We start from the raw sequence: 72089 nt of genomic DNA on the forward strand, positions 1-72089 counted from the left end.
CTATCTCTCTTTCTTTCTCTCTCGATCTCGCTCTTGCTATCTCTCTTTCTCTCTCTTTCTCTCTCTCTCTTTCACTCTCGCTATCTCTTTTTCTCTTTCTCTCTCACTCTCTCTCTATTTTCCTCTCTCTCTCTCTCTCTCTCTCTCTCTCTCTCTCTCTCTCTCTCTCTCCCTACATACCTTCCTCTCCCAACCACGATGTGGACTCTCTATTGCGACGCTCATTTCAGCCATTTTTGAGCATCGAGAGTCACTTATGAACTCCACTCACACCACGTGACATGTTCATTTGGTCCCATAGGTCATATTTGACCTCCCAGGACGATAATAGAACTATCTATCTATCTATCTCTCTCTCTCTCTCTCTCTCTCTCTCTCTCTCTCTCTCTCTCTCTCTCTCTCAGCCGTTTTTTGACCTAGTAGACAGCAGTTCACTCTTTTGACCATAACTTGCTCATCCGAACTCCGATTTAGGTGATCTATAGCCTCAATCGAAGAGCACGAAGCCCTCTACGCATTGATGTAAAGACATAATTTTTTGGTGTAATGGAAGGCTTTGCTGTAACAACATCTCAGAACTGAAAAAACTGTCAAAACTTTGCGTTTTTGTTGCCGACTTGAAGGCAATGTCAGACAAAACTCGCAAGGGTGGAAAAGCCACACTCGCCATGGAGAATGATGCAAAATCTCCAAAGAATTTGGATGCTAATCCAACCACATCGTCTACAACAACGGAAGCAATGATCATGGCTTACTTGATCTCGTTACAAGAAACCGTCAACAAGCAAGGTGAAGAGTTGCGCGCACTTGCAATGGAGAATGGTACTTTAAGAGTTCTCGTTGTGGAGAATGAGCACCTCAAGAAGGTTCTTGAAATGCAAACAACACGCTTGATGCATCTTGAGAATGAAGTTCAAGAATGTAAACGCTCTCTTGTTGACATGAATGTAGTGAAAGAGCGCTTGAGCAAAGTTGAGAGTGATCATGTATTGAAAGAAGAAACGATAGATACAATACGACATGATGTATGTGAGATGAGAAATGCATCCAAATCATGGGCTGATATATGTAAGGATAATGTGGTTTCTACATCTCCTATCACTCAAGCCGTTGTCCAAGCAAAGAATGTAGAGAATGTGGACACTCAAGAATTGCAAGAACGACAAAAACGCTCAAAGAACATCATTCGTGGAATCAAGGAGGAAAGCATGGAAACACCCCAATCTCTTGCGGTTGCTAATGAAGAGTTTTTTGCTACACACTTTGGCATATCAGGAATCATGGCTTATGGTGCACATCGAGTTGGAAAACAAGGATTCCCTCGCTCGGGAGAAAGACCTATTGTATGTACCATGGCTGATGAGGTAAAGAGAAAGATCATCCTTGACAATGGTTGGATCTAGCTCAAAGGAACGGGTTGTAATGTATATGAGGATCGCACTCTTATGCAACAAAATGTACGTCACAAAGCATACGAGGAAAGAAGCAAGAAGGTTAAGGTATCATCTCAAGAAGAAAAGGCACTTGAGGAGGATGCAAGTCCACCCAACAAATAGGGACACATGATCTATGAGACCAACTCACGCTTGCGAATAAGGTTTTGGAATTGTGCGGGAATTGGCATTGATGAGCTTACCAATGACTCCGATGTGATACTTCTTGTCGAAACATGCGAATAAGCTTTTGGAATTGTAACGGGTATCCATGGAATGCGGGAATTGGCATTGATGAGCTTACCAATGACTCCGATGTGATACTTCTTGTCGAAACATGGGAGCATGATGCGCAACGAATTCTTGGATTTGACAAATACGATGTGCATTCTTTGATGTGGGCCAAAAATGCAAAGCAACGAAGAGGCCAAGGAGGCGTAGCATGTATGACCAAAAAGGGTTTGAAAGATGTTTCCATTGTCAAAGAAGATAAGTATAAACGCTACTTATGGCTGAAAATCAGCCCACCAAATGGTCAAGTCATGTTTGTGACCGGCTGCTACATTCCTCACTATGACTCCAACTTTTATGCTCGCTTTAATATGGATAGAGATCAGCCCTTTGTTGAACTAGAGGAAGACATTGCTCATTACAAGGATCAAGGTGAAGTCATTGTTTTTGGAGACATGAATGCTCGCACAAATATGTTACAACAGGACACACAACAAGTCGACATGCCGCATGTCTCAAGAAGAGTGGATGACTCATACATGTATAATCGAAGTTCTAATGATGCAAAAGAAGTGGATCACTATGGAAAGTCACTTCTACATATGTGCAATAGTACCGGAATGCTCATTGCAAATGGTGTATCTCTATGGCAAGGCACCAATGACTTTACATGTAGAAAGCACAATGGTGCTAGCGTGATTGACTATGTGTTGTTCTCAGAAGCCACTCTAGAATGCATACAAAGCTTTACACTTGGTGAATGGAATCCGGAATCGGATCATAGGATGTTATGTATTGACCTCAAGTGTGGTAAACGGCCCGAGCATGTAGCCTCCAATCATGATGTGAATCATTTGTACCTACGTTTAGACTTCAAACGAGCACTTATATATGCTGATATGGTGGACCAAATGTTAAGCATGATAGAGCATCAAGGGAGCCCAACATTAGAATGCAAGTGGAAAGTTTTCAAAGAAGTAATTTTCTCTTGTGCGAAGGAATGCTTTTTGGCAAAACACATGTCTTGCAAAAGGTCTAAGAAGGGTAGCACCAAGAAGAAATGGTTTGACATGGAATGTAGTCAAGCCCGAAAACACTTGCTAAGATTGGATACAATCAAAGACAAGGAAGTTTACTTGGAATGTTCACACACATACAAAGCACTTGTTCAAAAGAAGAGGAGAAGGTGGGAAGTCGAAAAACAACTTCTTTTAGCACAAGAGAAAGCACATGCATGTGGCAAGTTTTGGCAAAATCTAAAAGGCAAGCGTGCTGAGAGCTTTGGTGACTTGACTCTTGAGGATATGTATATGCATTGTAAGAACCTCTATGAGAAACCCAATGTTGATAAGATGGAGGGTTGTAGCTCCCTTCCATTTATGTCTCCCTTCTTTACCATTGAAGATGTATGCCGCGCGCTTGAGAAACTTTCTACTCGCAAGGCAGGTGACCTTCAAGGTGTCAAGGCTGAAATGATTAAATGGACAAGCAAGAAAACACGATATTGGATATGCGATATGTTTAACCTTGCACTTCAGTATGGCATGCCTCATGATTGGAGTGCAAATTGGATCAAACCTTTGCACAAAGGAGGAGATGTAAACAATGTGAACAACTATCACACTATAATGGTTGGTTCTTTGATGGCAAAGTTATTTGGATGTATCATGGAGATGAAGATAAGTGAATGGGCTGAAAAGAATGGCAAACGTGCGCTTGGCCAAGCAGGTTTTCGAAAGCATCATAGCACTATTGATCACCTTGTCACTCTTCGAGTTCTTATGGAAGCGTCTCGATTGAAAGGAAAAAAGTTGTATTGTTGCTTTGTGGATTTCAAGAAAGCTTTTGACATGGTACCGCGAGGAAATCTTTGGAGACGTATGCAAGGCCTTCAGGTGCCGAGAGAATTTATGCATGCAGTCTTTCGCATCTACCAAAAAGTGATATGTCGATTACGTATGGGAGATGGAATTTCAGAATTTTTTGCAAGCACTATTGGTGTCAAACAAGGATGCCCACTTTCCCCAACCCTCTTTGGGCTACTCATTGATGAATTGGAATACATGGTTCTTGATTTTATGCAGCAAGAAGGCATAGAAGAGGTTAAGATTGGAAATGCGGTGATCATGCTTTTGCTTTATGCCGATGATGTAGTGCTCTTGGCACATACCTTAGAAGATGCACAAAAGCTTATGAGTGTCTTGGAACGCTTTTGCCTACATAGCGGGCTGATCGTGAATGGATCCAAAACCAAGGTTATGCTTGTAAAGACCCTCAATGACGAAAATCCATGCATTGTATACAACAATGAGAAACTTGAAGTGGTAGATCACTTCAAGTATCTTGGCCTTGAGGTTCCATCCAATCATAAATGGAAGAATTGTGCAATGCGTCGCTTGGAAGCCGGAAAGAGGGCTTATTATGCATTTGAAAATATGTGCAATGCAGGAGAGATCAAGTGTTGGGCTCTCAAAAAGTACCTCTTTGACACATTGGTGACACCGTTGCTTCTTTATGGAGTGGAGGTGTGCGGTGGAAGCATCGGGAAGTCTACTTGGAAAGAGTTTGAGAATGTCCAAAAGCGTTTTCTCACCAACTTTCTCCAAGTCAAGACACAAACACCCTACATGCTCTTACTTCTTGAGTCCGGATCGCTTCCCATTGAGGTCTTGGGCATGGAAAGGGTTGTGGAGTACATGCGTAAGACACAACGTAGCCCTTTGCATCGACTTCCTAGAATCGCATATGAAGCAAGTCAAAAGGTTCAAAAGACATGCAAGAGCAAAATACTAAGTTCGAGGTAGATGCTTGATATCAAGAAATGGTTTGGAAGATGGGATGCATGTCACTTGGTCAAGGATGCGTCGATCGACTCCCAAGTTAATGAGGCCTTCTTACAACGCCAATGTATCATGGCTTGGGAGAAATCCGGAGGTTCTCGCTTCAGCCATTACACCACACACGTTGCCCCAAACTACAAATCTCTCTTCTTCTCGGAACGAGGTAACCGAACCCATTCCTACATCCTTGAGCCCATCCCGTTGAGTGCGATCCGCACCATTGCCTCCATTCGTCTTAGCTCCCATTCTCTACGTTGCGAGACAGGACGTTGGGGCACTGGCGAGGAGTGTCATCGGCTTTGCACTTTATGTCCTCGTCAAGTGCGAGAGAGTGAGTACCACACACTACTTGAGTGCTCAGCTTTTGACCACATTAGGTCCTCTTTTCCCCATATATTCAGCCATGAGCTCTCCCTACATACCTTCCTCTCCCAACCACAATGTGGACTCTCTATTGCGACGCTCATTTCAGCCATTTTTGAGCATCGAGAGTCACTTATGAACTCCACTCACACCACGTGACATGTTCATTTGGTCCCATAGGTCATATTTGACCTCCCAGGACGATAATAGAACTATCTATCTATCTATCTATCTCTCTACGTACCCTATCTCTCTCTCTCTCTATCTCTCTTTCTCTTTCTCTCGCTCTTGCTATCTCTCTTTCTCTTTCTCTCTCTCCCTCTCTCTCGATCTCGCTCTCTATTTTCCTATCTCTCTCTCTCTCTCTCTCTCTCTCTCTCTCTCTCTCTCTCTCTATTTTCCTATCTCTCTCTCTCTCTCTCTCTCTCTCTCTCTCTCTCTCTCTCTCTCTCGCGATCTCGCTCTCGCTCTCTATTTTCCTATCTCTCTCTCTCTCTCTCTCTCTCTCTCTCTCTCTATTTTCCTCTCTCTCTCTCTCTCTCTCTCTCTCTCTCTCTCTCTCTCTATATATATATATATATATATATATATATATATATATATATATATATATATATAACACTCTTTATATCTCTCTCTCTCTCTCTCTTTAATATCTACGCACATCTCTCTCTCTCTCTCTCTCTCTCTCTCTCTCTCTTTAATTTCCTACACACACACACACTCACATCTTTCTCTCTCTCTCTCTCTCTCTCTCTCTCTTTAATTTCTTACACACACACACACACACACACACATTTCTCTCTCTCTCTCTCTCTCTCTCTCTCTCTCTTTCTCTCTCTCTCTCTCACACACACACACACACACACTTCTCTCTCTCTCTCTCTCTCTCTCTCTCTCTCTCTCTCTCACACACACACACACACACAGAGCCGTTTTTTGACCTAGTAGACAGCAGTTCACTCTTTTGACCATAACTTGCTCATCCAAACTCCGATTTAGGTGATCTATAGCCTCAATCGAAGAGCACGAAGCCCTCTACGTATTGATGTAAAGACAGAATTTTTCTGTGTAATGGAAGGCTTTGCTGTAACAGCATCTCAGAACTGAAAAAACTGTCAAAACTTTGCGTTTTTGTTGCCGACTTGAAGGCAATGTCAGACAAAACTCGCAAGGGTGGAAAAGCCACACTCGCCATGGAGAATGATGCAAAATCTCCAAGGAATTTGGATGCTAATCCAACCACATCGTCTACAACAACGGAAGCAATGATCATGGCTTACTTGATCTCGTTACAAGAAACCGTCAACAAGCAAGGTGAAGAGTTGCGCGCACTTGCAATGGAGAATGGTACTTTAAGAGTTCTCGTTGTGGAGAATGAGCACCTCAAGAAGGTTCTTGAAATGCAAACAACACGCTTGATGCATCTTGAGAATGAAGTTCAAGAATGTAAACGCTCTCTTGTTGACATGAATGTAGTGAAAGAGCGCTTGAGCAAAGTTGAGAGTGATCATGTATTGAAAGAGGAAACGATAGATACAATACGACATGATGTATGTGAGATGAGAAATGCATCCAAATCATGGGCTGATATATGTAAGGATAATGTGGTTTCTATATCTCCTATCACGCAAGCCGTTGTCCAAGCAAAGAATGTAGAGAATGTGGACACTCAAGAATTGCAAGAACGACAAAAACGCTCAAAGAACATCGTCATTCGTGGAATCAAGGAGGAAAGCAAGGAAAAACCCCAATCTCTTGCGGTTGCTATTGAAGAGTTTTTTGCTACACACTTTGGCATGTCAGGAATCATGGCTTATGGTGCACATCGAGTTGGAAAACAAGGAGTCCCTCGCTCGGGAGAAAGACCTATTGTATGTACCATGGCTGATGAGGTAAAGAGAAAGATCATCCTTGACAATGGTTGGATCTAGCTCAAAGGAACGGGTTGTAATGTATATGAGGATCGCACTCTTATGCAACAAAATGTACGTCGCAAAGCATACGAGGAAAGAAGCAAGAAGGTTAAGGTATCATCTCAAGAAGAAAAGGCACTTGAGGAGGATGCAAGTCCACCCAACAAATAGGGACACATGATCTATGAGACCAACTCACGCTTGCGAATAAGCTTTTGGAATTGTAACGGGTATCCATGGAATGCGGGAATTGGCATTGATGAGCTTACCAATGACTCCGATGTGATACTTCTTGTCGAAACATGGGAGCATGATGCGCAACGAATTCTTGGATTTGACAAATACGATGTGCATTCTTTGATGTGGGCCAAAAATGCAAAGCAACGAAGAGGCCAAGGAGGCGTAGCATGTATGACCAAAAAGGGTTTGAAAGATGTTTCCATTGTCAAAGAAGATAAGTATAAATGCTACTTATGGCTGAAAATCAGCCCACCAAATGGTCAAGTCATGTTTGTGGCCGGCTGCTACATTCCTGACTATGACTCCAACTTTTATGCTCGCTTGAATATGGATAGAGATCAGCCCTTTGTTGAACTAGAGGAAGACATTGCTCATTACAAGGATCAAGGTGAAGTCATTGTTTTTGGAGACATGAATGCTCGCACAAATATGTTACAACACGACACACAACAAGTCGACATGCCGCATGTATCAAGAAGAGTGGATGACTCATACATGTATAATCGAAGTTCTAATGATGCAAAAGAAGTGGATCACTATGGAAAGTCACTTCTACATATGTGCAATAGTATCGGAATGCTCATTGCAAATGGTGTATCTCTATGGCAAGGCACCAATGACTTTACATGTAGAAAGCACAATGGTGCTAGTGTGATTGACTATATGTTGTTCTCATAAGCCACTCTAGAATGCATACAAAGCTTTACACTTGGTGAATGGAATCCGGAATCGGATCATAGGATGTTATGTATTGACCTCAAGTGTGGTAAACGGCCCGAGCATGTAGCCTCCAATCATGATGTGAATCATTTGTACCTACGTCTAGACTTCAAACGAGCACTTATATATGCTGATATGGTGGACCAAATGTTAAGCATGATAGAGCATTAAGGGAGCCCAACATTAGAATGCAAGTGAAAAGTTTTCAAAGAAGTAATTTTCTCTTGTGCGAAGGAATGCTTTTCGGCGAAACACATGTCTTGCAAAAGGTCTAAGAAGGGTAGTACCAAGAAGAAATGGTTTGACATGGAATGTAGTCAAGCCCGAAAACACTTGCTAAGATTGGATGCAATCAAAGACAAGGAAGTTTACTTGGAATGTTCACACACATACAAAGCACTTGTTCAAAAGAGGAGGAGAAGGTGGGAAGTCGAAAAACAACTTCTTTTAGTACAAGAGAAAGCACATGCATGTGGCAAGTTTTGGCAAAATCTAAAAGGCAAGCGCGTTGAGAGCTTTGGTGACTTGACTCTTGAGGATATGTATATGCATTGTAAGAACCTCTATGAGCAACCCAATGTTGATAAGATGGAGGGTTGTAGCTCCCTTCCATTTATGTCTCCCTTCTTTACCATTGAAGATGTATGCCGCGCGCTTGAGAAACTTGCTACTCGCAAGGCAGGTGACCTTCAAGGTGTCAAGGCTGAAATGATTAAATGGACAAGCAAGAAAACACGATATTGGATATGCGATATGTTTAACCTTGCACTTCAGTATGGCATGCCTCATGATTGGAGTGCAAATTGGATCAAACCTTTGCACAAAGGAGGAGATGTAAACAATGTGAACAACTATCGCACTATAATGGTTGGTTCTTTGATGGCAAAGTTTTTGGATGTATCATGGAGATGAAGATAAGTGAATGGGCTGAAAAGAATGGCAAACGTGCGCTTGGCCAAGCAGGTTTTCGAAAGCATCATAGCACTATTGATCACCTTGTCACTCTTCGAGTTCTTATGGAAGCGTCTCGATTGAAAGGAAAAAAGTTGTATTGTTGCTTTGTGGATTTCAAGAAAGCTTTTGACATGGTACCGCGAGGAAATCTTTGGAGACGTATGCAAAGCCTTCAAGTGCCGAGAGAATTTATGCATGCAGTCTTTTGCATCTACCAAAAAGTGATATGTCGATTACGTATGGGAGATGGAATTTCAGAATTTTTTGCAAGCACTATTGGTGTCAAACAAGGATGCCCACTTTCCCCAACCCTCTTTGGGCTACTCATTGATGAATTGGAATACATGGTTCTTGATTTTATGCAGCAAGAAGGCATAGAAGAGGTTAAGATTGGAAATGCGGTGATCATGCTTTTGCTTTATGCCGATGATGTAGTGCTCTTGGCACATACCTTAGAAGATGCACAAAAGCTTATGAGTGTCTTGGAACGCTTTTGCCTACATAGCGGGCTGATCGTGAATGGATCCAAAACCAAGGTTATGCTTGTAAAGTCCCTTAATGACGAAAATCCATGCATTGTATACAACAATGAGAAACTTGAAGTGGTAGATCACTTCAAGTATCTTGGCCTTGAGGTTCCATCCAATCATAAATGGAAGGATTGTGCAATGCGTCGCTTGGAAGCCGGAAAGAGGGCTTATTATGCATTTGAGAACATGTGCAATGCAGGAGAGATCAAGTGTTGGGCTCTCAAAAAGTACCTCTTTGACACATTGGTGACACCGGTGCTTCTTTATGGAGTGGAGGTGTGGGGTGGAAGCATCGGGAAGTCTACTTGGAAAGAGTTTGAGAATGTCCAAAAGCGTTTTCTCACCAACTTTCTCCAAGTCAAGACACAAACACCCTACATGCTCTTACTTCTTGAGTCCGGATCGCTTCCCATTGAGGTCTTGGGCATGGAAAGGGTTGTGGAGTACATGCGTAAGACACAACGTAGCCCTTTCCATCGACTTCCTAGAATCGCATATGAAGCAAGTCAAAAGGTTCAAAAGACATGGAAGAGCAAAATACTAAGTTCGGGGTGGATGCTTGATATCAAGAAATGGTTTGGAAGATGGGATGCATGTCACTTGGTCAAGGATGCGTCGATCGACTCCCAAGTTAATGAGGCCTTCTTACAACGCCAATGTATCATGGCTTGGGAGAAATCCGGAGGTTCTCGCTTCAGCCATTACACCACACACGTTGCCCCAAACTACAAATCTTTCTTCTTCTCGGAACGAGGTAACCGAACCCATTCCTACATCCTTGAGCCCATCTCGTTGAGTGCGATCCGCACCATTGCCTCCATTCGTCTTAGCTCCCATTCTCTACGCTGCGAGACAGGACGTTGGGGCACTGGCGAGGAGTGTCATCGACTTTGCACCTTATGCCCTCGTCAAGTGCGAGAGAGTGAGTACCACACACTACTTGAGTGCTCAGCTTTTGACCACATTAGGTCCTCTTTTCCCCATATATTCAGCCATGAGCTCTCCCTACATACCTTCCTCTCCCAACCACGATGTGGACTCTCTATTGCGACGCTCATTTCAGCCATTTTTGAGCATCGAGAGTCACTTATGAACTCCACTCACACCACGTGACATGTTCATTTGGTCCCATAGGTCATATTTGACCTCCCAAGACAATAATAGAACTATCTATCTATCTATCTATCTCTTTCCTACACACACACACCGCTCTCTCTCTCTCTCTCTCTCTCTCTCTCTCTCTCTGTCTCCTACACACACACACACACACACACACACACACACACATACACACACACACACACATACACACACACACACACACACGATGTATCTTGTGCGTGTGTGTGTGTGTGTAGGAGAGAGAGAGAGATAGATAGATAGATAGATAGATTTTATTATCGTCCTCGGAGGTCAAATATGACCTATGGGACCAAAGTTACATGTGATGTAGTATGTGTATGGCTGATGAGTGACTCTCGATGCTCCAAAATTGTAGTGATGAGAGTCGCAATGGAGAGCCCACACTTTGGCTGGGAGAGGAAAGTGTGTAGGTTTAAGTTATGGCTGAAAATGTGAGAGAAGCAAGTTCGGATGTGATGAAAAGCTGAGCACTCTAGTAGTGTGTGGTACTCAGACTCTCGAACTTGCAGTGAGCATAATGTGCACAATCGATTTGACTCTTCTCCATTGCCCCAACGCCCTATCTCGCATCGAAGGAAATGGGAGCTAAGCCGAATTGCTGCGATAGTGCGTATCGCGGACAAGGGAATAGGCTCAAGCATGTAAGTGTGAGTACGGTTTCCTCTCTCAGCGAAGAACATGGTTTTGTAGTTGGGGGCAATATAGGTGGTGTAATGTATGAAGCGTGACCCACCGGATTTCTCCCAAGCCGTAATACATTGGCGTTGTAGAAAAGCTTCATTCACTTGAGAGTCAATTGAAGCATCATGTAGCAAGTGTAATGCATCCCATCTCCCAAACCACTTCTTTATGTCTTGCATCCATCCCGTGCTCAAGATCTTGCTTTTATGCGTCTTTTGAACTTTTTTGCTTGCTCCCATGCAATTGTAAGAAGTCGATGTGAGGGGTTTTGACGCATCTTTATCATGTACTCCACAACCCTTTCCATGCCCATAACCTCAATTGGAAGAGATCCCGACTCAAGAAGTAGGAGCATATATGGTGTTTGTGTCTTAACTTGGAGAAAGTTTGTAAGAAAACGCTTTTGGACATTCTCAAACTCTTTCCAAGTAGACTTTGAGATGCTCCCGCCCCACACTTCAACTCCATAAAGAAGAACCGGTGTCACCAATGCATCAAAAAGATACTTCTTGAGAACCCAACACTTGATGTTTCCCGCATTACACATGTTCTCAAATGCATAACATGCTCTCTTTCCCGCTTCCAAACGATGCATAGCACATTCATGCCACTTGTGATTGGATGGAACCTCAAGGCCAAGGTACTTAAAGCTCTCAACAACTTCAAGTGTCTCGTTGTTGTACACAATGCATGGCTTCTCCTTATGGTTGGTTTTCACAAGCATACCCTTTGTTTTGGATTCATTTACAATCAGCCCACTATACAAGCAAAAGTTCTCAAGGACAACCATAAGCTTTTGTGCATCTTCTAAAGTGTGTGCTAGAAGCACTACATCATCCGCATACAACAAAAGCATGATTACCGCATTGCAAATAGTGACCTCTTCAATGCCTTCTTCTTGCATAAAGTCAAGTACCATTTGTTCCAATTGATCGATGCATAGACCAAAGAGAGTTGGTGACAATGGACATCCTTGTTTAACCCCAATAGTGCTTACAAAAATTTCTGAAATTTCTCTTCCCATGCGCAATTGACAAATCACCTTCTCATAGATTCGAGAAACTGCAAGCATAAACTCACTTGGCACTTGGAGTTCTTCCATCCTTCTCCACAAATTGTTACGTGGAATCATATCAAAGGCTTTCTTAAAGTCCACAAAACAACAATACAATCGCTTGCCTTTCAACCGACTTTCCTCCATGAGAACACGAAGAGTGACAAGATGATCAATGGTGCTATGGCATCGACGAAAACCCGCTTGTCCCTTTGCACGCTTGTCATTCTCTTCAGCCCAATCACTCAATTTCATTTCCATTATGCACCCAAACAACTTTGCCATAAGAGACCCAATCATTATAGTCCGGTAGTTGCTTACATTCTTTACATCCCCTCCTTTATGCAAAGGCTTAACCCAATTAGTACTCCAATCATAAGGCATACCATGTTGAAGTGCAAGGTTGAACATATCACACATCAACTCATGGGTAAAATCTCCCGTCCATTTGATCATCTCCGGCTTGATACCTTGAAGATCTCCCGCTTTGCGAGTGGCCAACTTTTCAAGCCCACCGCATAGATCCTCAATAGTAAAAAAAGACGGCATACATGGGAGTGAACCATAAAATGGCATTTTTTCAGTATTTTCTTTCTCATATAATTGCCTACAATGTGTGTACATATCCACTAGACTCAAGTTACCAAAATTCTCAATCCGCTTGCCTCTCAAGTTTCTCCAAAATCTTCCACATGCATGTGCCTTTTCTTGGACTTGAAATTCTTGTTGCTTTACTTCCCATCTTCTTCTCTTCTTTTGAATCAATGCCTTGTATGTATGCAAATGACTTTGATAGTTGTCTTTGTCCATAGTTGCATCAAGCTTTATCAAGGACTTTCGAGCATCTTGACATTCTTTATCAAACCACCTTTTGCGTGATCTATCTTTGTTGATACCATGGAGATGCTTTATGGCAAAGCATTCTTCCGCACAAGAACAAATAGCTTTTTTGAAAGCTTCCCATTTAGTTTCCAATGGTGCATCACATTGAAGCTTTGTCATCCATAATTTTTGCTCAACCATTTCAATGTACATTGGTGCCCGTTTGAAATCCATACATAGTGATAACTTCTCTTTCCTTTGGCTGAGATTATCATGCTTAGTTGCTTCTCCATATGAAAGGTCAATACATAAGGTGCGATGGTCGGATTCCGGGGTCCATTGACCAAACATAAAACTCTTTATGCGATACATGATGGCTTCAGAGAGTAGCATATAGTCAATCACACTATCCCCATTATGTCTTCTACATGTAAATCCATTGGTTCCACTCCACAAAGATACACCATTGGCAATGAGCATACCCATGCTATTACACATGTGTAAAAGTAACTTTCCATAGTGATCCGGCTCTTTCTCATCCATTGAAGTACGATCATACAAGTGAACTTCCTCCAACTCCCTTGAAATGTATGGCATATCAAATTGTTGAGTATCATGTTGCAATGTTTTTGTGCGAGCATTCATATCCCCAAATACAATAACATCACCTTCACCTTTGAAATAAGCAATGTCCTCTTCCAAATCAGAAAATGGTTGATCTCTATCCATGCAAGCATAAAAGAGAGAGAGAGAGAGAGAGAGAGAGAGAGAGAGGATTGGGGGGGGGGGGGAGGAGAGAGCTCAATAATACTTGCGTTGCAGGTTTCGGCCAAGAGTAGATCTATGCGCACTCGCGCAGGCGAAAATGATCGTCTGCGCGAGGATTTTCTTTTTTTTCAATTTTTTTCATCGAAATACGCGTGAAAATATGTGTGGTAATATGTACCTTTCCACGCGTATTTCGACGCGCATTTCAACGTCCCTGTCGATGTGTATATCGACGAGCAACATGCCCGTCGAAAAACGCGTGAAAAAATACGGTGCGTCGAAATGTGATGCGTCAAAATCTGGGTGTTATGTTGTAGTGGAAGAGGAATTTTAAAGTAGTAGGGAGTAGGTTTGCCAAAGTGTCTCACTAAGGGGAATCGACAAAGATCCCTTGGCTTGGGTCAAAAGGAAAAGGGAAGGGCCAAAAAAAGAAAAAAAACTTCTTGCTTATTGAGAGATATATTTAAGGTATAGTGGGATAGTTTCCAGCGACGTTAAAACACTCTTCTTCTTCTTCTTGTATTCTCTTGGGATAATTACCAAAACATCTCTGTAATTTATGGAAATTCTAAAAATACTTTATGGATGGCTTCGTGTATTTTCTTGGGAAAATTAGCAAAATATCCCTCTAATTTGTGGAGGATGCCATGCGTCGGGATTCGAGAAAGTAGGTATAGCAAATGTTTGAGAAAAAGATGAAACGGGTCCAATTAGTTGGGTTAAAAGAAGATCACAAAGAAGATGAAAGGGGGTGCACGTGTTGAGAGCGCAGAGGGGATGATGGTGGGGGGTCTGATATGCAGCACAAGAGAGAGGGTATTGAGCCATGCATCAGGGCGAAGAGCACGACATGCCTTTTTCTATATTGCAGAGGTGGCTTAGGCCTCAGCGAAGCAATCGTGGAAGTATGGTGCAACAGAGACATAGACTTGTCTGCTATCGCATGAGCCCGCTTCAGGTAAAGGCACGGAGAAGGGAGGGTGTGGAGATGCAAGTGTGCAGAAAGGGTTGCACATGATAATATTTTCTGGAATCTATGCAGATGTCGTTTCTCCTTCCCCCTCCCCCCCGTCTCTCTCTCTCTCTCTCTCTCTCTCTCTCTCTCTCTCTAGATTCGTTAAAAGCTTCTCTTTCGCACTTTACATTGGTCATTCTCTTACTAGAATGGTGTTTATTTTAAGGGAAAATTACCAAAATAACCCTCTAATATGTGGAAATCCTCCCGTCAAATCCCCAATATTTTGTCATAAATTCCCAAAATACCCGAGGTCGTGAGATTAAAATTCGACAAATATTGTTTGTAGGTTTTCTGATTGTCTATCAATATAAGAAGCTAAAACTAGACTTTTTTTGCTAGGTGATTTGTGACGAATTACATGCTGAGCACTCAAAAATGGGTCCCTATTGTCAAAGAGGAATAAAGATAAGAAAACGTTAAATACAAGTCTCCCAAGTGGCGACAGGTGGCCGTTTTGTTTGGAGCCTGTTGAGTTTGTGTCGATGATCTGTGCGCTCGCGTGTGCTCAACGACGAGTCCTTCAATAAGGGGGAAGGGCTCGTGTGCAAGAGGATAGGAATGCGTTGCATCGAAGGGAAGCTGCGCAGGCAATAGCGATGGACAAACCCAGGGGCTAGAGGGTTCGGAGGAGCCTGCAGGGGCTCAAGGCTTGGAGTGCATCAACAAGGGCAAGCAGGTCTATCTGAGAGCTTAGCAACGGAGAGGCAAGCTTCGCAGGCTGCAGGGCACGGGGTCGCAGGGCCTGACAGAGCGAGAAGGGGCGGGCATCACCGCACAGAAGCGTACATCCCACGATGGGATGTCATGTCCTTTTGCCTTTGGGAAACTGTTCTCTTCAAAAAGTGAGGAAAGAATCTACGTAGATTCTACTGATTGAAAGCGCAGCGAGTAGGGAATAGTAGGTATAGAACCAATGCTAGAAAAACCCAAGGTCCAACTTGGTTGAAATCCTATAATCTAGGTTAGGTTTTGAGCTTGCCTTGAAGGAAACCGGGAGATTTTCACAAGTTTTAATGTAACTACCAGCAAAAGCTTCAAATTCTTATTTTTGACCTAAAAACTGAGAGAATTTGTTTTCACAAGTTTTAATGTAACTACCAGCAAAAGCTTCAAATTCTTATTTTTGACCTAAAAACTGAGAGAATTTCAAGTTTGCCCTTATTTTCGGCTTTCTTCATTAGGAAAAATGTTTTTTTCTTTACTTGGTGAGCCTAAGGTCCTCTTCTGGAACTTTGGGCGCACAGCTAGCCACTTGGCATGATAAAAGCCTTTGCCCAAGCGATCATATCGTATGGCCATGCGCTGCTGCAATAAAAAAAGCTTCAACTGAACAGCTAAGCAACTAATAAAGCCTCTGCACGTAAACAAATTCGAGCACTTCGCAACCACGTTCGCCGCAGCATCAACGCAGCAGCACGGCCACAATTTTGCAACAGCATCAGCGCAGCAGCACGTTCGCACCAACCAGCATCATTAGCGCAACATCAACATCATCACCGTAGCAGCACGTCTGCACCAGGTAGGCTCGCAATTCTGCAATAGCATCAGCGCAGCAGGTGCAGGTTCACAATTCTTTTTTGGAATAGAACGCCTCCAGAGAGAGATAGAATTGCGTGTGTGTGGGGGGACCCAACCAAGTAGTTAGGACGGGACCAAGAGAGGAGAGTCTGGGTAATGTGTGTGTGTGAGAGAGAGAGAGAGTGAGTATAAGTCTGGTACGTGCTTGTTTCCACCATCTAATGTGAGACTGTGAGTGCGCAAGGGAGAGAGAGAACCTTATGGTGTGTATGGTCCTGCATAGCGAAGAGAGAGAACGAGATGGAAGAAGCTGATACGGAGTGCAAGAATTAGAGAGAGAGAATGAGTTTCCTCAGATGCCCTGTGTGTTAATTAGAGAAAGATAGAGAGAGAGTTCCATGCTCGTGCCATAGTGAGACAGAAAGAGAGTACCACAGTTAAAGAAAGCCGCCTAGCTTCTGTTGCAAGAAAGAAAGAAGAAGATCAATTATCAGTCTGGGGGGACCAAGTTACTACATGTTTTGTTCCTTCAACATTTTCAAGTGTATGCTTGTGTGTAGTATTAGTAGAGAGAGAGAGAGAGAGAGAGAGAGAGAGAGAGAGAGAGTTAAAAATCTGGGCTTTTGCAACAGTGGTTATTATTAGTTAGAAGAGAGAGAGAGAGTGAGAGAGAGAGAATTATGCCACTTGATCACTAGAACAGACCTTTTCCATGGGGGGGAGAAAGAGAGACAGAGAAAGAGATTGTTAACGAACCTCACGTTTCACATACATGACATATTGTCCATCATGGGGGGCGCAATTTCAAAATGTAAGGTGGACGTAGCTTGGTATGGCCCGTGGAAACAAAGGGCGATTCCAACATGCCGATGAGCCGAATGATGACACTGTCTTGTTTTTCCTTGCATGCCATGTATTATGCTAATGCGTATTTTGTGTCCTGCAGAGAGAACATATACTCACGACACTGGACATTTGGATTGCACAAGCGTAGCTCTAGCTAGAGTACACTGCAAGGTTCGTTATCTCCATCCAACTCCCATGACTACACGTTTGCCTGGCGCAACACATAAACTCTACGGGGCAGGGCACGGCTTCCTTTTCTTATAACTTTTGGAGAGACCACAGTGCCAACTCTCCACCATACTTTTGTATGGAACTTCTGCATGCCGTGCACTGAATACTTAGCATCTTCAATTTATGGTGCTTCAATGCAGGATGAAATGTTTAACTATTCACATTCCTTTCCTGTAGCTTGAGCCAAAGATCGGCGTGTACCTTGGACAATCCGAAAACATCTGAACCACATTTCAGGTCAGTGAAATACTTCATTTCAAATTGCAATTCATTGATGCTTTATCGACTTCCTTCCTTTAGAATTTTGCAACTTGCTTCCTTCAATTTTCTTTACTTGCATACGGCTTTCATAACTATACAACACTACAAGAGGTTGTGTGCTCTTGTGACGCTGTTAGCGACGGAAATACACTGGGTTTTTATAACCCCCGGCGTCGCTAAAACCGTCGCTACGAGAACGTCGCTATCACTACAAGAGGCTCTTCACATTAGCGACGCTCACACAGCGACGCTCAAAAACAAAATTCCCGGCGTCGCTATGAGCGTCGCTATAAGCGTCGCTATGAGCGTCGCAAATTTCTTTGTAAATTTGCGACGCTCATAGCGACGCTTATAGCGACGCTCATAGCGACGCCAGCTGGGGTAAAAAAAATAACCGAGCGCGCCCAAAAACTCAGATCTCAGATCTGAGTTTTTCGGCGCCCTCAAGCAAAGAGCAGGTAACGCTCTCCCTCACTCTCTCTCTCTCTCTCTCTCTTTTTCTTTTACACACACACACACACACACACACGCACGAGGAGAGAAAGGAGAGACAGGTATGCTCCTTCCCTCTCCTCATTCTCATGTTCCCTTCCTTTCTTTCTCTCTCCCTCGCTCTCTCTCTCACACACACACACATACACACACACATATAGTGTTTTTGAGAGAGAGAGAGAGAGAGAGAGAGAGAGAGAGAGAGAGAGAGAGAGAGTGCAAAAACGCACACACATACATAAACAAAGAATGCACACACACATTGAGAGAGAAAAAGAGAGAGAGAGCATGCATAAACAAAAAACGCACGCATTGAGAGAGGAAAAGAGAGAGAGAACATGCATAAACAAAAAACGCACACATTGAAAGAGGAAAAGAGAAAGAAAACATGCATACGATCCAAAAAAACGCACACACATTGAAAGAGAAAGAAAGAGAAACTAAGGGAGCGTCGTAAGAAACTAATTAAAATTAAAAGACCTAAAGATCTAGCCGACGAAGAGTTGAACTGAAGACCTATTATTCAAAAGAGAAATGGCATAATCAATCTATCATACTTGGCATGGGTGATAGAAAGGTTATACCATTTATCTCTTTTTATTGGCACACACATCCACACACGCGCACACACACAGGAAGAAGAGAGTTATAACGTCGTAGGAAACTATTTTAAAAGACGTTAAAGATTAGGTTATATGTAGACTTACATTAAATTAGATTTAGGTTTATTTTTAACTAGATTTACATTTATTTAAGCTAGATTTAGATTTATGTTATATTAGATTAGATGCGGGTCTCCATAGACTGCGATGCCTGCATGAAGCGGGTGAAGAAAGCCCTCAATGGAATATAGGGTATTGCTGCCTTCTCTCATAGTGGGCTCCGTCGATCCAAAAGTACTGGTGAAATGTCTTCAGAAGATAGGGAAGAAGGTGGATCTTCAGGGCGGCAAGAGTCACTACATCCCCGACACAATGACCATCTAGACAACCTCTAGTCATTAGACTTACGTTAAATTAGATTTAGCTTTATTTTTAGTTAGATTTACGTTTATTTAGATTTACGCTTATTTACGTTAGATCGAGTCCACGCAAGAATTACTTACGGTTTAGGGTTTAGAGTTAGACGAACAGTGAAAAGATCTACTGTGAAAAGATGTTAAGATGAAGTGAAGTGCTACAGCTAGAGAAGAGGCAAAGGGATTTTGTCCACTACATGCAGTATCATGTAGACGTGGGTGTCTAGATTTCTTGTACCCACAAATATAGGTATTGACCAATAAAGACGAGATTATAACCCGGTGGTTCTGATCTCCGTGCACCTCTAGACCGAGGTGTGCGGGGATTGGACATGACTAGAGAATGTGAGGTAAAGAGAGAGAGAGAGAGAGAGAGAGAGAGAGAGAGAGAGAGAGAGAGAGAGAGAGAGAGAGAGATAAGACGAAGAATGCCAATAGAATATTAAATTTGTTGTCTAGGTTATAAGTTTTTTATCCTCATTATGAGTAGCGACGAGGATGTGGGACCGTCCAACCGAAACACCTATCTCTCAACGAGGGTCTTATGTCCTTGTAATCAATGCAAGCATGCTGTGCGACGGACAAGACGTGTTTCTTTGCAGCACGTTCGTGAATTTGGCGAGTTCGATCCATCTATTATAGATCGAGTTGTTGCCAATTATAACTCGTCGGACTCTGACGCTGGCCAACAAGCAGCAATCTTGCAACCCAATAGACGTATTCGCAGGCGCTTTGGTCAAGCAGCATATGTGAGGCCACAAGATGTAGCCTCTGACAGCTCGGGGGATGATCATGCAGAGCACATTCCCAACGAGGCAATGTTTGAGCCCGAGATTGATGAAATGATCGAGACGATCATGGATTCAGAAAGGCTTATCTATGATGATATGAAAAGTGAAGCCGATACATCATTGTATAATGGAGCACGTATGTCTAGATTGAAAGCACTCCTGGTTCTTCTCAACATGCAGGCAAAGTTTGGATGGAGTGACACTAGCGTCACAGCGCTTTTCAGGTGATCTATTACAATTAGTTTACTTTAATAGAACTCATGGTGTATAATGATCTGATAGATTTTTACACGACTGTATCATATTTTTATGTTGTGTAGATTGCTGAAAGAGCACATTCTACCAGCTGACAATGTGATGCCAGATTCCCGAGATGAAGCAAGAAAGATTTTGCGAAACTTGGGGATGGATTACAATTCTATCCACGCTTGTCCTAATGACTGCATTCTTTTCAGAGGGGAATACACAGACATGGAGAAGTGTCCGAAATGTGATTCCGAAAGATATCGAGTAGATCTCCACGGGACAAAAATTCCACAAAAGGTTTTGCGACATTTTCCTTTGCTTCCTCGCATCAAGCATTTCTTCGAATGTAAGTCCATGGCCGCCCTAGCATCATGGCATGAGGAGAATAAATCTTCGGATGGTGTGCTACGAATTCCTGCAGATTGCGCAGCCTGGAAACATATAGATGGAACATGGTCGGATTTTGCCAGGGAAGCTCGAAATTTGCGCTTAGGCCTGGCTATGGATGGCGTAAATCCATTTGGTCAAAGATCAACATCTTACAGTGTATGGCCCGTTGTCATCGTCAACTACAACATTCCCCCGTGGTTGACTACGAAGAAGGGGCACCTATGGCTAAGCTTGATTGTGCCAGGGCGATATAAAGTGGGGAATATGGATGTGTATCTTCGTCCACTATTGGAAGAGCTACAACAATTGTGGATTGGCATAGAGGTGGTGGATATGAGCCGACACACAGGACGACGGAATGCTTTGATCAGAGGTATTCTAATGTGGACCATGCATGACTATCCCGGGCTAACAGAATGCTCAGGTGATCTATTGACACTCCTCTCTCAGACACTGTAAATCTGGTTTTTCCCCATAGTTGATCTATTATCATGTGTATACATGCAGGGCTTCAAACAAGCGGATACAGAGCATGTGTCACATGTGGACCTAGACTGAATGCACGTAGGGCACCCTCACTGAAGAAGCAAATCTACGAAGGTCATCAAGCGTATCTTCCGGAGAATCATGTGTTACGCGACGGCTTTTTGGGAAGAGAGCCACCAAGGATGTCTGCACAAGCATGGTTAGAGCAGAAGGAGATGTGCGATGACGGATTGCCTCCAGGGATGAAGAGACTATCTCTATGGTACGAGTTACCATACTGGCCTCGACTCGTGATCAATCACTTGCTCGATCCAATGCACATATTCAAGAATGTGGGTAATCTACTATGGGACCATTTGACCGGCAAGAAAGATACTTTGGGAGCCAGAGTTGACCTTAGAAATGTGGATCGTATGGAGCAATATTGGCCGCAAACAGCGTCTGATGGATCGATAAAACTTCCTAAAGCACCATGGATTTTCACAGGAGCCCAAGAACGCAAAGTAAAAGAGGCCATTCGATCTTTGCGGACCCCCACTGGCGTAATGCACTCGCTCCGAACGTGTTTTACTAAAGAAGGAAAGCTTACCGGTTTGAAGTCACACGATTGGCATAAAATGTGTCAGGTACGTTCATAGTGGACTTTAATATCATTGCATAAAATGTAGACTTTAATATCATTGCTGCACATACTTTACAGTTTATTTTACCGGTTGCCATTGAGGGATGTTTGTCTCTCGACATCCGTAACACAATCTACAAACTTGCAAAGCTGGTGCAATGGATCTCACAAAAGGAGATCGACGTAGACTCCATACCATTCGCCAAACTAAATGCTGCGGAGCTTGTGTGCATGTTTGAGAAACATTTTCCTACTACAATGCTAACCATTCAGGTGCATCTTCTTATTCACATAGTTGATGAGGTGGAAATAGCTGGCACAGTTCATTCCAGATGGATGTTCTTCTTAGAGCGTTTCATGAAAACGCTTAAGGGATATGTGCGTCAAAAGGCACGTCCGGAGGGTAGCATGGCAGAAGGTTGGTTGGTATCAGAGTCCCTAGTGTACATTGGAGAGTGGCTAGACGGATTTGATAAATCCCGGGACACGCTATGGCGAACCATAGATGATGAGCGCATATCTGGGATTGTCATGTGCAATCTCGGTGTTGAGAAGAAGATGACGGAAGATCTAGAGGCTAAAATCAACCGATTTTGCATGCTTCACAATCCAGTGATGCAAAAGTGGATTTCACAATATGAGGATGCAAAGCAAGAGCGACAAAGGGCACGAATCGAGTGGAGACGGGGAAGACGACCACCGATGCACTATCCAGCGGTTCTGGAGAGCCTACCAACCTTCATGAGCTTAAGATGGTTGCACAACCAATTGAAAAGCGCACAACAATGCGGTGACGAAGTGACTGAAGAAGAGTGGGAGTACTCTCGGGGTTGCGCGACCAAGGTAAGTTTGCAATGTACGACTAGCAAGTGACTTTATTTATAAACGTTTGAACGGCCACTCATAATCTTTGTTCGTTGTAGTATAAGTCATACACAGCAGCATGGTGTAAAGGTCGACATTTTAGGGTGGAACGAATCGACAAAAAGCGTTTTACTCAAGATTGTGGAATCATGGCAAAATTTGAACAGTCTAGTCGACGACGTTCCTCTGATGCAGATCCCGTGGTGGCGGAACTCACTTACTTCGGCACGCTGCAAGAGATTTTGAGGATCGATTACAGAGGATTTTTTGTCGACTTGTTCGACGTGCAATGGTTCAAGATAATCATGGAGGGTCGAAACGCTACTGTGCGTAGAGGAGAGTCTGGTTTTCTTGAGGTGGATTCTACTAAGAAATGGACTGACCTAAGAGACACTTTCGTACTACCCGAGCATTGTGAACAAGTAAGTATATAAATAGTTAACATCCCCCTTTTACAAGTTATGTGCTTGAAAGCTCTCATGTAAGTTATGTGGCTTTGGCAGGTAGTATTTCATCCTACAAAGTCTACATCAAACTGGTGGTACGTCATAGAGTTAGCCCCTCGTAGTGCAAGGACGTATGAAGGCTACCATGTGCCAATCACAACGACATCAATGGAGGAGATCAGAGAAGATGCTCAATCAGAAGCCGCTGCGGTGGTGCCAGACGAGCATCAAGATGCTACTGCTCTATATGGGGTGCATGCAGAGGAGCTACAAAATGAAACAGAGGATATGTGTTTAAACGGAGAGCTCTATATAGATATAGGAAGTTATGCTGAGTTATGCGAGGATGAGAGAGAGATCTCTTAAAGCCACAAATATTGTATTTGAACAATTTTGCTCCGTGCTGTAAAAGCTCTAGCTCTCTAAGTAGCTTCCATGCTGTGTAACGCTCTTTTCTACTCGCGCTCACATCTTTTGATTGAAAATTCTGAGTTTTCGACTTGCCTCTTCTACCACTCGATTCATTGCGTCATTGTATTTATATGCGTCATTACGTCATTGTATTTAATGGTCTTTGCGTCATTGTCTACTCTATTCATTCAATATTAAGTTTAAATATTCGTGTGTTTAATGCAGGTATGGATGATGAGGAGTTTCTTTCTTCTTTGTCACCGCAGCAGAGACAGTGGTACGTGGAGCGTCATCGCTCTGGCGCATCATCGCGCGTTCCTACACCATCCGCATCTCCCTCTCTTTCGGAGCATTCGGCGCGCTCCGAAGCTTCGGCGTCGACGAGACGAGCGTCACACTCTTCTAGACACCGGCGCTCTAGTGGTGGCGGTGGCGGTTGTTGTGGGGATTCCGCCACCGATGCCTCCACACCGCCTCGTGTTCGACGAGGCTCTTTACCCTCCCCTTCTTTGCCCGCCCCCACACCAGCCACAGCATCGCCGTCTACGCCAGGTTTTGCACGGCTGACTGTTCCTAGAAGCTACACACCTCTACCTACTCCGCCAGGAGCCACCCCACTCGACACTCCTCGCTTCGGGGCCCAGACGCCGGTGGAGACACCTGACGTCCGTACCCCCATCGACACGCCGCTAGAGACCCCTGCCGGGACACCCAGGTTCACGCGTCACCGGCCAGAGGGCTTGCCTTACTCCGTCGACATCAGCGGCGGCATCATCATGGATGATGACGGCAAGAAGGTGATCTCGCGCATGCGTGGTCTTTGCTCTCAGCTGTTTAGACACTATATACTAAACAAATGGAGTGAAGTACCAAGTGATTTAAAAAACAGAGTCATCAGCATACTTCATGATGAGTTTCCCGTTCCAACACGGGATCAGCGCTTCAATGAAGACCTGATGAAGATTCGAATGCGCGAATACTGCAAACACAAGCGTTCCGAAGTGCAAAAAGCAATCAAGAATGGGTGGAATAGGCCAGATTGGCTGGCCAAAGAAGATTGGAAGAATGCGAAGAAAGCAGCGCGCGAGAATCCCGACAAGTGGAAGCAACAAAAGGATGCAGCCAGAGCGCGAGTAGAGGCAGGGAGCTCGCACCACTTGGGGAGCGGTGGATGGGCATCATTTGAGGCCGATTTTGTAAGTCTTTTCACATTGCTCTTTATGCATGTTCGATAGTTTAGGGTTTATGAGTTTTTTAGTTCTAACATAATGAAATCTTTGTATGTTTTGACAGTGGTCGATGACAGGACGTGATCCCACACCGTACGAGCGCGAGTACGCAGGCAGGAAGGGCTTAAACGCCCTGATGGACATTCTCAGTTCTCGCAGCGGCATGGTTAGTATTAGGGTTTACTCTTTTTTATTTTTTGTATTGTTTTATAAATGTCGTTATATGTTTATACTTACTGAAAACTGTCTTATTTTCTTTTTTTGCAGAATCCGACAGATACGCCGCTTGGACGCGATGAGACGTCTGATTAGACGACGTCAGTTTAGCCGTATCTAGATAGCATTAGTTTAGGGTTTCTCATAGCTTATGTATCATGAGACGGATTTTATACGTCTTTTTGAACCATGTATATTATTACATTTGTCACCGCAATTCCTTTTGCCAATCAATTCTTTATGCCTATGATGTTGTACAATTGTCATTATTACATTTGCCAATCAATTCAGTTTGTCTATGATGTGTACAATTGTCAATTTTGCAAACAATGCGTCTTGTGGGTGACTATTTTGGGTCTATTATTTACCTTTGCACTTTTTTTAAAAAGTGAATCAAGTACAATATGGTTGATGGGTGGCAGGCATTCAATGCCCTGCCACCAAAAAAATATTCTCTCAGGCGTCGCTATATGCGTCGCTATTTATGGCTCTGTAGCGTCGCTATATGCGTCGCTATATTCTTCTGTGAAAGCGTCGCTATAAGCGTCGCTATAGGCGTCGCTATGAGCGTCGCTATATAGCGACGTCTATAGCGACGCCTATAGCGACGCTCATAGCGACGCTTTCGTAGCGACGCTTTTAGCGACGCCGGGGGTTATAAAAACCCAGTGTATTTCCGTCGCTAAGAGCATCACAAGAGCACATAACCTCTTGTAGTGTATATGCGTCGCTATATAGAGACGCTCATAGCGACGGTTACACAGAAGACTATAGCGATGCTCATAGCGACGCTACAGAGCCATAAATAGCGACGCCCGAGAGAATTTTTTTTTGGTGGCAGGGCATTGAATGCCCTGCCACCCATCAACCATATTGTACTTGATTCACTTTTTTAAAAAAGTGCAAGGGTAGATAATAGACCCAAAATAGTCACCCACAAGACGCATTGTTTGCAAAATTGACAATTGTACACATCATAGGCAAAATGAATTGATTGGCAAATGTAATAATGACAATTGTACAACATCATAGGCATAAAGAATTGATTGGAAAAGGAACTGCGGTGACAAATGTAATAATATACATGGTTCAAAAAGACGTATAAAATCCGTCTCATGATACATAAGCTATGAGAAACCCTAAACTAATGCTATCTAGCTACGGCTAAACTGACGTCGTTTAGTCAGACGTCTCATCGCGTCCAAGCGGCGTATCTGTCGGATTCTGCAAAAAAAGACAATAAGACAGTTTTCAGTAAGTATAAACATATAACGACATTTATAAAACAATACAAAAAATAGAAAAGAGTAAACCCTAATACTAACCATGCCGCCGCGAGAACTGAGAATGTCCATCAGGGCGTTTAAGCCCTTCCTGCCTGCGTACTCGCGCTCGTACGGTGTGGGATCACGTCCTGTCATCGACCACTGTCAAAACATACAAAGATTTCATTATGTTAGAATTAAAAAACTCATAAACCCTAAACTATCGAACATAAAGAGCAATGCGAAAACACTTACAAAATCGGCCTCAAATGATGTCCATCCACCGCTCCCCAAGTGGTGTGAGCTCCCTGCCTCGCTCTGGCTGCATCCTTTTGTTGCTTCCACTTGTCGGGATTTTCGCGCGCTGCTTTCTTCGCATTCTTCCAATCTTCTTTGGCCAGCCAATCTGGCCTGTTCCACCCATTCTTGATTGCTTTTTGCACTTCGGAACGCTTGTGTTTGCAGTATTCGCGCATTCGAATCTTCATCAGGTCTTCATTGAAGCGCTGATCCCGTGTTGGAACGGGAAACTCATCATGAAGTATGCTGATGACTCTGTTTTTTAAATCACTTGGTACTTCACTCCATTTGTTTAGTATGTAGTGTCTAAACAGCTGAGAGCAAAGACCATGCATGCGCGAGATCACCTTCTTGCCGTCATCATCCATGATGATGCCGCCGGTGAAGTCAACGGAGTAAGACAAGCCCTCTGGCCGGTGACGCGTGAACCTGGGTGTCCCGGCAGGGGTCTCTAGCGGCGTGTCGATGGGGGCACGGACGTCATGTGTCTCCACCGACGTCTGGGCCCCGAAGCGAGGAGTGTCGAGTGGGGTGGCTCCTGGCGGAGTAGGTAGAGGTGTGTAGCTTCTAGGAACAGTCAGCCGTACAAAACCTTGCGTAGATGGCGATGCTGTGGCTGGTGTGGGGGCGGGCAAAGAAGGGGAGGGTAAAGAGCCTCGTCAAACACGAGGCGGTGTGGAGGCATCGGTGGCGGAATCCCCACAACAACCGCCACCGCCACCACTAGAGCGCCGGTGTCTAGACGACTGTGAAGCTCGTCTCGTCAACGCCGAAGTTTCGGAGCACGCCGAATGCTCCGAAAGAGAGGGAGATGCGGATGGAGTAGGAACGCGCGATGATGCGCCAGAGCAATGACGCTCCACATACCACTGTCTCTGCTGCGGTGACAAAGAAGAAAGAAACTCCTCATCATCCATACCTGCATTAAACACACGAATATTTAAACTTAATATTGAATGAATAGAGTAGACAATGACGTAAAGACCATTAAATACAATGACGTAATGACGCATATAAATACAATGACGCAATGAATTGAGTGATAGAAGAGGCAAGTCGAAAACTCAGAATTTTCAATCAAAAGATGTGAGCGCGAGTAGAAAAGAGCGTTATACACCATGGAAGGTACTTAGAGAGCCAGAGCTTTTACAACACGGAGCAAAATTATTCAAATACAATATTTGTGGCTTTAAGAGATCTCTCTGTCATCCTCGCATAACTCAGCATAACTTCCTATATCTATATAGAGCTCTCCGTTTAAACACATATCCTCTGTTTCATTTTGTAGCTCCTCTGCATGCACCCCATATAGAGTAGTAGCATCTTGATGCTCGTCCGGCACCACCGCAGCGGCTTCTGATTGAGCATCTTCTCTGATCTCCTCCATTGATGCCGTTGTGATTGGCACATGGTAGCCTTCATACGTCCTTGCACTACGAGGGGCTACCTCTATGACGTACCACCAGTTTGATGTAGACTTTGTAGGATGAAATATTACCTGCCAGAGCCACATAACTTACATGAGAGCTTTCAAGCACATAACTTGTAAAAGGGAGATGTTAACTATTTACATACTTACTTGTTCACAATGCTCGGGTAGTACGAAAGTGTCTCTTAGGTCAGTCCATTTCTTAGTAGAATCCACCTCAAGAAAACCAGACTCTTCTCTACGCACAGTAGCGTTGCGACCCTCCATGATTATCTTGAACCATTGCACGTCGAACAAGTCGACAAAAAATCCTCTATAATCGATCCTCAAAATCTCTTGCAGCGTGCCGAAGTAAGTGAGTTCCGCCACCACAGGATCTGCATCAGAGGAACGTCGTCGACTAGACTGTTCAAATTTTGCCATGATTCCACAATCTTGAGTAAAACGCTTTTTGTCGATTCGTTCCACCCTAAAATGTCGACCTTTACACCATGCTGCTGTGTATGACTTATACTACAACGAACAAAGATTATGAGTGGCCGTTCAAACGTTTATAAATAAAGTCACTTGCTAGTCGTACATTGCAAACTTACCTTGGTCGCGCAACCCCGAGAGTACTCCCACTCTTCCTCAGTCACTTCGTCACCGCATTGTTGTGCGCTTTTCAATTGGTTGTGCAACCATCTTAAGCTCATAAAGGTTGGTAGGCTCTCCAGAACCGCTGGATAGTGCATTGGTGGTCGTCTTCCCCGTCTCCACTCGATTCGTGCCCTTTGTCGCTCTTGCTTTGCATCCTCATATTGTGAAATCCACTTTGCATCACTGGATTGTGAAGCATGCAAAATCGGTTAATTTTAGCCTCTAGATCTTCCGTCATCTTCTTCTCAACACCGAGATTGCACATGACAATCCCAGATATGCGCTCATCATCTATGGTTCGCCATAGCGTGTCCCGGGCTTTATCAAATCCGTCTAGCCACTCTCCAATGTACACTAGGGACTCTGATACCAATCAACTTTCTACCATGCTACCCTCCGGACGTGCCTTTTGACGCATATATCCCTTAAGAGTTTTCATGAAACGTTCTAAGAAGAACATCCATCTGGAATGAACTGTGCCAGCTATTTCCACCTCATCAACTATGTGAACAAGAAGATGCACCTAAATGGTTAGCATGGTAGTAGGAAAATGTTTCTCAAACATGCACACAAGCTCCGCAGCATTTAGTTTGGAGAATGGTATGGAGTCTACGTTGATCTCCTTTTGTGAGATCCATTGCACCAGCTTTGCAAGTTTGTAGATTGTGTTACGGATGTCGAGAGACAAACATCCCTCAATGGCAACCGGTAAAATAAACTGTAAAGTATGTGCAGCAATGATATTAAAGTCCACTATGAACGTACCTGACACATTTTATGCCTTTCGTGTGACTTCAAACCGGTAAGCTTTCCGTCTTTAGTAAAACACGTTCGGAGCGAGTGCATTATGCCAGTGGGGGTCCACAAAGATCGAATGGTCTCTTTTACTTTGCGTTCTTGGGCTCCTGTGAAAATCCATGGTGCTTTAGGGAGTTTTATCGATCCATCAGACGCTGTTTGCGACCAATATTGCTCCATACGATCCACATTTCTAAGGTCAACTCTGGCTCCCAAAGTATCTTTCTTGCCGGTCAGATGGTCCCATAGTAGATTACCCACATTCTTGAATATGTGCATTGGATCGAGCAAGTGATTGATCATGAGTTGGGGTCAGTATGGTAACTCGTACCATAGAGATAGTCTCTTCATCCCTGGAGGCAATCCGTCATCGCACATCTCCTTCTGCTCTAACCATGCTTGTGCAGACATCCTTGGTGGCTCTCTTCCCAAAAAGCGTAACACATGATTCTCTGGAAGATACGCTTGATGACCTTCGTAGATTTGCTTCTTCAGTGAGGGTGCCCTACGTGCATTCAGTCCATGTCCACATGTGACACATGCTCTGTATCCACTTGTTTGAAGCCCTGCATGTATACACATGATAATAGATCAACTATGGGAAAAAACAAGATTTACAGTGTCTGAGTGAGGAGTGTCAATAGATCACCTGAGCATTCTGTTAGCCCGGGATATTCATGCATGGTCCACATTAGAATGCCTCTGATCAAAGCATTCCGTCGTCCTGTGTGTCGGCTCATATCCACCATCTCTATGCCAATCCACAATTGTTGTAGCTCTTCCAATAGTGGACAAAGATACACATCCATATTCCCCACTTTATATCGCCCTGGCACAATCAAGCTTAGCCATAGGTGCCCCTTCTTCGTAGTCAACCACGGGGGAATTTTGTAGTTGACGATGACAATGGGCCATACACTGTAAGATGTTGATCTTTGACCAAATGGATTTACGCCATCTATAGCCAGGCCTAAGCGCAAATTTCGAGCTTCTCTGGCAAAATTCGACCATGTTCCATCTATATGTTTCCAGGCTGCGCAATCTGTAGGAATTCGTAGCACACCATCCGAAGATTTATTCTCCTCATGCCATGATGCTAGGGCGACCATGGACTTACATTCGAAGAAATGCTTGATGCGAGGAAGCAGAGGAAAATGTCGCAAAACCTTTTGTGGAATTTTTGTCCCGTGGAGATCTACTCGATATCTTTCGGAATCACATTTCGGACACTTCTCCATGTCTATGTATTCCCCTCTGAAAAGAATGCAGTCATTAGGACAAGCGTGGATAGAATTGTAATCCATCCCCAAGTTTCGCAAAATCTTTCTTGCTTCATCTCAGGAATCTGGCATCACATTGTCAGTTGGTAGTATGTGCTCTTTAGGCAATCTACACAACATAAAAATACGATACAGTCGTGTAAAAATCTATCAGATCATTATACATTTAGAGTTTTATTAAAGTAAACTAATTGTAATAGATCACCTGAAAAGCGCTGTGACGCTAGTGTCACTCCATCCAAACTTTGCCTGCATGTTGAGAAGAACCAGGAGTGCTTTCAATCTAGACATACGTGCTCCATTATACAATGGCATATCGGCTTCACTTTTCATATCATCATAGATAAGCCTTTCTGAATCCATGATCGTCTCGATCATTTCATCAATCTCGGGCTCAAACATTGCCAGCATGCTTGCATTGATTACAACGACATAAGACCCTCGTTGAGAGATAGGTGTTTCGGTTGGACGGTCCCACATCCTCGTCACTACTCATAATGAGGATAAAAATCTTATAACCTGGACAACAAATTTAATATTCTATTGGCATTCTTCGTCTTATCTCTCTCTCTCTCTCTCTCTCTCTCTCTCTCTCTCTCTCTCTCTCTTTCTCTTTACCTCACATTCTCTAGTCATGTCCAATCCCCGCACACCTCGGTCTAGAGGTGCACGGAGATCAGAACCACCGGGTTATAATCTCGTCTTTATTGGTCAATACCTATATTTGTGGGTACAAGAAATCTACACACCCACGTCTACATGATACTGCATGTAGTGGACAAAACCCCTTTGCCTCTTCTCTAGCTGTAGCACTTCACAGCATCTTAACATCTTTTCACTGTTCGTCTAACTCTAAACCCTAAACCGTAAGTAATTCTTGCGTGGACTCGATCTAACGTAAATAAGCGTAAATCTAAATAAACGTAAATCTAACTAAAAATAAACCTAAATCTAATTGAACGTAAGTCTACATCTAACCTAATCTTTAACGTCTTTTGGGATAGTTTCCTACGACGTTAAAACTCTCTTCTTCTTGTGTGTGTGTGTGTGTGTGTGTGTGTGTGGGTAAACCTAAATAAACCTAAGTCTAATCTAATATAACATAAATCTAAATCTAACGTAAATTATGTTATATTAAAAACAAAGAACTAAACTAACAGGGATTATAAGAACCTTAAAACTGATTTAACACATAATTTTTCACATAACTCGGCAAGAGTTGGCATTCTCATCACTAAAGATGTGAGAGTTAACTTCTGGCGGTGACGCTGCCTCATCTCCATCCACATCTGACGACAGCAATTGGCCCTTTAGACCGTTCTTGCTCTTGTTACTAACTTTGAAGTTGCTGTTGAATGACTAGAGGTTGTCTAGATGGTCATTGTGTCGGGGATGTAGTGACTCTTGCCGCCCTGAAGATCCACCTTCTTCCCTATCTTCTGAAGACATTTCACCAGTACTTTTGGATCGACGGAGCCCACCATGAGTGAAGGCAGCAATACCCTATATTCCATTGAGGGCTTTCTTCACCTGCTTCATGCAGGCATCGCAGTCTATGGAGACCTAAATCTAATCTAATATAACGTAAATCTAAATCTAGCGTAAATAAACGTAAATCTAGTTAAAAATAAACCTAAATCTAATCTAATTTAACTTAAATAAACCTAAATCTAATTTAACGTAAGTCTACATCTAACCTAATCTTGAACGTCTTTTAGGATAGTTTCCTACAACGTTATAACTCTCTTCTTCTTGTGTGTGTGCGCGTGTGTGGATGTGTGTGCCAATAAAAAGAGATAAATGGTATAACCTTTCTATCACCCATGCCAAGTATGATAGATTGATTATGCCATTTCCCTCTTGAATAATAGGTCTTGAGTTCAACTCCTCGTCGGCTACATCTTTAGGTCTTTTAATTTTAATTAGTTTCCTATGACGTTAAATTCGTTTCTCTCTCTTTCTCTCTCAATGTGTGTGCGTTTTTTTGGATCGTATGCATGTTTTCTCTCTCTTTTCCTCTCTCAATGTGTGCGTTTTTTGTTTATGCATGTTCTCTCTCTCTTTTCCTCTCTCAATGCGTGCGTTTTTTGTTTATGCATGCTCTCTCTCTCTTTTCCTCTCTCAATGTGTGTGTGCATTCTTTGTTTATGTATGTGTGTGTGCGTTTTTGTTTATGTTTGTACTCTCTCTCTCTCTCTCTCTCTCTCTCTCTCTCTCTCTCTCTCTCTCTCTCTCTCTCTCTCTCTCAAAAACACTATGTGTGTGTGTGTATGTGTGTGTGTGTGAGAGAGAAAGAGGGGAAGAGAACATGAGAATGAGGAGAGGGAAGGAGCATACCTGGCTCTCCTTCCTCTCTTCGCGTGTGTGTGTGTGTGTGTGTGTGTGTGGAGAAGAGAGAGAGAGAGAGAGAGAGAGAGAGAGAGAGAGAGAGAGAGAGAGAGGAAGAGCGTTACCTGCTCCTTGCTTGAGGGTGCCGAAAAACTCAGATCTGAGATCTGAGTTTTTGGGACGCTCGGTTATTTTTTTAGCCCAGCCGGTGTCGCTATAAGCGTCGCAAATTTACAAAGAAATTTGCGACGCTCATAGCGACGCCGGGATTTTTTTTTTTGAGCGTCGCTGTGTGAGCGTCGCTTATATGAATAGCCTCTTGTAGTGCAATCGATGTCGACCAACATCTATATATATTAACTATACATAATGGTAAACACATGTAGTATATTTCAATTGTAAATCCACTCTTTGCATCTTAACTTTTCACCTAAACAGTTGATGCCATACTGTATTTGTCCTCCTTTCTCCCATAGTAGGTATCAATATGAAGTTCTCAAGGCCTGCAAGGTTACAGTCCAAGTGCCATGATGCCAGGAAACGAACCGCAGCCAAGTTGAAAGCAACTCACCATCCATATGCTAGGTCATGGTTTGAAATTACTCCATTACATAAAGATTGGATCATGCAATGTGACATCCTCGCGCACAATCTAGAACTGTGTCCTTCCTACACGACGGCAAACCTCACGTACAACGACAAACGAGTCCGTGAGACAAATGACATAGACAATCCTGCTGCACTCACTTCAATATTGTTGTTGAGCGCTTTGGAACATGCAGAAGTCAAATACTCATGGACGATGTGTACTTCTTGTAAAACAACTAATTCCCATTAAAGATATATTGCCATTCATGCACCTGACTACATAGAGCGTATTCTCTCTGCACGACAAATACACACACAACTGCTTAGCATTATAGATGTATCGATCAGTGTGACAAAAACTACACATGCAATAGCACGAGGATCACTAGAGCAGAGATCATTGCTAGATAACCCACTAATATCTTGGTTAAGTGCTGCTAGTCTACACTCAACAAGTCATGAGCTATCCACCTCAACCATTTCAGATGTCCTGGCTTTCAATATCAAGAACAATCCCATATTTTAGAGATATAAGTGCATGGCGGAACGACCACACAAAAGAATAGGGTTGTGCATACTGTCTGAAGAGTATCTAGGATAAATGATCCGTCGTCATTCAGAGGTACAACCCTTCGACTTGATGGAGCAAGCCCAGAATGAAAACAGCTTCTCGATTTGAAAACATTGGCTGAGCCATCAAGATGACACTCATATACCACATACAACACGCATGAGTTTGGTTCCATACACCTCCGCAACGGAGATATGCTTCTCAATCGTGTTGCTTCCTTCATGTAAAATGGCTTTCCAAGCCGGATATCAGATTTCAAAGACATGCATCACAATAGAGTCAGCTCTTTTTCCGTTCTTCTTTCCTTATGGACATGGCCAGTACAATGGACAGATTCGATTCAGTGACTACATTCGAATGAGAATCCACACCCTATTCTCTTTGTATACATTGTACAAGCCATATCTCCTGCTAATGTACCAGCTGAACCAGGCAATTTTGATCGCGAATAGTACAACAACCACCATTATGCAGAGAGATATCGACAAGTACAAAAGAGCACACAAGAATGAAAACGACGAGGAAGCCATAAGGAACATATTTTGCTTCAACCTCCCAACGACAATTGCTGGAAGCCCATCCTGGCATAGACATTCATTAAAGGATTTGATCACCATGGTTGATGCATGGGGTTTTCCAAACATTTTCATTACTTTCACAGCTGATGAAGTGACTGCCACAAAATGAAATGAGATCCGTACAATCGAAAGGATAGCTCGGACATTCAACACTGATTTCTCCTGGAAAGATTGTCCAGTTGAATGTGCATTGCTCTTCCACAATCGATTGAAACAGTTCATGAATCGCTATATCTTGCAAGGAAGCCAGATCCTGGGCCGAATTCATCACCACATTATACGGTATGAGATCCAAAACAGAGGATCCCTTCATGCCCATGTCATCCTATGGGTGGATGAGAACGACATCGAGCAAACAACATCAGAGATTTCTACTTATATTCCTATTTCACTTGCTGATGAAATGCATGCAATCACACTTTGTGAACTCGTCCTTAAGAAACAAATGCATGTATGTCGTGATGCATGTCACGTCCACAGCCACAATGGCAAATGCAAGTACGGATTTCCATACGACATTCAGCCAAATGCCTGTCCATCTCTAGATTCTCATTCCTTGAAGTGGATGTACTATTGACCAACTCTCGATGATCGAAATGTGGTTCCGTACCATCCAACTGTTCTTCTACTTTGGGGCGCTCACATGAATATCCAACGTGTCACCAACTCATCTTTGTCGTATAATCTACTCAAGTACACAATGAAGAATGAGGATATTAGACCATTGAACATATCTGCCGAAGCAGCCACAAAATTGGGTTTGGAAGGACTTGACAAGATTAAACTGCAACTGATAGCTGCTGCTCTTTTGACTAAGCCAATTTCTGCCACAGAATCTGCTTTGAATTGCTTACAGATTCCAATCATAACAAAAAGTGACGTTGTATTCTACATAGATTCGTCGCCTCCAGAACTTAGACAACATATCATGTCCAAATCACAGAATGTTGTGATGCACCCTGTTGATTTGTATTGTGCTAGACCAACCACCCTTGAAACCTTGACATTCTTTGAGTACCACAGAAACCACATTGTCGAAAAACGTCGGCAAAGTGCACAAACCACACCTTTGCTGGACAACTATGGCAATGCCATTAAACATTAGAAAAGATTGGTCAGGTTCACAGAATACCATCCAAGACACCACACAAAAGCCTTCTTCTATAGCATCTTGCTACGTCATGTATGCTTCCGAAGAGAGACAGATCTTCTATCAACTGATAATACAATGGGCTCTTACTTCGTAGAGTGTCAGGCAAGGGATCTGATCCAAAGCAACGAGGACTTGGAGATGTACATTACTGAGTACACACAAAGAAACATGCTAGTCAATGAACAAATCGATCAGCTTGTCCATATGATACTTCAGAAAACTGCACTGCGTAGAGCAAATGAAACAATTACACCTTCAACAGATAATGACCCAGACATGCACCACCATCGAGTAAAGTCACTAGCCATATTGAAGGAGTTCGCTGCTGTCAATAACTCAGAACTCACAACGGAACAGTTAAATATATACAACAAATTATTGAATGCCAAGAACGGCTTGCATGTCGTCACGGGGACACCAGGGAGCGGAAAAACACATCTCATCAGATATTCGACATATGAGTATGTAAGACGAAACATGAGTGTCATACTTGCTGCATCGACCGGAGATGCAGCAACAAGACTTAGCAGCATTGCATCTACAGTCCATTATCAATTCAAGATACCAACAAGGAATCAACAATATCCCCTCTCTATTCACGAGACCGATGAACGATATTTGGATATAAAAGAAGCAGATATTATAATGATAGACGAGTTGTCTATGTTTACACGGACCACTTTCGATCTTAGCGTAAGACAGATTGTCAATGTAACAAGCGGTACATTGACAGATCCCTTCAACAAAAAATGTATTCTCTTGCTTGGTGACCTTGCACAGTTGCCCCCAATTTGTAATCATGCACGGGACCTTTGTGAAGCATGCCATATCACAAGCTCGGTGCATTGACTGCATGCAACTTTCTACAAGATGTCATGCTCTATACGACATGCAACGAACCCTGAGCTCCTCCAATTCTTGACCATTATTCGTGAAAGAAGACCAACCGCAGATGAGATCATTTGTACCTTGGGAGCATGCATTATAGACGAATCACATGTTCATGACTACATCAACAACTCCACTACAATAACTTGCACTCATAGATCAGACGTCCAACACTACAACAACCTTGCCTTGAATAAGTTGTACAATCAAACTGACATTACAAAAGTTGACCTGAGGACGAACGCGGGTAATATAAATGTACTTCAGCAATGGCTCCTAGACCCTAAATTCAACGAGCTGATCTCATTCGCAATTGGGGCTCGTTGCATGATCACTGAAAACAGCGACTTAACAATTGGTGCAACATGTACTGTTGACGACATAACGCATAACACCGAAGATCAAGTTACATGTATCGTTGTTCTGATTCATTGCACCGGTAAAAAGATGGCACTTCGTCGAACAAAGCATAAACGAACTGCAGTCAATGGCACATGGTTTCACAAATACACATTTCCCTTGACACTTGCATATGCCATGACTGGACACAAGGCACAGGGTGCAACAATTTCTACCAAAGTTCTTCTTATCTTCAGAGATGCATTTGCACCGGGACTTGCACACGTCATGTTATCGCGAATTACAGATTGTCGAAATCTCCGAATTCTCACTCTGCCGACTCCTGATATATTTCGCCCTGTTCCGCTTCATATTATACACGGAACTCATTAGGAAACTTTTGGTGGCTTCTTGATCATGTACTCTAACAGTTTGTAAAATTTTCTTATGACTTTGTTTTCCAGCATTTGTCCACCAGATAATATATAAATAAATAACTGATGTCTCAAGAGTTCTTCCATGTTGATCTTTTGAACCTGTCATTAACTTGCACTCCACTCTTTGTAGCATTATCTTGCACTCTACTTTTGTCTCGATTCTTATGAACACTTTTTCAGCGGTTCTGCACAATTCTACTGTTGATTTTCCCAGTATGAACTCTAACCATGTCACCATTGCAGGGATCATAGATAACGAAGAGAATAAAATGAGCAATTCAAAGGTATACTACTCTATAAAACATATCACATTATGTTCCTCCAATGCACACAAAATACTGATTGCTTTTGTATAACCTTGCAGAGACTTGTTGCCCTGTTCAAGCAGAACATTGCCTGAAAGAAAAACCCCCAAATCGAGCCACGTCAGTATCCAACGGAGAGGCAAATGCACTTGCTTAACCTGGCAGGTTGTCGCCCGGACACTTACATCAAGGGTTTTGCAAACTATGCTGAATTGCGATTGTTAATAGACAGATCTGTAAAGCAGCTTGAACAAAACAAGAGCATGGGTATCAAAAGAGCAACAGGTTAGCTCTACATACATGCAATTTTATATTTTCCCTCTTCTCATTGCTTCGCTGTCTACAATAAACAAGAAAAAAACATGCTTCATTAAAAGGATTTTTTTTTTTGGTCTCTCCCTTCTAATACTCTTTTTTACTAGGTCTAATGAAAGAGATCATTTGCAAACTATTTATAGAGATTGACGTGCCCGAGGATCTCATGACAGTCGAGGACGGTAATAGTTTGCTTCAATTGAAGACACCAATAAAGCCCTACGTTCTTGAGATGTTGCACTATGGCTACGATGTCGCGCTCGAGGACCTCTTAGATACAACGAACAATGACGCAAGTGAGATCTTTGCAAGCTTCAAGAGACAGTGCAATGACGAGCCACCATCAATTACAGAGCAAAAGCTGACGTGGCAACACAGCAAGGATGTTTACAAAGCACGCTTTGGAAGTGACTATCCGTACGCTTTCATCGACATCGACAACCCATCCACAGGTGACACCACCATGAAAAAAAAATCAAGAAATACCCCGCTTGATTATATAGACTAATATTCTTAAGTTCTAGCATGCAATCTTGCAATAATCATGTTTCTTTCTTTCCTGATTTTGCTGTGCAAAACAGGACAACAAGACTCAGGTTTTGCTTCTCGAGCACGACAATCAACCGAACAAAAAACAACGGACATTGAATACACCGTCTACTCCATCACATGCCACCAAAATGGACGAAAGTACATAGGTGTCACAAATAATTTTGAAAGACGAAAGGCAGAACACACTCGACAACCACCTTCAAAAATGCGATCTGACGTTGCTCGCTACCAGCCATTCGAAGAAAACTTCATTTTTGACATACTTTCTGTCTCCAAGAATGTACATGTAGCACGTATTCTAGAAAAAACATTCATCAGTACACATAGTAGTACAAGTTCATTTGGATATAATATACTTCGAGCTCATCCCTTTCACTGCAAGAAATACATGTTCTTGAAACAAAATAGAAATATCTAAATTATATTTGTCACTGTCGTGCACGTCTCAATGAAATCTGATTTTCTGTCTGCTGACAGAATATCCTCTTCCTCTCTTTTTCCTCAATTATTATCCACAAAAACCATTTGCAAACTTCCTATCAAGTAGTCTTTTTGATTCGTTATTAAAAAACTCATATCAATATATCTCTGCCGTTTCACATTTAAATCAATTTTGGCTCCTCCCATTTAAACCAAAAAAAATACCAAACACCGATTCCTCTCTCCTTCATCAATTACTGTTCCGATAACAAGTTCGCAAAATTCACAACAAATACATTGGTTTTTTCATCACAAAAAGAAAAGTAGCATTCCTCAAATGTCTATATGCTTTTCACACAGTGCTGCTTCTTCCTTCATATGTTAAATGCCAATTTCCATATGTGCTAATGTACTCTATAGATGTTATATAGCGAGGCCCACCAAGCAAGACTAGTTTTCTAGAACCGAAAGATGCTTCTAAGCGTGGGTGATACATGGAGTAGATAATATTATTGTGAGCCTATGACTGTCTCGGAAGGGCAGTTCGAGGCCAAATTTTGAGAGGTTTCGATGACAACCAAGGCGGCTGTACTAAGTGGCGGCAGAGGCGCCTCGTTTCCATCATGTCACAAGATACAATACACTCGCCTTATATACAACTGGGGCAACTCATCGAGTGCATAAACAATATTCGTCGTCATGTCGTCGAAGCTGCTGTACTGGCTGTGCACTCTGTCTCTGTATCTGGTAAGGCCGCGTACTGTTAATTATTTTCAATATACTAAATTTGATTATTTACTATTTAAAAACATGCGCATGGTGCAGATAGTTACTTGTGCGGCGCCATTGCCCTTTCCAGCCCAGGTGGCACAGCTGCGGCCTACGCTGTCTGCAAGTGACGTGGACACCCTTGAGAGTGCCATCCTGAGCCAGTCTTTGCTACAGGATGACACAGTGTCCGCCATGCTGTGCGGAGCAGGCGGCCTCGTCTGCGGGTCAGGCCCCAAGGTCGGGACCTTGGCCCACACCTTGAGTGACTGGGCCTGGTCCGACGAAGATTGGTACACCGGCAATGATCACAAAACCCTGCAAAACGCCCAGAGCGCCGACCCCCGTGCCCCTTACCACTTCTTCTTGTATACGGACATGCCAACCGTCGGCTCCTCTTGGCCCGCCTTCCTCTTCAACCACGAACTGGCCATCAACGCCGGCCGCTTCCTCCCACGCCGCCTCGCCCGTCCCCTCCTCTCCCTCCCCACGCCTCTCTTCCTCCGAGCCTTCCGCATCCCAGAAACTGCAGGCTGGGCCCCTGCCGTTTCCTTCACGGCCCACAGGTGCTCTTTCTTCACTGGCCATCTCACCATCGAAAACCGCACTTGTGCCACCTCCCTTGACGACGTGGCCGACTTCGTCGCCAGCCAGCTGGGTACAACCGATGACCTGGACACAGTTATGAGCGACGAGGCTGACGTGTCTAAGGGCGATTTTGTGATCGAAGGGTCAGCAAAGGAGCTTAGTGACCACCACGTGCTATGCCATCGCATGGGTGATGCCCCATTTCAAATCCTAGCTTGCCATGTTATCGAGGACACTAAGATGTTCTCACTCCAACTTCGCTCCACGTCGGATTCCAACGTGCTTATAACCAGCCTCGTGGCATGCCACATGGATACTTCTACCTTCATTCCTGATCACATTGCTTTCAAGTTGTTGGGTATCACTCCAGGAGGCCCTGGCATATGTCATTGGACCATTCCAGGCAGCTTTGGCTACTTCAAGAAGACCAAGACCAACGGGGCGTAATTCTCACGCTACCACATTTTGGTTGCTGTCTTATAGTATACTAGTACGGCCGGCCGCCGAAGTCTCCCTCTCTCCCCCTCTCCCCCTCACTCATATAAACCGGAACTCACCGGATGCAGCAAACTTTGACACGTGGCACTGGAAAACCAATCTCCTTAATATATAGTATAGATTTCTTTGTGTGCTCTCGTGATTTCTCCTATTTCCCATTTAAACAAAACAGCCTCGTCTACTGACAATGAGTTATATATAACAAGTTTTACTGTGCTCTTTCATCCTAATTGGAATTGTGAAGGTCTTGCACATACACAAGGAGATTTAGAGATTTTCTCATGTAGGAAAACATAATCTTTTTCAGTGTTTTTCATACAATGCATAACATCATGAGCTTCTGTTCGAGAGGCACCGCATACCTAGCTAGGTATGCAGTGCCTCCCTCACAGAAGCTCATGATGTTGAGGTAAGTCACAATGTGAGAATTATTATGAGAATTTGTCCAAAACTTCTTGCATGGCTATGGCTGACATTTGAACTTCATGAATTGAAGCATATTGAATGACTCCTTGGTTGCATGGCTATAGGCTCAAACATTTGAATTTCATGAAGTGAGGCGTATTGAAATTCTCCCTTGAATGTGATATAATTCCTCCTCTTACAAACATCCCATATGTAAAAGGTCTTGTATTGATGCCATAACTACAAATCCGTGCCCTTGCATCCTCACAAAATAATTTTGCTAGAGATTATAAATCAAACTAGCATTCATGATGATTACAAGTAGACACCCGAAGTTTTGTATGCCAAGTGTGAGAGCCCTTACCAGAGAATTTCTCAATCCCCATCTCATCCATACTGCTCAATGAAGGGATCTTATCTCATAGACACTCTCCAATGAGACAATTTCTACCTTCGCACGATAGCACTACAATCAAATCATCCCCGTAGGTAATACAAGTATATTATTATGTATTTCAAATTGTTATGCTTGGTTACAAAGATTTAAAGGATTTAGGTGAGATAGAAAGCGAGAGATGTTTTTTTCTTACTTACTCAAGGTTAGAAATAAGGGTTCTGTACTTCATAATAGAAGTGTCCCCTCAAAGTAGGTATGCCACTGTTTTTGCACCTAGAAACGGGCTGGAAACCCACTCCTAGTCAGAAATGGCCTCAGCTATGTGCTCCTTAATGTGTGAATCCCCTTGGTGGTCTTTTGGAATAGTATGTTACTGGGAGAAATGTAGAAGTGGGAACTTGCTTCCCCCCTGCTTCTAGAGATTCCTTGCAGAGGGTCTACCTTTACGAGTGACCTGCCATAGTTATCATCAGTTACCCGATACTGTGTAGCTGTGCAACCAGTCAAACTCCAATGCAAACATCTTAAATAGGATCCACTAATCCCATTTTGGGGATTCTAACTCTTGTACCTCTTGAACTCTTACTCTTGGAACCTCTAGACGCTAGGCATCTTATAGAGATTAGGAGCATCACCCAGACTCAATCTGTGTACTTCAAATTGCTATCTAAATCTGAATACACACCTTGTCTGGCATTTGAATCTTCTATTTCTAGTTCCTTGTCTATGGAGATTAACCTATATCTTATTAGGAATAATAATGGAGGGATTGGAGAGGTGTTAAAGGCCTAGACTCATTAATGAAAACCTAATCTCTACTACTCACAAGCTATCCAATTAAGAAAGTTCCTTAAATAAAATTATCCTTTAATATAGAAGAAAACTAAGAAGAAATCAATCGCCTACAAGCGAGGGTCAACCCTGGGAGCATGGGGATGGATTTGGGTTCATGTGTAACTAGACAAGGCCACATAGGATACATATGTCTCCAAATTATTATCACATGACTAAGTGCTACATAGGCTTACCAAGGTACAAAGGTACAAAAGAGAGCTCCAAGATAAGGTTCACAAAGATGCTAGGTCATTTAAAAACAAATTGCCATATCCAAAAAATTCCTCCAATTTAAGGTTTGAGGATTAAGAACAATACTCCATTTGTTGTGTAAGGCCAAGGATAGCCGAGCCGGGTAGGGGTATATTGGGAAATGAGCACGGGGAATGAACCACCCTATAAAGGGATCGGGGCAAGTTGGGTGGAGTGTGTAGTTGCCAAAGCTCACTTGGTCGTATAGTGGTATTTAAAGCTATTGTTTTATTATTGGGAGAAGGGCTATGGTTGCATGCATGCAAAAGGGGGAAGAGCGCTGTGGAGAAGGAAGTGAAGGTCAAGCATAGTCTACCCATGGGAAGGCTCCTAACACACACACATCCATGCAAAACGACCTACACAAAACTCTTCTCTCCTCATAACGCAACGGTGTTTTGGGAAGAGAGCCACCGAGGATGTCTGTACAAGCATGGTTAGAGCTGAAGGAGATGTGTGACGATGGTTTGCCCCCAGGGATGAAGAGACTCTCTCTATGGTACGAGTTACCATATTGGCCCAAACTCAGGATCAATCACTTGCTCGATCTAATGCACATATTCAAGAATGTGGGTAATCTGCTGTGGGACCATCTGATCGGCAAGAAAGATACTTTGGGAGCCAGAGTTGACCTTAGAAATGTGGATGGTATGGAGCAATATAGCACCTGATGGATCGATAAAAGTCCTAAAGCGCCATGGATTTTGACAGGAGCCTAAGAACGCAAAGTAAAAGAGACCATTTGATCTGTGCGGACCCCCACTGGCATAATGCACTCGCTCCGAACATGTTTCACTAAAGAAGGGAAGCTTACTGATTTTAAGTCACATGACTGGCATAAAATGTGTCAGGTATGTTTGAAGTGGAATATATCATAGTGGGAATTGTGTAACAAATTTGTGTCTGGACTTTAATATCGTTGCTAGACGTGTTTTGCAATTCATTTTACCGGTGGCCATTGAGGGATGTTTGTCTCCTGACATCCGTACCGCAATCTACAAACTTGCAAAGTTGGTGCAATGTAGCTCACAAAAGGAGATCCATGTAGACTCTATACCATTCGCCAAACTAAACGCTACAGAGGTTGTGTGCATGTTTGAGAAACACTTTCCTACTACCATGCTAACCATTCAAGTGTTCCTTCTTGTTCACATAGTTGCTGAGGTGGAAATGGCTGGCACAGTACATTCTAGATGGATGTTCTTTTTAGAACGTTTAATGAAAATGATCAAGGGATATGTGCGTCAGAAGGCACGTCCAGAGGGTAGCATGGCAGAGGTATCAGAGTCCCTAGTTTACATTGGAGAGTGGCTAGACGGATTTGATAAAGCCCGAGACACGCTACGGAGAACCATAGATGATGAGCGCATATCTGGGATTGTCATCTCGGTGTTGAGAAGAAGATGACGGAGGATCTAGAGGCTAAAATCAATCCATTTTGCATGCTTCACAATCCAGTGATGCAAAAGTGGATTTCACAATGCAAGGATGCAAAGCAAGAGCGACAAAGGGCATTGATTGAGTGGAGACGGGGAAGACGACCACCGATGCATTATCCGACGGGTGTGGAGAGCCTACCAACATTCATGAGCTTAAAATGGTTGCACAACCATTTGAAAAGTGCACAACAGTGCGGTGAAGAAGTGGCTGAGGAGGAGTGGGAGTACTCTCGAGGTTGCGTGACCAAGGTAAGTTTGCAATGTACCACTTGCAACTTTCTAGATGTTTGAACAACCACTCACAGTCTTTGTTGGTTGTAGTATAAGTCATACAGAGTAGCATGGTGTAAAGGTTGACATTTTAGGGTGGAACAGATCGACAAAAAAGCGTTTTACACAAGATTGTGGAATCATGGCAAAACTTGAACAATCTAGTGGACGACGGTCCTCTGATGGAGATCCTGTGGTGGTGGAACTCACTTACTTTGGCATGCTACACGATATTCTGAGCATTGATTATAGAGGATTTTTGTTGACTTGTTTGATGTGCAATGGTTCAAGATAAACATGCAAGGTCGCAACGCTACTGCGCATAGACGAGAGTCTGGTTTCCTTGAGGTGGATTCAACTAAAAAATGGACCGACCTAAGAGACATTTCGTACTACCCGAGCATTGTGAACAAGTAAGTCTGTAAATATTTAACATCCAATTTTAGAAGTTATGTGATTGGAAGAACTCATGTAAGTTATGTGGCTCTGGCAAGTGGTATTTCATCCTACAAAGTCTGCATTGAACTGGTGGTACATCATAGAGGTAGTCCCTCACAGTGCACAAACATATGAGGGTTACCATGTGCCAATCATAGCGGCATCAGTGGAGGAGATCGGAGAGGATGCTCAGTCAGAAGCCACTGAGGTGGTGCCAGATGAGCATCAAGCTGCTACTCTCTATGGGATACATGCAGAGGATCTACAAAATAAAACGGAGGACGTCTGTCTAAACGGAGAGCTCTATATAGACATAGGGAGTTATGCTAAGCTATGCAAGGATGAGAGAGAGACCTCTTAAAGCCATAAACATTGTAATTTGAACACATTTTCTCTGTTTTATAATATATATTGTATTCACGTGGCTTTTTTCATTCTTGTCCATTCTTGTCTATATGCTTCCGTTGTTGAACAGCTTGTCGTTGATGTTGTTGTATACAATAACGCATGATAATATTTCTTACGAGTCCTCTCTCTCTCTCTCTCTCTCTCTCTCTCTCTCTCTACATGAATCCCTCCCCCTATTATTTTGTGCTTATAGAGCACCACCCAAATCAAAAGATTTAGCTTGTAGCTCTTTGACATGCACCTCAGCTTGTGCCATCCAGTCTACTTTTGCCAAGTTTGCTAGATGCTCTTGTAGTTCTTTAGTTTGCTACTCCTTTTGTGCATTTGTTGAGAGAGAGAGAGAGAGAGAGAGAGAGAGAGAGAGAGAGAGAGAGAGAAGAGAGAGATATTCTTATAGTTAAATGGCAAGAACAAAGGCGACTACGAGGAAGGATGAATTGGCTACAATGACACATCAGACTATTTAAGGAAATCAGGCAGGCTAAAAACTGTATCGAGCTTCTAGTACCAAAGTATCCATTCCAAATACTAGTCAAGTCAATATGCGAGGAAGCATATTTTGGTACCATGAGGTGGAAACCTATTGCACTACTAGCACCACAAGAGGAAACATAGGATTTTTTGCTGGAATATTTCAATGACATAACAATTGTTGCAGCACATGCACACAGGGTAACGATTATGGACAAAGATAGTGAAGCTCCGAAAAGGGTAAGGTGGAGATATGATAAGCTGCTCGAGCCCAACGAATTTATAAATAATGCTTATTCCTCCATCAAAGCCAGAGGCGGTGAAGATTGTATAAGTTACCCACAATCTTGGAGAAGACGAAGGAAGCGCAAGGCACACAATAGATATTATTTTACCTAGTGTGCAATGGAAAGATAGATATCCCTAGAGTGACAGGCGTATATACAATGCACGGGGAAAAAACCTCCTAAAGAGGGAAAAAATGCCCCGGTGGTCCTAATGTGTTCACACACATCACTACCATATGTATACGGTAACATCAAGGTGGCAAGTAGAAGGGAATTGGTATGCACTAATTATTGGATTATTTTAAATATTCAAAACTTTATAAGAGAAAACTTTGATATTTTCATTCTTTTCAAAACCTCAAATAGGATCAAACTTTCCACATAGACCAACTAAATGTATCAAAGTACGTGATACATACACAAATGGGGCGCCTAAAACCTTGGTTCCAATGTTATTATGTAGAACTCAAGATTTTCAAGAGTTTTTACACAATAAAAAATTCAAGATAGAGTTCTAGCAATGCCATTTAACTGAGTTGGAGAGCCAAAAAAATACGTAGTTTCTTGGTTTCAACATATAAAGTCATTTGTAGTTGTCAAACTGTACTAGAATAGCCCCAATTCCATGAGGGGACCTTTGGAGGACCAAAATTATGCTCTTATTTAGTACGTGCTCAAGTATGAAATTATGTCTATAACTTGCGTGTGACTTGGAAACTATTCTTTGAAGAGCATTCCATTGTTTTGTAACATTAAAACACTTGGCTTTTATAAACATCTCTACAAAAAGATATAAGCATTTTATGATGTTTTGGCAAAACAGCTTGAAATTTTACTAAAATTTAAAACTTAGAACTTACCATGATTCTCTCCATAGACATTGTACTTTGACATGGAGAAAAATACAATGTTTTCTTTCCCTTGTAATGCAAACTCTTGAAATTTCAGCCAATCGTGCACAATTTCCTCATTAGTTGATGCTTCAAACACTCCAATATACTTAAGAACCAAAATTTGGTAGTTTTAAACCTAGGGGTCATGGATCGCGGTCCATGTTTGGAGCTCATTTATTACAAAACTTGTAGGGAAGAATCTAGAAATATTCCTAAAGCATTTGGTGCCAACTTTTGAGATTCTGCAACATTTTTCTTTGCCTAGGTCAAAATGACCATTTATTGACTAATTTCCTGAGAATTTGGGGTTTTTAGGACTAATGGTGTCCATTTTGTCCCAAATGTGACGGTTGACTTTCCCAACCCCTGATCTACTTGTGGAAAACTCCTGGTTCCATTCTGAGATATTGAGTGACATGGATTGTGATCCATGTTGGAATAGCTTTTTTGACTATTTTTGCAAAAGTCCACCATCAAGCTTGATTATGGTGACATGACCTGAAAGCCCTTGGCTTAAGAAGTATCTTGGCCAAATCTTTTTTGAATTTGATGTGCTTTTACACCCTCTGCTAGCCTTAGACAAATTGCAAAAATCTTGCATTAGATTTGATTGATGTGGATTGTTTGGTGCTTTTGTGCTTTGTTGCTTACATACATTTGTCAAGGGAGGTAAATAGATCATATCTGACAAATCAGGTGTAGATCTATAGCCCCAAGTGCTTGTAGTAAACAAAAATTCAGGCAAGCTCTATATCGCAAAAACTAAATCTCTTTCTCTCTCTAACTCTAGCAAATGAAAATGAGGTATGCTTGCCCTTGATTGCCTATATGTATCCAACTTTCCAGGAATCCTAAGTGCACTCTTACATTCTTTGCCTTGATTTATCATGGAAATTACCTGTGGCTCAAAGGACTTGTCATTTGGACATCGAGTTATGGTTTTCCTTTGATTTTGCAAATTTGACCTATCGTAATTTGGCCAATTACTTTGATTTGTACCGAATCTTTTGAAACTTGACATGCTTGAAGCTCTTGCTTTGCTGACCTGATGTTTTCTTTAAAACTCAGGGGTTCACTAAAAAATATGTAGAATAGTACTTGAGTTCAATAAAAGGGGTTAATTTCTCTTATAAACTTGTAGAAAATATATACACAGAAGGGTGTTTAACATTGAAAAAGGAAAAAATTTAGTACATAAGGGGTATTTTTATTCAAAAAAGTGGTACATAAGTGGTCTTTATATACCTAAAAAAATGTAGGATAAGGGGTTTTATAAATACCTCTTGGACGCACGTGCTATACAAGATCTCTATATAGTGAACCACTCCCCCCCCCCCCCCCCCCCCCCCCCCCCCCCGAGCTTTCAAAACTTGAGTTTGGCTCTCTTGGATACTTTTATTGATTTTATATCCTTATTAGCCACAAATTGAACAAAATTACAAAAGAATATTATTATTAGACAAAAAATTAGCCTTTTTTTTTGCAAATGCATCTATACTTATACTCTCACTCTATGCATCATGACCATCAAAATTTGATCATTATGTTTTCGTTATTATGTCTAATAAGAGGAAAAATTTGACGAAAAGAAAATAAAAATATAAATTTAAGAAAAACACACACTTTATACACTATATATATAAATTTTCATCATCTTGCAGCTCGTCATCTTGTAATAGACTGCTACACTCCCCTTGCCATTCTCAGTCGTCTCGGATGAGCGTTTGTGCAATGTGCATGGGCGAGAACACCATACTATTTGTGCAAGGCTATCTAAGTGGCCCTATTATGCCAATGAAAGAGATGGATAGGGTAACACAATTTTGTGCAAGATGTGGGTAAAGAATGAATTGCTCAGTGGTTTTTGCTGGCAAGGCTCCATCTATCCTACATGGTTTGAACAAAGTAATTGAAGATGACATGCTGTTTCAATGATTGTTGGTTGTTGATGTACCATTATCATGATTCTCATGATTTGTGATTTCTTTGAGATGCACTCGGACCACTTGATAGTCATATTTGGTGGAGACTATTGAGTTGGTTATTAGATCGGTTGTTTCGGTCTCCATTGCCAAGTTGTCTTGGTTGGCTCGGATTGGTTGGGTTGTGTTTGGGTTGTGTTTTCCTTGGAACCATTGATATTTTGGTTAGCTTGATTGAGGCTTTTATTGTCATTAGGAGAAATTTGGACTCACTTTTGGGCCTTTTAGTCCTAGAGAGACAATGGTGCTTGACCAATGAAAAAGATGCTTACATTACATAGAAAATTGGCATTCTAGAGCCAAACTCATTAAGAAAAAAATGGAAAAATTGAAAATTTTGCAATTCAAATTATATAATGTCATACTTCCAAAGCATAAATTCCATAAGTCATACTAACTTTGTACCAAAGAATTTCAGGACTTGCATTGAAGAATCCAATATCTATGTTTTTGCCCAGATCTTAGTTTGAGTAACTCTACTTCCCTCTCAAAACTTTGTCTTCTCCTTCTCATATTTGCGCTAACTTTACTGTGTGTTCTAGTGCACACCATGACTACCTCTCAAAGGCCTAGCACTACCATTGATTCTGTTAGCATTTTTAACAATAATACTACAGATGATCAAGCATGGATACCATCTAGAATAACTATCAAAATTTTGGTATTTTTGTAGACAAGGAGGAGGACAAGGAGGCGATGCAATGATTTTTTGAAGTCTTCAAGGGACAAGTTAAAGAATTTAAAATGTGTACATAAAGAAACTAAGTAAAAGAGGTTATGATACAACATGCTTTCCAAGATGCAGACTTAAGGTTGCAAGCATCTCCTCCAAGTTTTCCATGGCATCGCCCCAATTGTAAGTTATTCTTAGTATATATCTCGTTCAATGCATGATTTTTTGGTAGTTTTAGGGTTGATATCATGTTTGGTATGTTGTAGATAATTATTCATTGAAAAATAGCAGATTGGCAACCAATTGAGAGCATAGTTGGGATTTTTTTGCTTTCCATGCATTTATGGGTGAGCAAATGTACGGAGGAAGACCACACAAGGAGCTTGTACATAATGGAATATTCTTTTATGATATGTCATACTTGGAACCCACAATGTTGTTTGGTTGGGGATGTGTAACTCCTTTGCCATTCCCATCCTTTGATAGCAAGGAATGGTCTTTCTAAGCATCTCAAACTAGTGAAAGCTTAAGGAACAAGTTGTTTTAGAATATACAAAAGTCCCTTAAGTATTCAATTGATCCAGAGATTGTTAGGATCACTCTCTTTATGCTTGGTGAAGTGTTTGTAGATTTTTTCTTCGATGAGAAAATAGAAACTACCAAAGAAATATTCATTTGAAAATCTAAGAGCTATTTGGACTTTTTAGATGATAATTGGGATATGAAACAGTCAGGAGGCACAATTTGTACTTTGTAAAAGAAGTCCATAATTTCCTCTCAAAATTTCTTAGTGTCATTTTACTATTTTAGATATCATCTTCCTAGTGAAAAAATTATCCCACTCAACCAAGATATAGAGTCTAACTTTGAGAACAAACCTTTAGCAATGGAGATCTACTTTCAAGAGAGCCTACTTACTTTGATGGAGACAATGTCAAGAACATCACTTGTGAAACTCAAGGTAGATCTTACATATACACAGGCCTCCCACTTCTACCAAAAGTGTATGCATTTAGTCTCAACAATAAAAAGCTACTTACTAGATATATATATAGACATTACAAATAACCACTACAAGAAATCTCATAAAGATGTTCCTTTTTTATTTACTTGCCCATGAAACCCCCTTCTTTGCTTGGATTTTTCATGGTAGCCAATCTTCTATTCAATGTCGAAGAACAACCAACTCCAATGTTCACTACACAAAAAAATACCAAAACCATCTAGAATGTGGGAAAAAAGATCCTAAATTGAACATTGTTTCTATTTTAACAAGAAAAAACTCACAATTCATTATAAATAGTGACCAAAAAGTATAAAAAATCCCAATTACTCTGATGCACTACATCATAGCTCCAAAAAGGAAACTTTATTGTTCTGAAGCATAGTTGAGATAAGTGGATCCACTATGTACATTTTGTCCTATATGTTTGTGGGCAAAAGCGTAAATAATCCCAATTACTCTGATGCACTACATCATAGCTCCAAAAAGGAAACTTTATTGTTCTGAAGCATAGTTGAGATAAGTGGATCCCCTATGTACATTTTGTCCTATATGTTTGTGGGCAAAAGCGAGATCGCTTGCCTAATATGAAAAAATGCTAGTGATTATAATGCTTAGTGGAAATGGGTTAGTAGTAAGCAAATCAAGGTGGGGTCTTGGAAAATTTTCCAGGGTCTCTATTTGCTTGGTTTTGACCCCCATGGCTGTAAAAGCATGGATCAAAACCAAGAAAATCAAGGCCTTCCACGGTCCCTATTCGCTTGGTTCTGACCCCATTTCTGCAAAGACATGGGTCAACACCAAGTGAATTGGGGCCCTGGGAAATTTTCATAGGCCCTTATTTCCTTGTCTATGACTCCCAGACATGGGTCAAAACGAAGAGAATCGGAGCCCTGGAAAAAACATTTGGCCCCCTGTTCACTTGGTTTTGATCCCCCAATTCCGCAAAGACATGGGTCAAAACCAAGAAAATCAAGGCCTTGGAAAATTTGGAGGACCCCTACTAGCTTGGTTCTTACCCTCATTGCCACAAACACATCGATCAAAACCAAGCAAATCAACGCCTTGAAAAATTTCCCAGGGTCCTTATTCGCTTGGTTATTACCCCCATTGCCACAAAGACATGGGTCTAAACCAAGAAAATTGGGGCCTTGAAAATTTCTCCAAGGTCCCTATTCATTTGGTTTTGACCTCAATGGCGTGACCTATAATGACCTCAAAATATACCAGATAGCAAGATTGATGACAGTATCTATTGCATGGAGATTAGAAAAATCACGCATGCATATGAAATCTTGTCGATCAAGATTGAAAACACAATCTACCTTTGATCTACCCAATAGGTGAATCACATAAAGATGTGCTAAATTTTTTAGTAGTTGCAGTTCTTTGTTATTATTGTTGGTTTCCTCCAAAAGAGGCTAGTATTTTTGCATAGGCCCTTGCTCTACATTGGTTGTCTCTCGCTCTTCCTTGGCTGGCTCTAGCTCTTCCTTGTCTATCTTTGGCTCTACCTTAGAGTGGCTCAAGCCTTTGGGGGAGTTGTACTTGGCCTGCAGACTCCATCAGGCTTGGGAAGTGCCTACCCATTTGTTTGGGCTAAGAAGTAACTATGCCTCTTGACACGAGATCGGGTGTCCCTATTGGGAGCAACCATTGAAGGCTCTATCTATCACACACAAGGATGGAAACCGTAGAGAATAAGAACATACATGGCTCGACTATCTTTGAGGCACTGGCTGAAGCAATCCATTGTAGGGGAGTTAATGCTTCTGAAGGGTATCCCAAAGCATAATTACATAGTGCAATGGGCATGGGTAGCCAAGATGTAGCCATTGCTGAAGAACTCAATGAGGTAGTCTTCTGAAATCTCCTATCGGTAGAGAAGAGCAGTGCTAGCCCATCACATGTCCACTCTCCAATGCTTGCATTATATCTCCCTCACTACTCGTTGAAATGGAAGCCACATGATGGTCGGTTGCATGTGCCCTTCATATCGGCATCTTCTTGCTTAAGCATGCAAGGAATTACATGTTGCTCTTCTAGGCCTAGCCTTTTCACAATCCATCTCTACAAAATATCATAAAAACCACACCACACTATGAGAAAATGTCCCTATAACAAAATGGGGCTCCAAGCAACAAACACAACAACTGCACGCATGATGGTCAGTACCAAGCTACAAGCACAATTCTTTGGTCCTTCTGCGGTTGGTACTAACCTCACAAATCAACACCACAAAAAAGTACAAAATCATACCTCTACAATGTGTGTAGGTTTTCATCAATGAAGCGAGGTAGAAAAGGACATAGAAAGAGGTGTGGAAGCACTAGAGAGGTAGAAGAGGATACAAAAAGAGGGTTGGGGACACAAGTGTTTTGCAGGCGAGAGTAGTTGCATTTGAAGGTTTGGGGTAGAAAAGAGACTTGATTTTGGAGCATGCACCTCTTAATGAGCCAGGTTTATAATTTCATGGTGGCCGATTTGTTGTACTGCATGAGAATGTGAGTCTATTTATTGTGTTTTACATTGTTTATCCTTGTGAGAACAACCCACATGCCTATTTTAAGTTACCATTTATTGTGGCCACTTGGACTCAGAAAAGAGATAGAAAACCAATTGTCTGTGCAGTTGCCATCTCCGTATCCAAATAGGAAAAGCCAATTGCTCCTGCTTTCATCATCTTCTCATCTTTCTCTCAACTGCGATATTTCTCTCAGCAACCTCCAAATCTTTGAGTATGTTACCTGCCACATTGCCATCCACCTTGGTGCCATTTGATATTTCCTTGGGAGGTTCTCCCTCTCTCTCTCTCTCTCTCTCTCTCTCTCTCTCTCTCTCTCTCTCTCTCTCTCTCTCTCTCTCTCTCTCTGGCTTGCTCTCTTTTGCTTGTGTGTTTCATCTCTATGTGCACTAAAGCCTCTGCGTCATTGGGTTAGGGCACAAGGAAAACAACACTTCGAGGGAAAGTAGCCATTAGTGTTAGAAGGATCGAGGCTTGAGTAGTAGGGTATTGTTGTGTTCATGACATGCATAGTAACCGGTAAGATGTTATTGTTGTCACTATGCCAAAATTGGCATAGTTACAAATGGTATTGCATGGCTACATATAAGACAAATATGGATATTCTCTAGGAGTACTTGTGAGGTTCAAGTTATAGTTGGGAAGTTCAATCAATAACTCCTTCTTGCTTGAACGTGCAAGGGTATGGTTATTCATTTAATGCTATGTTTGGGCACAGTGGGCTTAATTATCTATTACTAATAATTAAGCCTTGAGTGACCATAGCTTAAGTAAAGTAAAATTTGTAACAAATGTTTGGTGGCCATGGCTCACAATAAGGCAAATAACGATCTTGAGGGATTGCTGATGCTCCTTATTTGCTTGATTCTTACCCTCTATGCTACAAAGACATGGGTAAAATGTGACTTGTAATGATATTAACACATGGGTCAAAACCAAGCAAACAAGGGCCTTGGGGAATTCTCCAAGCCCCCCTATTTTCCTAGTTGTTGTGACCCCCATCATGAGACCCATAATGAACTCAATGCATGTGCTAGAATAAAGAGAATATGGATTGGGGATGCTCATGTCAAAGGTGCAATGACAAAGGGTGAATCAAGTGATAAACTTGTATGCAACTATGATCAAACCACCTTTCCATATTGAGAAACCAATAGATATTGGATCTACCAAAATGGGCCTCCTCCTCATCAAGCTCATAGCATGTACCACCCATCGAACATGGGAACTCTCCGTAGGCAATGTCATACTCAAAGGGTGTGCACACAATAGAGGAGATGGAGTTCTAGCTAGAGAGAGGAGGATCATTGAAAGAAAATTCCAAGGAGACAGACATTAATGTGGAGAGAGAAAAATGCTAGAGACAAGAGGTCACCACACACCAAAACACTAGCAAGTGAAAAATGCTAGAGAAAGAGTGTGCCCAAACATTGGTGGACCTCTACACTGATAACACATGCTAAGAGTACAAGGGGGGGGGGGGGGGGGGGGGGGGGGCTACATATATAGGTAATTGTTCTGTGTGCAAAAAAAAAACTCTGTGATCCCATAAATGGACTACTAAATGCTAATAAACATGTAAAATCACTAAAATTGAGTTTACATATTAAAAGTGACTCACTAAAAGGGACTTGACACAGATATTTACTAGTAGAATTGAATAATTCTAGATATTGACCCCGAGAAACCCTAGGAACGAGGGTCTCGCCTCATGCTAGCCTATTGGGTTAGAAACACAGTGAAGTGCACTTCCATGAACATGTAGCTCTACCTCAAGTATGGCTGGGCACATCCACAAAACAACCCTCACTCTTTAATCTACTCTTGGAAGATAATGGAGCTACCATCGTACAAGAAATTGAACTCTAACACCCCCTCTCATCTCTTGGGTAAGAAATGAGTCCAAGGGAGCTGGCATGAGAGGATAATGCTGCTTCCGGAAGAGGTTTGGTGAAGATGTCAACAGGGTTATCCAAAGTTGGGATATACTCTAGTCGGATAAAGATATCCTATGTCTTCTCACAAAAAAATTCATACTATATCTCTATATGCTTGGTCCAGGCATGGAACATTGGGTTCCTCGCAATTGCTACATAGCTCTAGCTGATTAAGTGAATAACGGAGGTCTACTCAAGAAAGCCTATCTCTGAAAGTAACCTTCAAATCCACATTGATTCACATGTAGCATTGCATACAAATTGGTAATCTTCCTTTGTGGAAGATAAGGAAATTCTAGGTTGTTTCTTACTGCTCCATATTGGAACTGCTCTTGATCCAAAAGAAAAGGTGTAATCTATAGTCAGCCATCATCCATCTAGATCTCCACCCCAATCCAAATCAATCCATCCTCATAGATTGATTTGGGAGTGTGTACCTTTAGCTACATAGTGAATTCCTAATGACTTGGTTGTCTTTAAATACCGCGAAGTCTAAAGTGCCTGATCTAAATGTGACTTGGCGGGTTTCTCCATGAAAGAATGGAGAAGGCCCACTAGGAAATTGAAATCAAAATGGGGGACTGAGTACCCAAATGAGAAAACCAACTAATTTTTGACATTGTGTAGCATCTACTATAGTGGGGAGATCAAACTATGATAGCTTTTGATTGGGATTCATGGGAGTTGAGATAGGTTTACGCTCGGTCATACCAAATTCTTCCAACAATTCTTGGATGAAGTGCTAATAGGAGAGAGAAAGATGCCCCCTTTGTTTTTCATATCTATTAAGCAAGCCAAGATCTATCATCTTGTCCTTAGCCAAGGTATCCATAGTATTGTGTATGTGCTTAACTTAGCTACATGTAATCACAATTGTCCACATAAGGATAAAAAGTGTCACCAATACTCCCTCGTGCTAAATTTATAGGTCTGGGTCAACAAATGATCGTCAAAATAAGTGTCATAGGAAGAAATAATCTATCTTCTGGTACCATGCTTGAGGGGATTTCTTTATGCCATACCATTGCAATTGCCTCTACCCATAAGGACTTTGGAAAATCTTGATGCTCAAGCATGGCCCGTTTCATTTCTACCACTGTCCTATTCTTTCGCTCCACAAAACCATCCTCTAAAGGTGATCCAGTATTTTCAAGCTCTTGCTTGATGCCATGGTTCACACAAAACTGAATAAAAGCATTGTAGATAAACTCCTTGCCTTTTTTTGATTGAATAATCTTCAACACTTGATTGATTTCCTTATCTACAAAAGAACACCAATTCTTGAAGAGGCCAAATGCCTCGTGCTTGTGCTGTAGAAAATATACCCAATTGAAGAAACTAAAATCATCCACCAACAACATGAAATAAAGAGCCTTGTCAAGGGAAGGGGTTTTCATAGGTCCACAAAGGTCAATGTGAACGAACTCCAAAAAGGAAATGGCTCAGTGTGTAGCAAGCCTCTGAATAGATTCTCAATGTTGCTTCCCATAAATGCAAGTAATGCATTTCCCATGCTTACTCTCAACATTTGGTAATCTTATAAGCATCTACTCACAAAAGCCAAGACAAATAGAATCATTGTTCAAATGGCCAATTTTTGATGCCAAAGATCACCTGTGGGTATCCAAGTCACTTAAGAAAGAGAACGGAGATGTTGGGTTTCCATGCCCTAGTCTAATGTCAATCTTGTGGTAAGATACTCTTATAATCATGCAGATACACTACTTGTCTTTTAGAAGTTTGCATGGTAAGGTTTCATATTAATATGTATGTAAAGGATTTTACAAATTAAGAGATATACAAGCACCATTCCTTTTTGCATTGAGTCAATCTCTACTCTCTCTCTCTCTCTCTCTCTCACACACACACACACACACACACACACACACACACACACACACACACACACACACACACACACACACACACACACACACACACACACACACACACACACACACACACACACACACACACACACACACACACACAAAAAGATGTCACGGGACAAAAAAAAGCTTAGCTAATGAGCTTTGCAGCTACATCTTTATTATGGCGCCCATCACATGATCACACAAACAACTATCACAGTAGAAGCAAGTATTTGGCCTCTCTGCCAAAGGCACGATACGAGTCGCCAAGGCTACCCCATACTCCCGAGTGTGGTGAGTACAGTTAAAATATCCTCGTAGCTGATGACCATAACTACGATATAGGAAAATCTTTTGAGGAGGTAGAAACTGGGCTAGCAGATATAGCCGATCTGAAAAACCAGGCTTTATGGAATGCTTGATATAATAATACTTAGGCCCTAGACCCACTACTTCAGTAAGTATCGCCAATCGGATATTATTTTTGAAATGTTCACAACCCCAAAGTGTCACTCTGGTCACTCGGTCTTGATATGTCCACCACTTTGTTTGAGAAATGGAGGTTCCTAACTGCGGGAATAGATGCTGTTCATAACGGAGTAATGTTGCTCACGTATAGATTCATTTGACATAAAGAGATGTGCAGTTGCTATGAAAAAAACCTGGTCATGATAGGAGGCCATAATACACCAAGGATGCAAAATAGATGAAGAATGCCAAACTCTGGAAATGATACTCTATACTTGGGGCTTTATATTTGACCAACCATCTCTAATAAATTATTTTTTTTTGGTGCCTAATATGGTGTTGTCTCTCACACTTTAAAAGGTGGGTTTTTTCACATTATTGTGCGGGTGGAAGCCTTGCATAGGGCATGGATAGCATGTATAAATACCTACTGTACACCCGAGACCTGATACAACTTACTAGCCATGGGTCTAGAGACCTTGGTATGAATATAAAATCATTGCTATTTAAATTTTTCCTTGGGGTGATGTAGTCTGACTGACCGAGCTTTACATTTAAATAGTTGAAAACCATTTACTTTGGAAATGTTACTCGAGATTTGTTTGTTTAACCAACCATTTAGAATTAAAACAGGTTATTAACTCCTAAGACTTATTATGATTTGGAAGTTTTCCCAAAAATATATCATATACTCACAATATAGAAAGGTGTTTTACACTAAGGAAATGCTAAAACCTAAGGTCATGCTAGGATAGCAGATAAAAATACCTGGGGTGTAAATACCCGACACCTAATATAATCGCTTCTAGTGAATAAAACCGGGGTTTTTATCTACTGGGGTGTAAATACCCGACACTGAATATAATCGCTTCTAGTGAATAAAACCGGGCTTTTACTATGGGAATATATGCTATCTTATACCATAGGTGGAGGTGTGTGTCCGACTTGGCTTCACATTATTTGGTCTCAGTACAAATCCTTAATTTTCTGTAAGCGTGGCTTGTAGTCCTTCTCGCTTGCATCTACTGCACGCCACCGCTTAGGTTTTTGTGGAAAGGCCTGCGATGACAGTCTTCCCCCCCCATGTTTTCTTGAGCAGTAGGTGCTGATATTGTGGAATCTTACCTGCTAAACCTCTGGATTCTGCCTCCGGATCTTAGGCTATGGGGGATAGTGGTGTACGTGCCTTGACTGACGTCCTCGATTGGGGGCATAACATGTCCAACTCAACTGTCTCGTCTGCTGCAGAGGAGCATCAACTATATAAACTTGACTTCTAAGGTGAGTTATCATACTCACATAGCTGCGTCTCTGTTATCATTTCTCTGCGTGTGCTAGTTCAAAACTGTGCGTATTCCATCTACTCGTGGCTGTGGTTTAAACATGCCGAAAAAATCAGAGAAATCCAGTATGGAGGCGTCATCGTCTCCTAATCTTCAGGTTAACAGAAATTTTTTGTCTTGCTCTAGGGAATTTCTTTAAACACTATTTAGCTTTCCAGAGAGTGTTTTTGGGAATTTAAAAAAAAACCTGTTAAATAGTTTCCGGATACTGAGCTTTCATGTGTAAATGGTGTAAGAGGAGATATAAGATTGGCTTGCTTTGTCATCGATGCAAGTTATGGTTTTTCTTTGACTAATGTGGTATGGGTCCGTGAAATCAGTGGAAGGGGAAAGAAAAATCTGGTTTTTTATATGGTTTTTTGAGGGGAATAGTGTGACACTGTCGGCTATGGAATAAAATGACTTGAGCATGTCTAATGGCATGATTATGGAGCGGACTGCATTGGAAAAAGTAAAGTTAGCTGGGTTTATTCAACTATTTGATGTATGTCTTGCTGGTCTTTACATAGAGCCAGAGACTCACAAATATCTAAAAAAATAAGCTAATAATAGTTTGCATGTAATGTCGAAAACCTATGTCTGCTGTAAAACTAAGGAGTCGGAGTACTTTGAATAAATGAAAGGATGTTTTCTGATTTGCTGACCATATTGGATACTGGCCTTTTTCTTGTGTCAAACTGAAATTATCTCTTACTCTAGAGACTGGCAAGTGTTATCCTTTTGACTGATGGTGTTTGTTTTCATAAAATAAACAAAAAAATATATATTAGATATATAACCTGGTTCTGGAATCTGACTCTTATTGGTAAGGGAAGAAGCGTGAATGGCTCAAGTTAAACTAAGAATTACCTGGTGTTTTTTAATGATGATGGTAATATGTTTGGTTGCCGTAAAAAGTGTTGTAAAACCGGTTTTTTCTGAGGAATAATGAATTTTTCTTTTGGGGAGAGTGCCATGTATAAAGGAGGTTGACTGCGGAGGTAAGGGGATTGTATGGTACTTAAAGGAAAGGAATTGTAGATATGGGGGATGATGTTATGTTTTGTTAAAAAAAAAAAAACTTCTCATTAGATGTAATGTACTCTTGAGAGGGATACTGCAAGAAGAAAAAATATCTATACCAGAAATTCACAAAAAAATGAGCCGTAATTATCTTATAAAGTTGAAAAGATATTTTGGTTTACTGTAACACTACTTTGCTAAGGTCCTTTTTAGTAAAGATGATAGTCCCTTGACTGTTTCACTGTCTAGTTCTGGTACCTATTCTATTGAACGGGCTGTAGATTATTCTGAGGGCACTTAATATAGGTTTCGGAAATGGTGTCCTGTCGTCTGATATTTGGTTGGCAGACCACGTGTAGGAGAAAATTTTGGTTTTACATATTGACTTATCTGGTTCTACCTGTTTTCATCACCTACTAGTAAGATCGAATTGTTTTTTAGAGCAGTTGCCTATCTCACTAAATTGGCTAAAAGCTATTTCCTTAGTACTAGCTTATGATAGGTGCTCTTTCTCTAAATCTTTATAAAGCTTAGTGTGGCAACACATACTGGATTGTTTAAGAATGGAAACACTTACCGGAGTGTAGATAGAGCTAAAGTGTGGCAACACTACCGGATTAAGCTGGTTGCAAAGTTACTTGGTCTTTTATACATCTCATACTATGAAGTTTAGTGATAATGTTCGGTAACTTACCATTACTTCAACTTAGTGACTGAGGTCTGAAGGTCTTGGTTGGTTTGAACCTCGGCTATTCAAAAGTATTTGCTGGTCTTCTTCTGTTGGCTTCCTAATTTCACTTAAGTATATATTAACTGATTCGTACCTAACATCTTGCACGATATATATAAAAGCTTCTAGTAGTTGGTTTTTAAGGCCTTGGTATTGTAAGGAAAGTCATGATATTCCCTTTAACTGATCTTTGCTGGTGAATCTTTTGTCGTTTCTTTTTCGGACAGGTCTGAGTCTGGTCTAAGGACTGACTCATCTAGGACTTTATGATATATATATTTAAAAAAAACAGTTTATATCTGGCTTGGGCTACAGTATGTCAGACATGACATTTTAAGCATAAATATTTCTTGTGAAATAATGTTTTTTTTTTATAAATGAAAATAAAAAATGGAGTGAGCTCAGGTCTATAATTTTGGAAATTCTGACATACATAGATGCTTTATGAGTGTTTACTTTCCTATATCAGATTGGCAAAAATGCCAAAGAAATGTTTTTTCAAATATAAAACTTGTTAAGAACTATGTGTTTTTTTAAAAGGTGACATGGATAACAATTGGGATGCCTTGCATCACCTGTGTACAGTCAGGTGCTAACGAATAGTTTTCTTGTGGCTATGGGTACAGGTGAGGGCTACCTTCCTTGATTAAAACGTCCAGTTCTTAACAAATGGTGGATCTCGTAGTGTGATACAAGATTTCCCAGACTTTGGGTTTAAGGATACTTGAGCTGTATTTTGTTATCTTCATTACCTTGTACATAATTTATTTTCAAATGCAAATAAATTACTGTGCAAAGCCACTCTACTTTTCTAGAATTGTTGTCTATGAACAGTTAGTGTTCGTTTGCGTATATTTTTATAGATTTAAAACTGTTACACACACAATAAACGCAAAAGAGAGATTGACTTAACAGTTTTTCTCTCTCAGAGAATGACTGTAGAAACTTTCGCCTATGATTGTATAAAGTTTATACTCTAATAGACATGGTTGCTATCACACAGTCTCTATGGTTTTCTTTACTTGAGTGGTGAAAAGGTTGATAGCACTACCATTCCACTTTATATTCATGCTTCTTACTTTACTTTAAAATACTATCATTTACATAATCTATTACTTCTGTTGACCAGGTCGTAGGAAAGCTCACTGCAAGAATGAAAGTATGCTCTGACCCTGAAAAAAGATCTCTGATTTCAGAGAAATTACGTCTAGCTAAAGAAATAGAAAAGACCTTCCCTTGTATCTCTCATAGGACTAGGACTTATCTTCATAGGGCTGTAAAATTCAAAAAAATGTAACACTTTGTATTAGATCTTCGGGTCTATGCTCCTCTTCCTAGACTATGGAATTCTAACTAAAGATAATTTTGCAGATTGTTCCCCCTTCCCAAGGATTGGCTCTTCCTGTGGAACCCCTTTCCCTAGCCTCGCTTCTTGTACTAAAATGTATACAAGATAGAGAAGCTTCTACCCTAATTTATGATGCTTCGGAGGAGTCTAGTCTATCTCTTGTCCAACTGATTTCATTTGACCTATGGGTTAAAGTACTAGCTCTTCTTGTAAAAAATAAATCGGATAGTATCAACCTTTTGATGGAATTTACTTCAAATCTGGTTGGACTTTCCAAAGCACATATTCAAGACTTAGCGTCTTTTTCTTCCAAAGGTTCTGAACTGTCCAATCTTCTTAGAAAATTTTGTGGGCTTAGTCCTATCTTTGTTACTGCTCCCTCTACGCCTATTGTCCCTCCACCGAATAGCCTCTTCTGTAGAGATGCGGCTGCTTTAGAAGCAGTAAAGGAATTTCAAAAAGACCTTTGTTCACTCAGTGAAGCCTCGCTTTTGGATATGGTATCGAAAGTCTCGAGGGACTTTCCTTTTTTACCATCCCGATAAGTTGAGGTAGAATCCTTGGGATTCGAGCATAGGTTGTGGTTGTTTCCAAATAAAGGATTTCTTGCACCCATATCCATGGAAACCTGGGTCTTCCTTGCCAACTTGGCCCCTGCTACTATTGAGGAATGCAAACTTAAAGTTCTAAAAGGGATCCAGCTCTTGGACAAAGGGGATTTGATTAAAGCTCCTTTCAATATGAGTTTCCTTGATGACAAAAAATGTAGTTCGAATACAGGGTTATATGCAAGGACTAAAGGAGTGATGACCTTTAGTAAAAGCAATGCTGATTACTACACCGAGACAGTGTGGAATGTGTTCAGGCCTTACCTTCAGTGTGCTTGCAGATTCTTGGACCCCAAAGCCTCTTGCGAGTCAAGCATAATTTGTTTTGACCATGCTATTTGGTATGCCCTCAAAAATCTACCTAGTATCTTTCCAGATAAAGCAGAAGAATTTCACCTTTCCCTCTTTTGTTCTTGGCTTGGTGGTCAAGCGAAGGATCTGGTCTTAGCTCAAATTGCCTTTATTCAGTATAGAGCAATTATGCATGACACCCTTGAAGAGCTTGGATCTGATGGATATGGGACTTTGCTTACCACTTATGGCGGCTTTAAAGGTATCAAAAGTATAGTTAGCCAAATTAAACCGAATATTGAAGAAGATGAATCTCAAGTTTCCAAACGTCCTAATACTCTTGTCTCTTCGGCGGCATCTTACACCTCTTTCCTAACCCCCTCTTCGAGTGAATCTGTGTTTGGAAGAGGGAGAGGTAGAAGTTTTGTGAGAGGTAGGGGTAGAAACCTACTAGTCAGAAACCTTTTGGATATGTAATATACAGGATCAATGGATTGCTTGCGGAAGACGATACCTACCTCCAAAGGAAGAAGTGTGTAGTAAGATTTTCACACATTGCTTGTTTACAAGCAAAATTTTGGATTTCTTTACTCCACAAGCTATCTTTGCAGAATGTTTTGGACATATTTTTGGGTCAAATTTATTACTAAAGGATGTGATGATTGGCTGGAAATACTCGCCGCCTATTAAGAATCTTTCTTATTCCATTACGTTTCTCCATAATAATGAGATACCTATCTGCTCTTGTTATCTTTTTAAAAAATTCTGTAAAAACTTCACTGAATTTGGTTTACATGTTTGTACATCTAACTTAGAAATCATTTTGGATCCTCAAGTAAGGAGTCTATTGAGTAATGGCTTGAATCATATGCCTCCCTTTCCGCTAAATCCTCAAAGTGCATTATCTGCACTACTTGAATGGCTGGCCGACTTGACCTTAAAACTCCAACTGGAGGAGGAAGTTCACTTCCAACTTACATCAACTCTCAAAAGAATTTTTTGGCAAAAGATCAATCTTTTGCCACAAGTATGGCTAAGCACTGATACTACTTGGCTTACGCCAAAAATGAAGACCTCTATCTATGATATTAAAAAGAAATGGCTCATTATTGGCCTAGATAAAGCGTCAAACACTGCATCCGTTATATGTAAAAAATTGGCTTTTGAGGCGGCCAGTTCAAGACTTAATAGTAATGACTTTAGTAAACTTGATAACTCTCCGCTATATGTAGCTACAACATTGAACAAGGAATTATCAGGACTCGGCTATAGTCCTGAATCTCTAAAAATTCCTGTACTCTTCCCAACATATAAGAATCATAAGCTTAAATTTAGATGGATTTCTGACGCTTCAAATAGCTGCTCTCTTGTGTTACAAATGATATCACCCACTGCTTAAATTTGGTCCTACTAGAAATAAAAAAATAGCTGTGCCATCAAACACAGAGATATAAAGAGATTCAGAAATATAGACATTTGCCCTTTTTGGGTCATAAAAGACGCAGCTGAGGTGTTTATCAACCTCCCAGAAAGCATTTACTCTATCTTCACGGCAGACATAACTCAATGCTATGAAAATATCCCGTTAGATGGGCCATTCGGACTGATTTATACCTTATCATGTCTTATAAAGATTGCCTTTGCCCACAGAAAGGAACTTGGGTATACATGCATCTCACAAAAAGCGAATAAAGGATGGGTAAAAAAATCGAATAAATCTGCACCGTTCAGCTTTAAAGAGGAAGATCTTTATAAGTATATCCTTTGGCTACTGAATAACAGCTGTATCCAATTAGGAAATACCTGCTACAAACAAACTCTAGGAATACCAATGGGGTTTGCACGCTCTCCGGTTATGTGTAATCTTTATCTCTGTTACTTCGAATATCAATGGCTCCGAAAAATATTAAATAACCCCGCAAGTAATTTGTTACTCACACATTTTGCACATTCATTCAGGTTTATGGATGACCTATGTAGCATCAACAACCCCATATTTGAGTTTACTCTTGAAGATATTTATCCACCTTGCTTAAGTATTGAGCCTACATTCTCCAAGAGAGTACTATGGCAGGATAAATGGATCGTTTCTAGAACACACTTCCTAAATATTGAGTTTACTTTGACTTCCCCATTTTTAAGAAATTTTTATACTAGTTTTTTTTGGAAAAGAGATAATCTTAAACTTGTGTCCTCTGAATTTACGAAGAAAAAAAGCAATAGACCATACAAAAAATCTCTACACACTTGTCTAGGAATGCTTTTTCTTATAATGTATGCCTCTTCCGACTGTTTTAAAGCATATGAAGAGATTGTAACTTTGATTACCAAGTTCATTAAGAACGGGTTTACAAAAAAAGACCTTGTTGCATGCATCTGCAACTCCTTAGAAAAACACAACTGGACCTACCTCAAGTTTGACTTACATAATCTGTTAAGTCTGCTTAAATCAGAAGAAATCTAACCTTAGCATAGTTGGTTGCGAATTAATAAAAACACTTCTTGAGGTGGTAGGCCCCTATTCTATGGGGTCTACTACCTCATAGGATAAGGTGCCTGGGAATGGGTGGGCACACACACACACACACACAAAAGATGTCACGGGACAAAAAAAAGCTTAGCTAATGAGCTTTGCAGCTACATCTCTATTATGCCGCCCATCACATGATCACACAAACAACTATCACAATAGAAGCAAGTATTTGGCCTCTCTGCCAAAGGAAAGATACGAGTCGCCAAGGCTACCCCATACTCCCGAGTGTGGTGAGTACAATTAAAATATCCTCGTAGCAGATGACCCTAACTACGGTATAGGAAAATGTTCTAAGGAGGTAGAAACTGGGCTAGCAGATATAGCCGATCTGAAAAACCAGGCTTTATGGAATGCTTGATATAATAATACTTAGGCCCTAGACCCACTACTTCAGTAAGTATCGCCAATCGGATATTATTTTTGAAATGTTCACGACCCCAAAGTGTCACTCTGGTCACTCGGTCCTGATATGTCCACCACTTTGTTTGAGAAATGGAGGTTCCTAACTGCGGGAATAGATGCTGTTCATAACGGAGTAATGTTGCTCACGTATAGATTCATTTGACATAAAGAGATGTGCAGTTGCTATGAAAAAAACTTGGTCATGACAGTAGGCCATAATACACCAAGGATGCAAAATAGATGAAGAATGCCAAACTCTGGAAATGATACTCTATACTTGGGGCTTTATATTTGACCAACCATCTCTAATATAAACATTTTTTTTTGTGCCTAATATGGTGTTGTCTCTCACACTTTAAAAGGTGGTTTTTTTCACATTATTGTGCGGGTGGAAGCCTTGCATAGGGCATGGATAGCATGTATAAATACCTACTGTATACTCGAGACCTGATACAACTTACTGAGCCATGGGTCTAGAGACCTTGGTATGAATATGGGAATCATTGCTATTTAAAATTTACCTTGGGGTGATGTAGTCTGTCTGACCGAGCTTTACATTTAAATAGTTGAAAACCATTTACTCTGGAAATGTTACTCGAGATTTGTTTGTTTAACCAACCATTTAGAATTAAAACAGGTTATTAACTCCTGAGACTTATTATGATTTGGAAAGTTTTCCCAAAAATATATCATATACTCACAGTATAGAAAGGTGTTTTACACTAAGGAAATGCTAAAACCTAAGGTCATGCTAGGATAGCAGATAAAAATACCTGGGGTGTAAATACACGACACCTAATATAATCGCTTCTAGTGAATAAAACTGGGGTTTTTATCTACTGGGGTGTAAATACCCGACACCGTATATAATCGCTTCTAGTGAATAAAACCGGGCTTTTACTATGGGAATATATGCTATCTTATACCATAGGTGGAGGTGTCTGTCCGACTTGGCTTCACATTATTTGGTCTCAGTACAAATCCTTAATTTTCTGTAAGAGTGGCTTGTGGTCCTTCTTGCATCTACTGCATGCCACCGCTTAGGTTTTTGTGGAAAGGCCTGCGATGACAATCTTCCCCCCCATTTTTTCTTGAGCAGTAGGTGCTGATATTGTGGATTCTGCCTCCAGATCTTAGGCTATGGGGGATACTGGTGTACATGCCTTGACTGACGTCCTCGATTGGGGGCATAACGTGTCCAACTAACCTGCCTCGCCTGCTGCAGAGGAGCATCAACTATATAAACTTGACTTCTAAGGTGAGTTATCATACTCACATAGCTGCGTCTCTGTTATCATTTCTCTGCGTGTGCTAGTTCAAAACTGTGCGTATTCCATCTACTCGTGGCTGTGGTTCAAACATGCCGAAAAAATCAGAGAAATCTAGTATGGAGGCGTCATCGTCTCCTAATCTTCAGGTTAACAGAAATTTTTTGTCTTGCTCTAGGGAATTTCTTTAAACACTATGTAGCTTTCCAGAGAGTGTTTTTGGGAATTTTAAAAAAAACCTGTTAAATAGTTTCCGGATACTGAGCTTTCATGTGTAAATGGTGTAAGAGGAGATATAAGATTGGCTTGCTTTGTCATCGATGCAAGTTATGGTTTTGCTTTGACTAATGTGGTATGGGTCCGTGAAATCAGTGGAAGGGGAAAGAAAAATCTGGTTTTTTATATGGTTTTTTGAGGGGAATAGTGTGACACTGTCGGCTATGGAATAAAATGACTTGAGCATGTCTAATGGCATGATTATGGAGCGGACTGCATTGGAAAAAGTAAAGTTAGCTGGGTTTATTCAACTATTTGATGTATGTCTCGTTGGTCTTTACATAGAGCCAGAGACTCACAAATATCTGAAAAAATTAAGCTAAAAATAGTTTGCATGTAATATTGGAAACCTATGTCTGCTGTAAAACTAAGGAGTTGGAGTACAATTTTTTACATGTGGTGACCTCAGACTGAATAGACTCAGAATACAGGTATCGAATTTTTGGAATGAAGAAACTTTGAATAAATGAAAGGATGCTTTCTGATTTGCTGACCATATTGGATACTGACCTTTTTCTTGTGTCAAACTGAAATTATCTCTTACTCTAGAGACTGACAAGTGTTATCCTTTTGACTGATGGTGTTTTTGTTCATAAAATAAACAAAAAATATATATATTAGATATATAACCTGGTTCTGGAATCTAACTCTTACGGGTAAGGGAAGAAGCGTGAATGGCTCAAGTTTAACTATGAATTACTTGGTTTTTTTTAATGATGATGGTAATATGTCTGGTTGCCGTAAGAAGTGATGTAAAACCGGTTTTTTCTGAGGAGTAATAAATTTTTTTTGGGGGAGACTGCCAGGTATAAAGGAGGTTGACTGCGGAGGTAAGAGGATTGTATGGTACTTAAAGGAAAGGAATTGTAGATATGGGGGATGATGTTATGTTTTGTTTAAAAAAAAAAAAAAAACTTATTAGATGTAATGTACTCTTGAGAGGGATACTCCAAGAAGAAAAAAATATATACCAGAAATTCACAAAAAAATGAGCCTTAATTATCTTATAAAGTTGAAAAGATATTTTGGTTTACTGTAACACTACTTTGCTAAGGTCCTTTTTAGTAAAGATGACAGCCCCTTGACTGTTTCACTGTCTAGTTCTGGAACCTATTCTATTGAACCAGTTGTAGATTATTCTGAGGGCACTTAATACAGGTGTCGAAAATGGTGTCCTGTCGTCTGATATTTGGTTGGTAGACCATGTGTAGGAGAGAATTTTGGTTTTACATATTGACTTATCTGGTTCTACCTATTTTCATCACCTACTAGTAAGATCGAATTGTTTTTTAGAGCAGTTTCCTATCTCACTAAATTGGCTAAAAACTATTTACTTAGTACTAGCTTATGATAGGTGCTCTTTCTCTAAATCTTTATAAAGATTAGTGTGGAAACACATACTGGATTGTTTAAGAATGGCAACACTTACCGGAGTGTCTATAGAGCTAAAGTGTGGCAACACATACCTGATTAAGCTGGTTGCAAAGTTACTTGGTCTTTTATACATCTCATACTATGAAGTTTAGTGATAATGTTCGGTAACTTACCATTACTTCAACTTAGTGACTGAGGTTTGAAGGTCTTGGTTGGTTTGAACCTCGGCTATTCAATAGAATTTGCTGGTCTTCTTCTGTTGGCTTCCTAAATTTACTCAAGTATATATTAACTCATTCATACCTAACATCTTGCAGGATATATATAAAAGCTTCTAGTAGTTGGTTTTTAAGGCCTTGGTATTGTAAGGAAAGTCATGATATTCCGTTTAACTGATCTTTGCTGGTGAATCTTTTGTCGTTTCTTTTTTGGACAGGTCTGAGTCTGGTCTAAGGACTGACTCATCTATGACTTTATGATATATATATTTTAAAAAAACACTTTATATCTGGCTTGGGCTACAGTATGTCAGACATGGCATTTTAAGCAGAAATATATCTTGTGAAATAATGTTTTTTTTAAAAATGAAAATAAAAAATGGAGTGAGCTCAGGTATATAATTTTGGAAATTCTGACATACATAGATGCTTTATGACTGTTTACTTTCCTGTATGAGATTGGCAAAAATGCCAAAGAAATGTTTTTTCAAATATAAAACTTGTTAAGAACTATGTGTTTTTTTACAAGGTGACATGGATAACAACTGGGATTCCCTGCATCACCTGCGTACAATCACGTGCTAATGAATAGTTTTCTTGTGGCTATGGGTGCAGGTGAGGGCTACCTTCCTTGATTAAACGTCCACTTCTTAACAAATGGTGGATCTCGTAGTGTGATACAAGATTTCCCAGACTTTGGGTTTAAGGATACTCGAGCTGTATTTTGTTATTTTCATTACCTTGTACATAATTTATTTTCAACTGCAAATAAATTACTCTACAAAGCCACTGTAGTTTTCTAGAATTGTTGTCTGTGAACAATTAGTGTTCGTTTGCGTATATTTTTATAGATTTAAAACTGCTACACACATACAGACACACAGACACACACACACACACACACACGCATGTGCACGTGCACACACACACATACACACTTAAGTACTTATATAGCTAGTATTTAACCTAGTACAAAAGACGACTCTTTACTGGGATACCTATAAACCAAGATCAAGCTTTCAGCACTAACTAGTTCCCATGCACTACAAACTTGCTATTGAAAAGATCACAACTTAAGATAGTTAGCAGTACTTGTGCTTGTTTAACTAGTTTTTAAAGAAACCCATAAGAATAACACCTAATACCCCAAAAAAAATCCCCCTAGGCTTGCTCTAACTATCATATGGCTCGGCATTTCTTACTCAATAAAATCGGGAAAATTATTTTCTTTCTTCCCCTTATGGGTACCCACATGTAGTACAGAGCATGAAAGGAACATGTAATTCATGCCTCTTAAAATATTATATGCCCTCTCTCCCTTGTCCCTACCGTAGCACACCTCATGCTCAAAGAAACCCCACACTAAATATTGCCTTCTCTCTTGCTCTCAACCCCCACTATACAAGTAGGGGTAGCCGTATTTTCTTTTTGGGAACTTGCAGCTACTGAGTACATGGATTGTGGGTGCTTTTACCACCTTGGGAAAGCCTGAAGAACCAAACCTTGCACCACTATATAAGAGGTGAGGGTGCTTTGGCCCCTCACTTAGCCTGTGGTGCATTTCTTTTTTTGTGTTTATGTGAAAGAGAGGAGTGACTCCGTAGCCGCGTACTATGCAGCTATGGAGGGGTCTGAACAACCCTCTGAGGTCGGTGTTTACCTTTTGATAAAACCTTGTTGATATACTACTGGTTTTTTTGCTACATGGCTCATGATTTAATGATCTAGCTACTTTATCTGTTTATGTTTTTGGTCTGTGAGCTTTGTATAGGCATATTATTGCATAAAAAAGAAGGGCACCTACTTTATTGTGAGTATGAAAATTATTTGATTGGTTTGCTTCACAACAGTATTCAAAATAAAGAGGTTACCGCTTGGCTTGTTAAGTATGAATTAAGAGCATCATAAACTGGTGAGATGTCCTGCCTCAAACACATACTGATTTTTATTTCATGGGTAGTTAAAAAAGCTGTAAGTTGGACATGGATAACAACTGATATAGTCCATTGACACCTGTAAAACACATTCAAGGTTAACGTATCTATTGTCTTGTTTAAATGGATGCAGGCAAGGACTCTTTGGCTTGAAGCAAATGTCTGTCCATGATTACACTTGCTCCTACTACTTGGGACGTACTTCTTTAATGAGTCATTATCATTGTATACTAGAATGAGGCCTCATTCTCATAAGCTATGTACATAGATAATTTTAAGGCGGAGTTGCTTTTGTACTAATCATCATCTTTTCTCTAAAGCCATTGTATTTTGAATGTTAAAGTTCATTTATGTCTTATTAATTAAGTAAAAACAACTACACATACGTTCTATACATAAGTTTTCCATTCTTTTTGGAAAAACCAAGACATTGAATTTGGGGACTAGCTGGAATCTTAGTTTTAATTTGGACCCACTGCCTATAATTCCTTTTTTGGTTGGCTGGTGTTAGGTGGTCTTTCATAGGCTAATGTTCTGAATGCCTACTCACGGCTATTATCGTCTTTGACTTTGGCGGTTTAAAGATTGCAGGCGCAACCTACAAGACTAATTCTATATTTTCTTTCAAGATCACAAAAACTTTAAATTGACAGATCGCATGAGAGTTAACTACAACCCGGAGAAGCATACAAGGATTTTAGAACAAAGTAGGTTTTACCTAAAGAACCATTCTCCAAAAAAAGTCTTGACTATTAGAACTAGACCTTATCTGGCTCGACAAACCAAATGTTAAGTTACATATTACCATAAGTAATCCCTGGCTTATCAATAATTTTTTCTATTGCAGACCCTTGCTCTCTCGCAAGGCCTGCAACTATCTTCTGAGCTTGTCTTTGTGGCAACCTCTCTTGTCCTGAGATGTATTGGCAGTTTGGATGCTTTTCAATTAATATATGATTCGGCTCTTACCTCAGATAAAAAGCACTTTCTTGAGTAATACATTACAAATAGATACTACAAGCAAACTCATAAAGATGTTCCTTATATCTTTAATTGCCTATGAAACCCCCTTCTTTGCTTGGACTTTTCATGGTACCTAATCTTCTATTAAATGTCAAAGAGCAAGAAACTCCAATGTTCACTACACAAAAAAATACCAAATCTATCTAGGATGTGGAAAATAAGATTCTAAATTGAACATTGTTTCTATTTAACAAGACAAAACTCACAATTCACTATAAATAGTGACCAAAAAATGCAAAATACCCCAATTTACTCTATTGCACTAGATCATAGCTCCAAAAAAGAAACTTTATTGTTCAGAAGCATAGTTGAGATAAGTGGATCCACTATGTACAATTTGTCGTGGATGTTTGTGGAAAGAAGCGAGA

The 72089-nt window shown here is 41.1% G+C and overlaps 1 protein-coding gene across 1 annotated transcript; it reads left to right on the top strand.

The window, feature by feature from the left end:
- Positions 1-14521: 14521 nt before the first annotated feature.
- On the top strand, positions 14522-23865 carry LOC147427436 (uncharacterized). Its single transcript, XM_086497675.1, has 5 exons — positions 14522-14675; positions 16065-16232; positions 17178-17248; positions 17486-17545; positions 23561-23865. Exons 1-4 carry the CDS (start codon positions 14522-14524, stop codon positions 17531-17533), a joined length of 441 nt encoding a protein of 146 aa, XP_086353801.1. The 3' UTR covers positions 17534-17545; positions 23561-23865.
- The last annotated feature ends 48224 nt before the right edge of the window (positions 23866-72089 follow it).

The sequence above is a fragment of the Adiantum capillus-veneris genome, chromosome 23 (genome assembly GCF_014529385.1).
Source record: "Adiantum capillus-veneris isolate H3 chromosome 23, ASM1452938v2, whole genome shotgun sequence".
NCBI classification, from domain to species: Eukaryota; Viridiplantae; Streptophyta; class Polypodiopsida; order Polypodiales; family Pteridaceae; genus Adiantum; species Adiantum capillus-veneris.

Bases quoted from the DNA above. Each gene is read 5' to 3' on its own strand.
- LOC147427436 (XM_086497675.1), top strand. From the start codon at position 14,522: ATGCATCAGGGCGAAGAGCACGACATGCCTTTTTCTATATTGCAGAGG. The intron at 14,676-16,064 runs GTGTGGAGATGC...CAACTAATAAAG, and splicing joins AAAGGCACGGAGAAGGGAGG to CCTCTGCACGTAAACAAATT. The intron at 16,233-17,177 runs GTAGGCTCGCAA...TGTGTCCTGCAG, and splicing joins TAGCAGCACGTCTGCACCAG to AGAGAACATATACTCACGAC.